Source organism: Dromiciops gliroides, chromosome 4 (assembly GCF_019393635.1).
Source record: "Dromiciops gliroides isolate mDroGli1 chromosome 4, mDroGli1.pri, whole genome shotgun sequence".
Classification (NCBI taxonomy): Eukaryota; Metazoa; Chordata; class Mammalia; order Microbiotheria; family Microbiotheriidae; genus Dromiciops; species Dromiciops gliroides.
This window is the reverse complement of record NC_057864.1, coordinates 46,329,157-46,401,245: the sequence shown is the minus strand read 5'-3', so window position 1 is coordinate 46,401,245 and position 72,089 is coordinate 46,329,157.

Sequence of the window (72,089 nt, the reverse complement as noted above, 5' to 3'; positions counted from 1 at the left end):
TTGTGATATTAGGTGCATTATATTTCATTCAAGAAAACTCCTTCTATCAAGGCATCTGGGCACCTGTTTTGAAATCTAAAGCCTTAGGCAGTTGCCTAGCACACTGAGCTTTTAAGTGACTTACCCAAGGTCACACAAATTGTATGTATCAGAGGTGAATTTTGACCCTATTTTTTCTTGATTCTGAGGCTAGATGTCTATACACTGCAAAAGAAAAGAAAAGATGAAGAGAAAAGAAGAGGAGAGGAGAGGAGAGGAGAGGAGAGGAGAGGAGAGGAGAGGAGAGGAGAGGAGAGGAGAGGAGAGGAGAGGAGAGGAGAGGAGAGGAGAGGAGAGGAGAGGAGAGGAGAGGAGAGGAGAGGAGAGGAGAGGAGAAGGGAGGGGAGGGGAGGGGAGGGGAGGGGAGGGGAGGAGGGGAGAGGAGAGGAGAGGAGGGGAGAGGAGAGGAGAAGAGAGGAAAGGGGAGGGGAGGGGAGGGGAGGAGAGGGGGAGGACAAGAAGGAAAGAAAGGGAAAGGAAAGGAAAGAAAGTAAAAGCAAAGAAAAGAACCACAAAAACTCCCACAAAATTAAACACAACAAACCAACAAAAAACCCTTTCTCTCTTTCCTTTAATCTGAGGAAACTGAGGCCCATGGTCATGAAGACCATAAGCTTTTCCCTACACTATTTTCTTCTTTGTTCCATTTTCTAATTTAGAGATAGCCCTTGTTCTCAGCCATGGCATCTCCTCTAAGTGCACCCTTGATTCCATCCTCTCCTATATTATCTAATAGATTGCTCCCACTATAATCCTCCCTCTCTAATGTTCAGTTTATCTTCAACTTTAGATTCCTTCCGTGTTGCTTACAAACACCCAAGGTTTCTTCCTCAGGAAAAACAAAGAAAAAAAAAGAAAGAAAAAGAAACCCTCTCTTACCTCTCTTGCTCCTATAATTCCTGCTGGTTAGCATCCTACTCCGTTTCTCCTTCTCAGCTAAAATTCTTATGTAATAATCCTGCTGTCAAATCTTGGACTGGCTGCCTTGTGAGGCATCTAAGTCAATAAAAACCTGGGAATTGCATGTCTTCCCAGCTCAGGAAGAGAATGAGAGATTGTATTTTCCAAAAGAGCAGAGTTTCTGTTTTTTTGTTTGCTATTTAATGCTATGGAGGAGAATGGAGAGAGAGCACATTCAGAAAAGGGTATGATGATGCTTTCCCGGAGTCACATGAAAGAGCATGCTGGGAAGAGCAGCACTGGTGGTGACATTGCTAAAGTGGCAACTGAATGGTAAAAAGCTGGTTTCCTTTTTCTTTTTCTTTTTCTTTTTCAATTTCACATAGGCTCTCAGGTGGCTGGAGGTTGAAGTGTGGGACAGGGATAGGGGGAAGCAGGAACAGTTATAGAGGAAGTGGGCATCCTTATCCTCTTCTTGCCTTATTTTAGAGGGGTCCAGCAAGTCTCATTTCTATGGTTGTCTTATATTCTACTAAAGACTGCATCTGATGGAAGCAATGTTATTTCCCAGGAGCAGCAGCATTCAACCTTACCCTTTCCATTTTCCTATGTCTCACTGTTCTGCAGCATGAAGACTCTGAAAAGCCTTTTTTGTTTGTTTGTTTGATGGATTGATTGATTTTGTGGGGCAATGAGGGTTAAATGACTTGCCCAGGGTCATACAACTAGTAAGTGACAAGTGTCTGAGGCCGGATTTGAATTCAGGTCCTCCTGAATCCAGGGCCAGTGATCTATCCACTGTGCAAGATAGCTGCCCCTCCCCAGCCTTGTTAATGGAGGTTGCTTTGTTTTGTTTTGTTTTGCTTTGCTCTGCTTTTCTATCTGGAGGCATAATAATGGGTCATTCATATTTCATCACTATACCCACATGGACAGAATTATTATGACCATGAGCCTTTGGTTCTGCTTCATCAGACTATGAGCCCAACATGATGACCCCTAAGGATATTTTTGGCGCTCCAGGAATTGTCCTATGGCACTATTTGGCCTAAGGATATTTTTGGAAATGTTCACTCCATTCCCAGACTCCACCTCTTATCTTCTCACCCTTAGTCAGTCAACAAATTAGCCAGTCAACTAGCTATTAAGTGACTAATATATGCCAGGTACTGTGGTATAAGAATGGGGATGGAAAGAAAGGGATAAGGCCATCCCTGACTTTGAGGAGCTCACAGTCCAGTGTGGGAGACAACTTACAAACATGTATAAACAAGCTATGTATAAGAGAAACTGGAGGTAAACAACAGAGGGATGGCCATAAGATTAAGGTGGATTGGAAAGGCTTACTGAAAGAAGCTAGGGAAACTCAGAGATGGAGATGAAGAAAGATGGAATTCTAGGCATTGGACAGTCAGGGACAACAGTCGGAGTAGGCAGATTAGGAAGCTTCTGGCCTCAACATTCAACTGAAATTTTTCAAGGTTTACAATGATCTTTTAATTACAAATCAAATGTTTTTTTCTTCCCTCAGTCTTCATCATCCCCTCAATCTTATTGTCAGTGGCACTAGCATTCAGTTACCTAACTCCACAAACTTGGGAAAGAGAACAATATCTTTCTTTGTTTGCTTATATACTATGACAATGAAACATTGATTAATACAAGCTTAAAGATCAACTGTATCAGATGGAGCACTGAGCTTGGAGCTAGAAAGACCTGAATTCAAATCCTATGTCTTACAGGTGGTAAAGTCACTTGTGGTAAAATATGAAAGTTTTTAACAGTCGGTTAGGATAACTGAAAGACGCCAGTTTTTCAAGGACCACCCTTTTGGGGAGGAGATGAACAGTCCGCCTGCTGCGCATGTCAGACTGCCTGCCGGGTACAGTCCGCCTGCTGCGCATGTCAGACTGCCTGCCGGGTTTTTGACTTCCGGGGTGGAGAGAACGAGAGTAGCCCTTTTTGCTGCTTGGTGGGACTCCTGGCGGCGCGGCACAGACGGTCTCCCTCTCTCCAAAGGTGGCCTTTTCGGTTTGGTGAGTTTTTATAAGGAATATAGACTAAGCCTAGATTTAAGACGATTTGTACTGTATTTCTATTTTCCTATCCTTCTAATCAACAACACCTTATATACAATAAAGGCTCTATCTAGAAAACCAGAAGCTTCTTCCATTTACTAGTCTGGGAGATAAATTAAGGGAAAAGTTAAGTAGGGGAGATTTATGATCTAATATCCAATTTTAAATCTCACACACTGAACATACATATTATATATATATATTTATATATATATTTATATTTATACACACACACACACACACACATATATATATATATATATATATATATATATATATATATATATATATATATATATATATATATATATATATATATATACACACATACATACATACACACACACATATATGTCTGTTCAACTCCATAGGATTTGTTTTCTAGTTTATGGTAAAAAAAAGTTTGCCATACCACATGTCCCCTACACTGATCTTTGTAGTCATTACAAGTTTTTTCAAATCATAAATCCTTAGAGTACAAGCAGCTCAAACTTATAATTTGCTTTACATTTTATAAGACATGAATCACAGCTAAGTAGTCATGGGGCCAGAGCAGGAACCCATGTCTCGTGACTACCCAGAGTGCCTACTTCAAAATTAGTGGGCATTTACTGACGCTGTTCTTCATTAGCTTCTCCCTGGTTATAAGGTGGCTTGTAGCACCAGAAGCAGGATAGGTTTTTCACCTCTCCATTCTATCTGGAGGCCCCTGTATGGAGGACACACACACAATCCATAATTTTAGCTCGTATTCTTAAAATTTAGAACGATTATTTGTCACAGCCCTTAAAGGAGAACATAGTGAGAAAAAAAAGGAAGTCAGGCTGGCGTAGTGGAGAGAGGGATGTCCAGGAAGACCTAAGTAAAGGTCTCAACTTGACACATATGAGTTTTATGATTCTGGGCCAGTCACTTAACCTCTCAGAGAACTAGGTAATTATCTAAAATTGATTGCATTTCCTCAAGTAGTTTTTTTACCTGTGTGTTCCCCATACTAGTCAGTCAATAATTCTTAAGTGACTACTATATGCCGTGCACTCTGCAAAGTTCTGGAAAAGAAAGTGGGGGGAGGGAAGAAAGATAGCAGGAAAGAAGGAAGGAAGGAAGGAAAGAAGGAAGGAAGGAAGGAAGGAGAGGGAGGAAGGAAGGAGCTACCTCCAAGGAGCTTTACAACTGAAGAAGGAGGAAAAACAATACACAAAAGGAAGCTGAAATGTGTGTGGAGGGGGGCGGGGAGGGTCCTGGCATAGGGCCATGATGGAGAAGTCCAGAGCATTGCAGTCTCTTAGGAAATAAAGAGATGGCTGTTTTCAGTGTCCTCCAGAAAAAAAAAAAAAAGTTCTGGCAAGAGTTAGTCAGTGAATAAATATTTTTTGAACCACTGTTATGTGCCAGACACTGTGATAAGCACATGGGATACAAAGAAAGGCAAAAGAGAATTCTTATTCTCAAAAAGCAGAGGATCTAATGCAGCAAGCAATGGAGGCTCTGGGAGGAGCTCTCCACAGTCCACATTAACCAGTCAGAAGGAGGGAAGGGTTCCTAGGCCCAGAGGTTCAAGGGTTGAAGTGATCTCACAGGTGATAACATTCCTGGGAAAAGATGGAAATGTGCAGAAGACGGAAAAAGGATCTTAAATTACAGGTCCAATTATTATTCCTATTCCTTTAGACAGAGGGGGGTAAAGTTAGTTAATTTAGGAAACTATGATTTGACTATAGTTTACTTAGTAGCCATTACTAACTTGAAGGTGTCAGTCCTTCTTACCCAGACAACCATGGGTCATTGAAAAAAAAAACCAACTATTGTGAGGGGGCAGCTAGGTGGTGCAGTGGATAAAGCACGGGCCCTGAATTCAGGAGAACCTGAGTTCAAATCTGACCTCAGATATTTGACACTTACTAGTTGTGTGACCCTGGGCAAGTCACTTAACCCTCATTGCCCCGTAACCCCCCCCCCAAAACAAAACAAAACCTATTGTGTTTCCCATAGCCTACCTGGAGAATTTAATCTGTTTGACCATATAGTGCTTAATTGTCCTTCAGCTGGTTTGTCCAGAGTCACATAATGAGTTGGTAATAAAATGAAAGATATTACATAGGAAGGTGTAAAAAAAAAATCCAAAAATATGGGTCAAAACTATTTAGAGCTAAGAAACGATGTTCAATTTTCTTTGCCCTTTCTATAATTCCCTCAGAGAGGTTTTATGCTAACAGTTCCAGATATTTTTCAACTCAGGATTTCTCTGAGACATGACAAAAAGCTTCCTTATCCTCCTTTCATCAAATATAGACTATCTTTTTATTTTTCCGACCTCATACCTCCTGTGTTGTTTTTCTAATTCTAGGCTGAAACCAGGTGTCCAGGGGGCCCAATCTCATCTGTTAAAAACAAACAAACTTCTCCCTATGCAGGGACAGCCCACTTATCCTGATGTCTACTTTGGACAAAAATAGGTAGGTAGGGGGTAAATGACAGGAGAAATTTTGTCAGCGTACTTAAGAATAGCTGACATTTATACAATGCTTCTAGAATCGGGAGGCATTTCAGATGTATTACACTATGTGACACCTCAAGTCTGTGAGGTAGGTATTGCAAATATCACCTCCATTTTACAGCTGACAAAACTGAGGCTTCATTTGTCTACCTAGCATGTAGCAGAGTGCCTAGCACCCTTAATGAACACCTGTCAGATGATTAAGCTTGTCTTATGAAGTCACTTGCCTGGTGTGATGTAGCTAGTACACTTAAGAGATGAAATATGTACTTAGGTCTTCCCTATTCTAAAAATGATACTCTGAAAAAACTGCTTCTACTTCCTTTCTACCCTTAATCAGTTTCTTACTTTTTGAAATTAAATTCAATTTTTTTTAATCATTAACAAGCATCTATACTCTCTCCCTTATGCTGTACCTGGCTCCTACGCCCCCAAAAAACTGTGGCAGAAGCAAAACAAAAACAAAACCTTCACAGCCAATAAATATAGACAACCAAATTCTTACATTATCCATGTACAAAAATGTGCATGTAATTTTGCATATCCACTTCACCACCACTATATCAATCGGCAGTAGATCTGAGTTCCTATGCTTTACAAAATTGTTTTATAACATTGTTCCTAAAATAGAAATTGTTCTACTCCTTCTGCTCACTTCACTTGCATGAGTTCAAAATGAGATTCAAGAAGCACCTACTTCCCTCACAACTTTGTCATGTGTATAGACTATTACTTATATGTCCCTTTTATGTGAGATAATAAGCCCCATCCCCTTCCTCTTTCTTTTTTTTTTTTTTTTGGCTCGGTATATTTTTCTTCATTGTGACCCCATTTTGGCTTTTCTTAGAAAAGATACTAGAGTGATCTGTCATTTCTTTCTCCAACTTATTTTGCAGATTAGGAAACTGAGGCAAACAGGGTTAAGTGCCTTGTCCAGCGTCACATAGCTAGTAAATACCTGAGGCTAGATTTGAATTCAGGAAGATGATTCTTTCTGACTCCACTCTACCTACTTGGCCACCTACCTGCTGCTTACTTGCTGTATCCTTACTGCCTTTCCCTTTCTTCTTTTGAAATCATTAAAACATAAAGAAAAAAAATCGCTCTCAGTCTTCTAGTTACTGTACTTATTCTATGACCTCTGTTGACATCAAGGATCTCAGGGGATGCTTGTAGCACGCTCTCCCTTTATTATGTATGCATGTGTAGGTATGTGTGTAGGTATGTATAGATGTATCTATCATCTATCCATCTATCCATCCATCCATCTATCTATCTGTCTAATTACATGTTTGCTTACGTGTTATTTTTTCCTCCAATAGACTGTGAATGCCTTCAAAGTAGGAAGTCTTTTGGCTCTTCTTTGTATCTCTAATGCTCAGCACAGTGCCATCCTCAGACTAGCTGTGTGCCCCTAGGCAAATCATTTAACCTCCATTTGCCTCACTTTCCTCATCTGTAAAATGAGGGTTATAATAGCACCTCTTCTGAGGTTGTTGTGAGTATCAAAATTGTTAATAGTAAGTACTATATAAAGATAAGCCATCATCAAATACATGTTGTTTTATAGATACACTCTTATTTTCATTTTGCTTTCCAGTTTTAAAAAAAATCTGGGCAATATTCTTTCTTGATTTCTTTAAAAAATGATGCCTAGGCTCTTTTAGAATCATGATTCTTGTTTAGTTCAATGATTTTTAAAAATTATTTTATTATTTTCCAGTTACATATAAGGATAGTTTTCAGTTCAATGATTCTAAAATAATCTTTCCAAGATCTCTTTTCCAGGTCAGTTTTTCCATTTAGAACCCTTCTATCTTTTTCTATTTTTTTTCAATCTTTCAGCTTTGCTTCAATATATCTTGATTTCTCATTAGTCCTTAACTTACTTCTTTGCTCCATTCTAATTTTTAGGAAACCCGCTATTTTTGCAAGGATTTATACCTTTTGTATAAATCTGTTAATTATCTTTGCAAATTTCTCCTCTATAGCTTTCATTTATTTTTCCAATTATTTCCTCTATTACTCTCATTTCATTTATGATCTAACTTTGAAATTCTTTTCTGTAGCTCTTGAAACATTTACCCTAGTCATTCGAATTGATCTCATAAGCAAACTGTGTTCTTGTTTGAGGCTTTGCTTGTAGGTATTTTGGAATTATTCAATTCTCAGTTTGTGTCTTGGGTATCCCTAGTTTTCTAATAGCACTTTATATGTTTCTTTTTTCTTTTTCTTTTTTTTAGTGAGGCAATTGGGGCTAAGTGACTTGCCCAGGGTCACACAGCTAGTAAGTGTTAAGTGTCTGAGGCTGGATTTGAACTCAGGTACTCCTGACTCCAGGGCCAGTGCTCTATCCACTGCGCCACCTAGCTGCCCCCTCTATGTTTCCTTACTTTAGATAAGTTTAGTTATTCTTTCATACATCTGTTTTGGTGTTGCTGACCTTGCTGGGAATTCTGGGACCTATTTTCCCATCTATGCCCATAAACACACAGATAGATACTTACTCCCATGAGTTACTGGCCTGGAGGGAAGAGATGAGTACCAGATCAGCATCAGCTTTGGTTTCTTTCTGCTACTGGACTACCTCAGGCATCTGGTTGTCAGTTCCTTGTTCTTGGCACTTCTGGGAAATCTTACTCTATGCTGGTTTGAACAGGAGATGTGCTCTGTATAAACTCAGGTTCTAGGCTCTGGTAATTAGAGACCCCAAGCTGCTGATGTCAACAAGGAGCCATCTTGGCTCTTAACAATTATTAACTCAATTGATCCTAATAACACTGAAAAATAGGTGCTATTATTATTCCTATTTTATAGATTTAGAAACTGAGACTGAGAGAGTTTAAGTCACTTGCACAGGTCACATATCTAGTAAGTGTCTGAGACCTGATTCAGACTAAGGTCTTCCTGATCCTGGGCCTTCATTGGCCTAATCCCACTGTGTAAGGTGGGGTGAAGAGGCCCAGGTTTGAAAGAGAGAAGAATAAAGCTTCAGCACAGAATTAACAATGTGATCAGGCTATGGATGGACACAACTTCCAAGCTTTCCTGGGGACTCCCCATATCAGTGCCAGATTTAGTGTGAGTACAGACCCAGCTGCAGCTTCTGAGCCCAAGGAACCCACCAAGCAGCTTCCCCAGTAGCAGGGACTATATGTATAGGCCACCAAGCCTAGTAGGAATTTCTAAAGAATAATAAAATAACTGGCACCTTTTTGTAACAGAAGGTTTCACAGGAAAAAAGACATTTTTAAAAAATGAAGCAAAATCCCAAGGAGTGCATATCAAAAGGAGTCTTCATTTCCTAAATAAAAACTTCAGTTCTATAAGGGGTCAGTGAATTTCCCTGACTTCCTCCAATGCAGCAGATCCTTCCACATTCATACCTTCTCCTCCCTGGTCAAGTGTCTCATCCTGGAGTCACCATAAATAAATCATCACCCAGGTGGTTTTCTCATGAAATACTTCCTTTATTTTATTTTTTTGTTGTTGGTGAGGCAATTGGGGTTAAGTGACTTGTCCGGGGTCACACAGCTAGTAAGTTTTAAGTGGCCGAGGCCGGATTCGAACTCAGGTCCTCCTGACTCCAGAGCCAGTGCTCTATCCACTGTGCCACCTAGCTGCCCCAATACTTCCTTTATTAATGAAAATATCTGAAGATAGTTTGGGGAAAGAAAATGAAGAACAGTTTCTCCTATTTTGAAAAGTTGAACAGAAAAAAAAAATCACATTATTTAAAGATGCTATCCAAAAAGTTTAGTAACTCCAAAACAGTCTTTTCTAGATGGTATTTGAGAGCACTGTTAATAATGGGAAAGAACATCACATTTTATGACATGTTTAAAAATGGCCTTCACTATTTCTTTACTTTGGGATAACATTTCTACATTTCATGCTTGGGAAGAAAAACAGATATGTTAAAGTAGCTTCCATCAAGGAAAGTGTGAAATGCATATGTCTGTGTTACTAATATTATGTATGGTAAAGAAAAAAAGTTTGACTACTTTTACAGCAGAAACTTCAAACCCAGCAGAAGGAATTTTTTTAAAAAATTAAACAATAGGGGGCGGCTAGGTGGCGCAGTGGATAAAGCACCAGCCCTGGATTCAGGAGTCCCTGAGTTCAAATCTGGCCTCAGACACTTGACACTTACTAGCTGTGTGACCCTGGGCAAGTCACTTAACCCCCATTGCCCTGAAAAAAAAAATTAAACAATAAGTACTACCATCTTGTAAATTTGTGCTATATGCTATGGGTAGGAATTCTCCTTCATAGGGAAGACTTTATTCCTTGTTTCCCTGACCTCCTTTCAGCATAATTCATGATTCCAAAAGGAATAACTGGGCAGAGTTTGGGGTGAAATTGCAATTTGGTATATTGGTTAAAGTGTAGTGCTGTTCTTGGAGTCAGCAAGATTTGGGTTTGAATCTTGTCTCAGGCAATTTACTACAGGGACAACTCTAGCCAACTCATTTAACTGCTATGAATTTCATTTTTCTCCTCTGCAAAATCAGGAGGTTGGATACGATGATTTCTAATGTTCTCTGTGTGTGTGTGTCTCTGTTTCTGTCTCTGTATCCCTTTTCCTGTGTCGGTCTCTCTGTTTCTGTCTGTCTCTGTCTGTCTGTCTCTGCCTGTCTCTCTGTATCTGTCTCTTTCTCTTTGTCTCTCTCTGTCTCTCTGTGTATCTCTGTCTCTGTCTTTCTGTCTCTTTCTGTCTCTGTCTCTCTTCTCTCTGTCTCTCTGTCTCCCTTTGTTTCTGTCTCTGTCTCTGTCTCTCTGTCTCTATCTCTGTCTCTCTGTCTGTCTCTGTCTCTGTTTCTGTGTCTCTGTCTGTCTCTCTGTATCTGTGTGTGTCTCTGTCTCTATCTCTGTTTCTCTGTCTCTGTCCCTGTCTCTCTGTTTCTGTCTCTCTGTCTCTCTCTGTCTCTCTCTGTCTCTCTATCTCTCCTCTCCCCCTTTCCAGAATGCTACAATACATATAGTTCTGGAAGTGGAGTCAGGAAAACCTCAGTTCAAACCTGGTCCCAGACACTTAGTAGCGGCTTTACCCTGGCCAAGTGACTTAACCTTTATTTGCCTCAGTTCCCTCAAATGTAAAATAAGGATAATGATAGTACCTACCTCTCAGGATTGTTGTGAGGATAACATGAGATAATATTTGTAAAGCCCTCAGCAAATAGCTAGAACATAGTAGGCATATGCTCTCTCTCTCTCTTTACACATACATATGTGTCCACACCTATGTGTATACATATATAAGTACAAACCCTATATGTGTGTATATAAATTATATGAGCACTTTAAAAAGAAGAAAATAAATGTTCCTTTTGGGTCCTAACGTAAGGTTATTGCTTCGATCTATAAAATATGTGATCTTCATGCCAATAATAAGCAGGCAACAACAAACTGAGCTCAGAGTCAATGATAAAGATGCATGTATTGTTTCAAAGTATCCAAAGCTGCCTGATTTTCTTCCTTGGGAACAGTGGAGGACTGACTCCCAGGGTGCATTTGGCAGACACATAAACCTCCCTGTTTTATGGACTTTCATGAGGGTTTCGGATGAGATGTTAACACTGCATCACTTCAGGCTGCAGCAATTTATATACGCCCTTATTGGCAGAAATGCTCTAAGAAAACCATTTAAGAAATATTAGACATAAAATACTACTCGAGAAGTTGGAAGGATCTGGAGTTCATCCAGATGGAGATGGAATACCCCACTCTGATCCAGTCTCAAGGCTTTCTGGGAGTAGCCAGTTAAGGGGACACATGGAACACAACTTGATTTTATTAATGAACTCCAGACCCTCTGAACATGTTTCCTCTCTGCACTTTGGTCATTGTGAACCTAATTTCACCAACTTTGTACAGGCAGCATTTGATGTTCTGAAGGTTCAGTCTCTGTGTATGTGAATTTTTGAAGACTGGGAAATAAATAGGATGTGGGAGTAAGGAATTATGGAGGCATGTAACTGTGACATTTTGTTTCTAGGATTGTGTATCTGGTGCTTAGAGTGATATCAGTGTCGATTTAATCCAACACCCTCACTTTACAGGTGAGGAAACTGAGGCCCAGTGAAGTTAAGTGAATTGCCCAAGGTCAAAAAAGTAACATATCCCATGTAAGCTTAGTGCTACATTCTTAGGGCAGCTAGGTGGCACAGTGGATAGAGCACTGGCCTTGAAGTTGGAAGGACCTGAGTTCAAATCTCACCTCGCATACTTACTAGCTGTGTGACCCTGGGTAAATCACTTAACCCTGATTGCCTGAAATATCCAGGACTATTTCTAATCATCTTGATGTATATTAGGACCCAGATGGCTCTGGAGGAGAGAGTGAGGTTGGTGACTGCACAGCCCTCCTTCACTTAAATCTAATTAAGAGAAAGTCATGACATCACCCTGATGTCATGGTACTCTTCAGAATGAAGGACAAACAGCAAACTTGGTGCATCTCCCTTCCCACTATAGCCCACTATGACTTCAATAATTCCTCCTTAGATCTAATTATTCTCTTTTGCCATTTTTTGTATGCCCAGTGCTTAGCAAAGTGACTGACACATAGTAGACCCTTCCCAGGATGCTATAGTCTCCTGACATGTACACAAGTGAATAAAAATAAAAGATATGGACGTTAATTTCATGAAGGTGAGAGTGTTACTGTGTTGAGTCAGTGAGGGAAGGGAAAGATCTCAGATTGGAAGTAATACTAAAAGTGAGTTTTTAAGGAAACTAGCAATTCCAGATGGCAGAGGTGAGGAAGATAATGCATTCTAGACATAGGGAATGACTTTAAACTCATGTACAAAAGAAACAGAATGGAGGATAACTAATTCAAACTCATTTTGTAGATGAAGAAACTAAGGCTTAGAGAGATTAAGGCACTTGTCCTAAAGTGATATAGCTCATGTCACAAACTAAATATGAACCCAAATCTCCCTGATTCCACATCAAGCAGTCATCTTAGGTAGGAGATGTAATATTGTGCGCAGTGAATCCCTAATAGGCAGTTTTGAAAGGTAGAGGGAGTTTTGAGTAGGGAACAGAGGCTTAGAGTGAGGATAACCTTGTTCCTTTCCTTTTCTTTATTTTTTCAGGGAGGTGGTGAGGTAATAGGAGTTAAGTGACTTGCCCAGGGTCACACAGCTACTAAGTGTCAAGTGTCTAAGGCTGTATTTGAACTCAGGTCCTCCTGACTCCAGAGCCAGTACTCTATCCACTGCACCACCTCGCTGCCCCAAGGATAACCTAGTTTCAAATGTAACCTCTAACTGTGTACCCCAAGCAAGTCACAGTCCCTATGGGTCTCAGAATTCTCCCTATCAATTAATCAAGCAATCAACAACCATTTATATTATATGGAATCCCTAATCATGTGCCAGTCACTACACTAGGTGTCAGTAAGAAAAAAATATGAGAGATAAATCAATTGTTGCTTCCATGCAGCTTATATTCTAACAGAAGCAACAAGAAGTAAAATGTGATTACATATGTAAGGATATAAGGGCATACATATATATGTTTATGTGTATGTATACACATATATATATATATATATATATATATAATTAATACAAAAATAAATGGAAATCAGGTAAATGCAAGCAACTTTGGGTGAGAGGGCACTAGCAAGCAGTGGGATTAGGAAAGGAGGTGATTTAGGAGCATCCTGAGAGAAGAAAAGGAATCAATGAGTCAGAGAAAGGGAGGGGGCATTGTGAGTTATTAGGGAAAGAGCACAAAGAGACAAAATTGGGAGATGGAGTGCCATGTGAGAGGATGGAGAAAAGCTAGTTTGACTATAAGAGAGTTTGAGGTGGGGTAGCTATGTGGCACATTGGATAAAGCACCAGCCCTTGATTCATGAGGACCTGAGTTCAAATCCAGCCTCAGACACTTGACACTTACTAGCTGTGTGACCCTGGGCAAGTCACTTAACCCTCACTGTCCCCACAGAAACAAACAAAAAAAAATGAGAGAGTTTGAGGGTGGAGGTGGTAATGATCAATAAGGCAGGGACTATTGCTTGGGTTCAGGTTCTGAAGTGCTTTAGAAGCTAAACAGAGGAATTTGTATTGATACTGGAGACAGTAGGGAGCTAGTTCCTGGAGTATAAGTAGCATTGTCAGGTTTGTGCCAAGGGAAAAAAAATATTTGGTCAAGAGTGCAGCAGATAGACTGGAGTGGGAAAAACTTTGGAAAAGCAATTAAGAGTCCATTGAAGGGGCAGCTAGGTGGTGCAGTGGATTGAGTACCAGCCCTGAAGTCAGGAGGACCTGAGTTCACATCTGACCTCAGACACTTAACACACTAGCTGTGTGACCTTGGGCAAGTCACTTAACCCCAATTGCCTCACCAAAGAAAAAAGAGGCCATTGAAGTTATCTGAGTGAGAAGCCTGTACTATGGTGGTGGTTGTGTGTCTAAAGGATAGAAAAAGAAAGATGTTGAAGTATAAATGGCAAGATTTGGCAACTGGAAAGGCAGTATGAAGGATAGAGCATAGTCATGTGTAGCCTATATTAACTCTGGTGTCTTCATCCCAATTGCCATGACGTCAGTTCTCCAGAGCAAGGCTAAATTCTTCCCTTAAGGTCCTAGGGATACTGAGGTTGGTGATGGGCATCTTTTCCTCCCATTGCCTTGAGCCCACATTCTTATGGGTTTGTCTCTGCAATATCAATCACCAGTTACAGTTAGTAACTCCTTCTCTGTCATTGATTGACCCAATGATAAATGATTCACTATCAATTTAACCAGTTAACATCAAATAGGTTTTGCAAAGGGAGAATAACATATAGAATAGCATATAGTAAGAATAGTAGTACAATCACCACCATCCCAGAGCTGTGAACACACTGTCCCCTCTATCACCTCAATCTCTGGGGCTCAAACTTAAAGTGGTTACTACAAAGCATTCTCCCTATGAAGTTCACTTCTAAATGTGGTGAGTCTCTCACTTTCCTGTAGGGCTTGGGATCTTAACTGTGGGGTCATTTCAATATTGTGCTAGAACCCTATAGTTTGCTTCTCAGGTCATTGGTGAAGACTTGCTTGGCTTGGCTATTGTCAAACTCTGTTCTTCCTAGACCTCTGGAAGTACATTAGCCTGATCTTCTGAAACCCCAATATTCATAATAATTTTCAATGTTCCTTCACCTAAAAGGAAGAAAGTATAGATAAGACAGATAAATAAAAAATCCAGCCAGGTCATATTCAGGGTCACATATTGGTTCTGATGGGTAGATTACACTTCTGGTGCCATCTCTTTCTCCATACATAGAAGATAATGGAGATCCTTGCCTCAATTGCCACAAAGAAATAGAGAATACAATCCGGCTAGATGATGCCTCTTGTATGTGCTCTCTCTTCTGGCTCAGCAACCAACCAAAAGTCTTTTCTTCATCACACAGAGGGCGGATGGGAAAAAAAAAATCACAGAATGTCTGTGCTTGGAAGAGGAGAGCTGGGCCCTTCCATTCTCTATTACACAAGGAAAATGACAAAATTTGGAGTTTAGACAACTGGTGGTGCCTTCGACAGAAATACAGGTTAAGCTTGAGATGTGTTTGGTATATCCAGTTGAAAATATCCAAGAGGCTGTAGGATTAGAGTACTGGACTTGGCATCAATTCATACTCTTCCTCAGATATTTACTTAGGTGTGTGACCATGGGCAAGTCACTTAACCTTTCTCAGCCTCAGTTTCCTCTTCTATAAAATAGAAATGGATTCAATTGGTGATAAGCATTTTGTACCCTTCTGTTTAAGGGCAACTGTGTGGCACAGTAGATACAGTGCCAGGCATGGATTCAGAAAGAATCATCTTCCTGAGTTCAAATCTGGCCTCCAACACTTACTATCTGTGTGACCCTGGGCAAGTGACTTAACCCTGTTGGCCTCAAGTTTCTCATCTCTTAAATTAACTGCAGAAGGAAATGGCAAACCACTCCAGTATTATCTTTTGTCAAGAAAACCCCCAAATGGTATCATAAAGAGTCAGATGCAACTTAAGCAACCAAGCAACATAAATAAATAAACAAATAAACAAACAAACAAATAAATAAATGAAAAAATGAATGAATAAATAAATAAATGAATAAATAAAATATGACATATCTGCTTTTGTTTTAATTTTTAGTTTCTTTTAATCCAATGCTTATGCTGTCAACATTTACTTAAGAACTAGGATTGATTGGGTGCCTTGTTGTTTTTCCTTCATTCTGGAAGAGGACCATGACAGATGTCATGACTTGGATTGAATTGGATTTAAGTGAGGGATGGCTATGCAAGGTCACCAACCTTATGTTCTCCTCCAGAGCCATCTGGGCCAAGTGGCAAGAGACACATCAGGACAGTTGGAGATGATGCCAGATGTTTAAGGCTATTAATTGGAGTTTTATATGACTTTCCCAGGGTCACACAGCTAGAAAGTGTCTGAGGTGAGATTTGAACCCAGGGTACTCATGACTCTAGGGCCAGTGCTTTATCCACTGTGCTACCTAGCTGCCCCAATTAGGTAGCTGCTTAGAGAGGTAAGGCAGTTTAATGAATATAATCACATAATGGCTATAGTAAGTAGTTTTGGATTAAGGAAGACAAGACTGAGTTCAAATCCTTTCTCTGACATAAGAGATGTGAAACATTTAAAACATCACCTAATGTCTCAGTGTTCCTAGAAAATTGTCTGACTATAAATTACAGACAAATAACTCATCTGTTTCAGTGGAAAGTATTTTCACAAGAATTTTTCCATGCCAATAAAATCATAGCTTCAGACACTGATCATTCTACCATCCGCTCAAAAAATTTTAAATTAAAAGTATCACAAAGTATTTGTGCAGCTCTTATATAAATAACTGTCTCATTTCCCTAATTTACTTAGCTTAGGTAGACCTGGTTAATCCATAAATCAACCACAAGTCGGTCCTTTCTAGCTCTAAATCCTGTGATTTGTGATGAATGAGTACTGTGAAATGCAAAAATAATTTTGAAAATTACATGTTTATTTACAATCATCACTAACCTACAAGATTTGGCAGTCCCTCTTTGGATCATTTCCAGTCAACAGAGGTATAGAAATATAGTACACTAGAGGTATAATGAGAGAACTAGAGGCACTGTTACATTTGGAAAATTCAACAAGTGTTGACATTATTTCTTTCTTAGAGATGAAGTAATGACTTCAGAAGGAGACCATCATCATTACCCAGAAATGATTGCATTTCCTGAAGGCTTAAGCACACCTACTCAATATGTGGCATTTCGTTCAAAACCATTAATTTGACTTACCTTCATATCACCACTCCTTTATGATCATGTTTTAGACATGTTTTGGTAGAATCAGGGCAAAGGAATTATTTCTCACCTCTGCTCAGTTTAACACAAATAGGAAAAGAAATGCAGAAGAAAGGAAGAGAAGGGGAGGAGAAGGAAAGGGGAGGGGAGGGAAGGGGAGGGGAGGGAAGGGGAGGGGAGAGAAGGGGAGAGGAAGCGGAGGGTAAAGAAAGGAAAGGGAGGGAAGAGAAGGGGAGGGAAGGGAAGGGGAGGCAAAAAATAGAAGAAAGGAGGTAGGGAGAGAGGAAGGGAAAGAAGGAAGGAAAGAAGGAAGGAAGGAAGGAAGGAAGGAAGGAAGGAAGGAAGGAAGGAAGGAAGGAAGGGAGGGAGGGATGGAGGGAGGAAGGAAGGAAGGAGAAAAGAAGGCAAGGAAGGAGCAAAGGAGAGGAATGTAGGAGGGAAAGAGGGTAAGAAGGAAGGAAGGAAGGAAAGAAAAAGGAGGACCAAAAAGAAAAAGGTAAGAGAAAGAAAACAAAGAAAGCAAAGAAAGTAAAAATACTTTTTTCATTAATTCATAAATAATATTGTTATTTTTGACAAAGTCAGTCTCATAATGGTGGCAACACAAAGATCCTAATGTGTGTGTGTGTGTGTGTGTGTGTGTGTGTGTGTGTGTGTGTGTACTAGTTCTGTGACTCTGGACAAGTCACTTAAACTGTTCGATGAGTTTCCTGAACTGTAAAATGAGAATAGTAGCAGCACCTCTTTCTTTGGTTTGTTGTGAAGATCAAATGAGATCCTCACAAATGTAAAACAAATGAACAAAACACTGAACCCAGTACCCCCCTACACACATTAGGCACTATATACATTTTTATTCTTCCCCTCTTACAAGGTTGCTTGAGGTACTGAGGGTTTAAATAATTTCCCTAAGGTCACAGAAGGACAAAATAGCCAGTATTGTTAGAGACTGACTTGGACCCAGAGATTCTAAGGTTATCTTTCTATCAACTTCGTGCTTGTGTCTCTGATTATCCAATGGATTTTTTTATCATTCAACCAATCTTATTATTCAATCAATTTTAATTAAGACACTGTTATGTACCAGGCACCATGCTCAAGGAGCTTTTTTTTTTTTTGTGAGGCAATGAGGGTTAAGTGACTTGCCTAGGGTCACACAGCTAGTAAGTGTCAAGTGTTTGAGCTCAGATTTCAACTCAAGTCCTCCTGAATCCAGGGCCAGTGCTTTATCCACTATGCCACCTAGCTGCCCCCTGCTCAAGAAGATTTTAATCCAATAATGATTCTCCTCTCTCTCTCTCTCTCTCTCTCTCTCTCTCTCTCTCTCTCTCTCTCTCTCTCTCTCTCTCTCTTTCTCTCTCACCACCCCCTTCTGAATCTGTATTTCTATCTTTTTCTCTATCTTTCTCAGATATATAGATACATAGATGATAGAAAAATAGATGACTGAGATAGATAGATAGATAGATAGATAGATAGATAGATAGATAGATAGATAGATCAGATATGGATGATATTGCGACAGCTTGATGACTCAGTGGACAGAGAGCTGGGACTGGAATCAGAGAGAGCTGGGCCTAGAATCAGGAAGACCTGAGCCCAAATCCAGCCTCAAACACTTAGTAGCTGTGTGACCCTGGGCAAGTCACTTAACCTCTGTTTCCCTTAATCCACTTGAGGATGAAATAGGAAACCATTCCAGTATTCATGGCGAGAAAACCCCTTGGACAGTATGGCTCACAAGGTCAAAATGAATTAGACATGACTGGACGACTGATCAAAGTAGGTGATATAAATGCAGATATAGACACAGATATCTATACATATATGGATATGAATATAAATCTATATAGATATACACACCCTCTCTAACCCTACAAATTAATGCTTACTCTGTAATTTCTCATCCTGGAAATATGCCCAGGGAATTAAGGAGTTGCATGACTTTCTGGGGATCTCACAGCCAGTATACGTCAGAGACCTGACTTGAAGTCTACCTGATTGTCAGGGCAACTTTATTGCTCTTAGGTTGCAAGTCCACTCATGCTTTCCTTCTTAGACTATACACTGCTTTGGGAAAAAAGGTTTTACTTTTCCTTGTATCTACAGGGCTTGACACAATGACATGATAACTTGATCACTGACTGATTATATATAGTTTGTATATGTATGTATGTATGTATGTATGTATGTATGCATGTACATACATATATTTGTATGCATGTGTGTATATGTGTTTGTATATATGCATGCATAGATACATATGTGTGTATACGAATATATATATAATTTAACATAAGCCTATTTCTGTTCAGCATTTTTTCATTTAAGTATTAAAAAATCAGTCAATCACAGATATCATTTAGCATAATGCAGTGCTCCCACCTTATAAAAAGAAAGAAAAACTATACTTGATTGAATTCATTTAAAAAGAAGAAGAAGAAATTCTGTCAAGTTGGTTGTGCATGTAGACAGAGCCCAAAGAGGAAATATTTAAGTGCCTGAATTTGTGTCTCAATGAATAGTTCCTCAGTTATTGACAGTTTTAACTAACCCATATAGGAGTTCACAAGTCATCAAGACTTAACTATGTCAGCAACTTAATGCTACCTTCCTAAGTGATAATTCTGGAAATATCCTGATCTATTAAAACCATCATTAGGAAGACCTTTTGTGACCACTCAGTAGCAAAACATCATAGACATTTCATGAAAAGGTGTCATAGAATTGTGCCCTGATGATTTGGTCACCCAAATACTTTGGTTTGCTTTTGTTTTGTTTGCTTGCTTTCTTTTTTTTTTTTTTTTAACCTGGCACAGACTAGCAACTCATAAAGTGTCCCTGTTGTTCCAGCCTGATACTGACCTATGAACTTCCCTCTCTTTTAAGTTTTCCTAGTCATTTCATGCTTCTCTCTTTGCCTGAGGTGATAAAGTGTAAAGGGTTGAGTGTGAAAAAGAAAGGAGTCTATTGTCCTTAAGGAAAATCAACATGGTGAAGGGTCTGCTTAGAATTTCTTGTCCTTTTCTTTTCTGGTCCCTTTTCAGAGCTTCTTGACAGAGATTTACTTTACCCCAAATGAAATGATTTCTTGGCATTTCAGTGTTAAGTTCTCTTCTATCCTGCTTAAATACCTTTATTTAAACAAAATTAAATATGTCAGAACTTATATAAGCCTTAAGCAGTCAAATAGGGCAGTGATTTTTATCATTCAGTATGTGCATGAGGATGGTAGAGAGTGAGATTGTATGTTTGTGTGTGTGTGTGTGCGTGTGTGTGTGTGTGTTTCCTCGTATATCCTAAATTTTTTCAGACCATCAGAATTTTGAATGTTTGCCATACAGGAAAAAAAAGTTTGCAAATGGCAAAGTCTTGTGGATCAAAAAAATAAGGAAAATGATTTATCAGAATAAAATTTTCTTTTTAAGTCACATTTTGAGTGGCAACTATATGAAAAAAGTTACTATATATTTTTACATATTTGAGTTTATTGATGCCTTTTCCTCCAATGCCATATTTTGGGGAAGGGTTATTTTCATAGGATCATAGATTAGAACTAAAAGGGACCCCGGAGGTTTGTCACTCACACCAAGTCTTTCATTTTAAGGATGAGCATAATTCTACAACCAGACCACTCTGCACCATGAAGCAAAAATTCTAAAACAAACAAACAAACAAAAAACAGCTCAATAAGACTATGGACCATCATGACCATATCTGACTCTGTGTATATATGTATGTTTGTATGTATGTGTATATGCATTGTATTACCCAAATGAAAATAAATATATAGTGTATCTCTACTATGAAATTGATATTGCTTGATATATGACTATTGCATCAGCGTTCAATGTTTTTCTTATTTTAATCATAGAGAGATATTGTGTCTATATTCATACATATGTATATATGTACATACACACATATATGCACATGTATGTATGTGTTGTGGTATCATCTGTCCCTAGTTACCTGGCACTGCTCCTTTAATAGCATTCCAATATTTATTTATTTTTTCTAAAGTTTTCTAAGTCAAGGCAATTAACCATATTGATGGAACAGTGTATGTCAAGGTAGGAATACCTTCAACATTGCTTAGCCTAACCCTTTAATTTTGTGGATGAAGAAATTGAGAACCTGGGCATCAAATCACTTGCCCAAGGCAACACAGTAAATTGCAAAGTCAGTATTTAAACGCAGATCTTGCTTCTCCACAAATCTTGCACCCCACCTCCAATTTGCCCCATTTCTATAAGTAGACAGTTCTACCTCTTTATGTGATTGTTTTTCCCTGTTTAAATACTCCAGCCCATTTTTCAGCACTTTGATTACAACTACTTCTTGTGGGAAGGGCTGGGTTAAGCTCAAGTCTTCCCAGTGGATCTGGTGTGAGTGTGGAACACTGATTTAATTAATGATTTTGGGAGTCAGATGGGGACAAATGAATGGGGAAAGGCTTGTGGAAGTTGACAGAAATATATGAATTTGACACAGACATAAAACCGGGTATGGATAAGTGGAGATTACAGGTTTCTCCCAAACTGGAATCTGCTTTTGATTTATCTTTTTTAAAATGTTTTCCCAGGTCAAAACAAAGAAGTCTATTACTTTCCCTCTATATATTTCTATGGATTATCTCCACAGTTCTTTTGATGTTAATATATAACTAATCTACATAGGTGAATGATTTTGCTTATTTCCTTTCTGACAAGTATATGCTACAGCTAAAAAATGCTCAGATAAAGAAATGTGGATTAGCTACTTTGCCTGGACCTCACATGGCCTGGGAAGGTTCATGAAAGACTCTCAGGTTAAGGGTCTAGTAAAAATGCATATGTATGTATGTATGTATGTATATATGTATTTATGCATGTATTTATGTAGCTAGATGACACAGTGGGTAAAACATTGGGTCTGGAATAAGGAAGACCTGAATACAGATCTGGCCTCAGATACTCACTAGCTGTGTGACCCTGGGGAAGTTACTTAACTTCTGTTTGCCTAGGCCACTGGAGAAGAAAATGGTAAACTACTCCAGAATCTTTGACAAGAAAATCCCATACAATGTCACAAAGAGTTGAATATGACTCAACAACAAAAATGAATACATCTATATCTTTACGTATTCATGTGAGTATATACATACACATGTATGTATATACACATACATATAAACATATACACACCTATATATGTATACACATTATGCATTTATGCACACACGCAGATAGATAGATAGATAGATAGATAGATAGATAGATAGATAGATAGATAGATAGATAGATAGATGTGGATATGAGTGTGGGTAGAAGTGATGTTTAAAATCTTAATTGTGGTTGCCAAAAATTAAAGGGCTTCAGTACCAGTCTTTGGGCATTAAACATTTATTAGAGCATACAGATATTTACAAAGAGTTCAGAAGGTTATGAAAAAGAAGTCCTACCTAGCCTAGAGTTCCAGCTTAGTTGGGTTCTTCCTGAAGTCCTCCTCCACAGGCCTGCTTTAATCAGGAACTCCTTAGCAAGCTGTTTGTGGAAGCTTTTTTATAGATCTGGAACAGAGGCGGTCCTTACACACTGCTTCAAGGTGATTGGTTGGCGTCAACCAAATCCATTGGCTTTGAAGGTGTTCTCAAGTTGAGTTCACAGTCTAGTTTCTGAGAACAATACCTTCTTAAGGGATAGCCAGGTGTGATTACAATCCAATTAACTTGAAGTAGGCTTAATCAGCAGTCAATTACTCTCACTTGATTCAATCAGTCCAGGTGGGTCTTTGAGTATCTGCTAAATCCCATTATTTCATCACATTCCCCACTTTGTTTCTTCTAGGAACATGTGTTCCTTGATGAAACAGTAAAAAATAATTAAGTCTTTGGAAGTCTTTTCTCAGTTCTCTTGTCTTCTTGGAGAGGTAAGATGTCATCATGAGGAAGCTGGATTCTGGTCTGGAAAGCTGGATTCTTCTTCTTTAACAGTTTGAATTGCTGGATTTTTTATTAAACCTTAGCATAGCATTGTCACTGATCAAATTTAATACATTCCATTGCAAAGTATAGGTGTGTATATATATATATATATATATATATTCAGGCATGCATGCATACATTCATACATACATGCATACATATATGTCTCTGACTCTGTTTCTATCTCTCTGCCTCTGTCTGTCTATACATATATATATATAAATATGTGTGTGTGTATATATGTGTGTGTGTATACATATATATGTGTGTGTATGTGTATATATATATATATATATATATATATATATATATATATATATATATATATATATATATATATATATATATATATATATATATATATATATATATATATATATATATATATATATATATATATATATATGACTAAAACAAATGATGCAATAACTCCATCAAGCAATAAAGCAATATCAATTACAATAGTAGTGATGCAGTATATATTTGTTTTTCTTTGGGTAACAGAACCCAATTATTTACTAAAGGTATATAAATAAACAAACAACAATGGTATAATATTTATAGTTATGCAAATACTTAGAAAGACAGATGGGTGAACAGATAGTGAATAGAGAGAGACAAGGAGAGAGACAGAGACACAGAGATAGAGACACACATCGAGAGACAGAGAAGAAGTGGCTGGAGAGGTGAATAGATAAGACTAAACCTGGGATTTTTTGATTGCATTGGTATAGGTAACTCCCTAGATGAAGAAACTCTTCTATTAATGGAGATTACCATCTTCTTTGAAATTTGTACTTTAAAGAGATTTACCAAGAGCACTAACAGATTAAGAAAATAGCTCAGGGTCACACAGCCTCAGTATATGAGGCAGGATTTGAACACATTGTTGGAGTATCATAGGATATTAGGTATCATAACATTAGAAGTTAAACTATGTATTCAAACTGAGAAATATCATAGACTTAGAACTTTGAGGGATCACAAAGGAGTTTTATTTGCATGCCTGTGTCTCTGGAATAATTATAACTCACTTTTGTATAGTGCCCTAAGATTTACACCATGACTTTTTCACAATGATCCCTTTGAAATAGGTAGTACAGGTTTATCATACACATTTTTCCAGCTGAGGAAACCATAGCTCATGTTGTGGCTTGCTGCTGGCTACATAGCTAATGAAGGTCACAAATGGGATTCAGACAAAAGTCTCCTTATTACCAGCTTGAGGTTGCGTTGTTTTATTTTCCTAATTCCCATACAAGTTCTCAAACCTGAAAACTCTCACAAATATTCTTGCTATATATTATTATTAATTATTACCACTCCAGCTAACTTCTCATCCCATTTTTCCTCAGTCTGATTTAACTTAACCACAATTTATTAAGCAATTTATTAAGCAAATATTACATGCCAGGGATGATGGTGGTAATTGTGGAGGATGCAAAGACAAACAAAACAAAACAAAACAAAACAAAAACAACCTTCCTTGCCTCTGAGGAGCTCACATTCTGAAAATGCACCTCTTTCCAGTCAACATTTCATTTGACTAGCCCTTTATGTCTTTTTTTATCATGTATTATTTATTTAATTTAAAGGAGGGAATTCAACCACACACAGAGTTGCACATGAACATAATCTGTTACAAAATATGCATTGTAGACAAATGAAATAACTGAAGCACCCTCCACACATAGTTATCTTCTCATTACTATGGCTGTTCTCATAAAGGAAAGCAAATTTCACACTTTTTCTTAATGAACTGCAAAATTAAATTTATTATTTTGGTCATCAGAAAAGTAAGCTTTTAACCAGAGAATTTAATCCACTCTTAAACCCAGTCCAGCTTGGATAAACTGGTCTCCAGAGAACAATGAGTCTTTTTTTTTTTCTCCAAGCCATTCAAGCCTAAGCATTTCCCCATACCTTCCTTTTAACAATCAGGATTTGTGCATATCCAATTAAGTGTAAGTTCAATTGAAAGTAGACATCCACTCTGAACTTCTTCAGTGAATGAATCAATGAATCAATGAACCAGTCAATCACACCACCCCCATTACTATAAATAACAAGATGTTATACTCCCAGAAATCTTGATCATGTAAGAATGCCTCTTTGATTGAATTATAGAATCAATATATAAAAAAAGAATCAATCTATAAAAGATGTAAAATGAGTTTGAACAATTTCCAGTCACCTCTACTGAATCAATCAAATGCCTAAACTAGATGTAGAAAAGAACACAATTAATTTAGGAGTGAAATACTAAAAGCTATTAAATAAAATGAGATGACACTGTTTAGGAAGCCTCTGGGGATTGGTTGAAGAGAATCAGTTGGGCCAGTGAGACCTGGATGAGTGACATGATGCCAATTCAAAATTTAGGATTTCAATGGCAGGTGAGCCTAGTAGAGGAACATTCTAACCAAGACCCTGAGAGTAAATTTCTTGTGTTGGTACAGGGTAGGGGAAGGTGGGGGGGGGGGGGATGAAGGGGGAAGGGAAAATCTTTTATCTTCCCACCACCACCCTACATAAGTATCAACAACTTCACTTATTTGATTCTGTATATTGGCAATGATAAAAGAGAGATCAGTTCTCCAGTTGTTGTTTAATTGTTCAGACAGGTCCAACTCTTTGTGATCCTTTTTGGGGATTCTTGACAAAGAAACTGAGTGGTTTGCTGTTTCCTTCTCCAGCTCATTTCACAAGTGAGAAAACAGATGCAAAGAGGCTTAAATGACTTGCCTATGGTCCCACAGCTATGTCTGAGGACAGATTTGAATTCATGAAGATGAGTCTTCCTGACTTTAGGTCCAGCACTCTATCTACTGCACTACATAGTTTCCCCATTTCTAGCAGTATTAGATCTCAAACTATCCTAGACAGCAGTAATCATCAGAACGATTTGGGGGGCAGGCAGCTAGGTGGCAGAGTGGATAGAGCACTAGCCCTGGATTCAGGAGGACCTGAGTTCCAATCCGACCTCAGACATTTAACATTAGCTGTGTGATGCTGGGCAAGTCACTTAACCCCAAATGCCTCAAAAAAAAATAATGAATTTGGTAATGATTACAAAAGAGGTTGATGAGTAAAACAGATTAGGATTAAAATATACACAATTAACAATACCAGAATCTTTAATAACCTAAAGACCTCAGTCATTGGGATAAGGATTTACTCTGTGGCAAAAAAATGGAAAAAAAAAAAAAAACTTTTGGGAAATCCAGAAAACAGTTTGACAAAAAGTAGTTATAGACCAACATATAAAACTGTACATAAATTCCAAATGGATTTGTGACTTAAAAATAAAGGTAATTTATAATTTAGACAAATTAGGCATAAAGGTAACTGGATATGCAATTTATATATACAAATTAGAGGATCAAGCAAGAAATGATACTGCCTATTCATCACTCCCTATACCCAATCAGTTGCTAAGTTTTGCATATTCTACCCCCGATTATATTTCAAATTCGTCCCTTTCTCCCCATTCTGATAGCCACTCTAGGTCAGATTTGATACCTTGCTGCCAGTTTCTCCACTATGTAAGGGCCAAATTTAGTATGGGGAAAGTTAATTGGGAAGCTCGCCATATTATTGGGGTAAGAAAGGAGATTAACAGCCTCTTTTCAACAAACAAAACAGGTTTTACTAATGGGAACAAGTCTACAACACAGGTGAAGTTAACAGATCCAGGGACAATGATAAAGGGAATAGGGGAAGGGAACAACATGACCTGTTTCCCAGATGATTAGAATCTAAATCACTAGGGTAAAAGGCCCCAGGCACCCTGAACAAGTCCAGCTTGAACAAAAATCGACTCAAACCTTAAACTTGCCTCCAGCTCAGCTGGCCCACAAAGCTAGCCTCGCTTCAACAACACAAACTCATCACTACCTGGAATCTGAAATTCCAAGGAGCATTAACTGCACAGTCTCTCCTGGCTTGGTCTGCAGCGCAACTCCCCAGCTCCTCTCTCCCTCACTCCCAGCCAAAAAAGCGAGCACTCTCCTCCCAGGCTTCCTCCAGAAGCCTCCCAGGAAACCAGAAACAGGGCCATTCACACACATAGCCCCAAGTTAATTGGCTGGTAGCTTTGATTGACAGAAATACAGGCGGCTCTACGCCTGCAACCCAGCTTCTGGACACTAATGCAGCATGGCTTTTAAGATTACATCTTTTCAGTCTGACCATAATGAAGCAAAGATGTGGTCATGGGAACCCCAAATCACAATTAATTCCTTACAACTATTCAGTCCAACTCCCCTCAGCTTCCAAAATGGTCTGCCTAAAGCACAAATCTGACCATGTCACTCCCCTATTCAATAAACTCCTGTGGCTCCCTAATACCTCTAGAATCAAATTTAACATCTTTGGTTGGCTTGTAAAGTTCTTTACAGCCTGGCCCCTTATCTTTCCAGTCTTCTTACACTTGACTTTCCTCCACATACTATACAATCCAATGAAAGTTGCCATTTTGCTGCTGTTCCTCACATACATCATTCCATCTCTCCACACTGTGATTTTTCTTAGGCTGCTCCCCACCCTCTACCCCAACCCATGCCTGAATTTCATCCTTTCAGTGTTTCCATCTCCTAGCTTTGCCAGATTCATTTAATATTCATCTCAAATTTTGTCCCCTGATAGAATATTTTCCAGGTCTTCTATACATGCACACACACACACACACACACACACACACACACACACAAACACACACACACATTGCCTTCTCTCTGAGATTACCTCTCATTTACATGGTACATATCTTGTATGTACATAGCATGTTGTTTCCTCCATTCAATTTCCTCCATTCCCCCATCCCTTGGGGCCAGGGATCATGTTTTTTTTTTTTTTTTTTACTTTCCTTGTATCTCCAGAACTTAGCACAACACCTGGTTTATAATTAGTGCTTAATAAATGGTTCTTACCTGATTATTGTCTCTGTAATAAAATGAAAATTCCTTAACCTAGCATGCCAGATTATGGGCCTCTGGGTATCGATGAAAAAGAGAGATTTAAAAAAGGGAGAAAGAGAAGAATGGAAGAAAGAGGGGGAGGTAATGGAATTGGGGCACCAAAGTTCTCTGTAACTAGAACCTGGCTGGTAAATCTCTATTTTTCATAGGAGAACTAGAGGGAATACCACGTATTTTTCTTGTTGTTCAGTTGTATCTGATTATTGCTAACCCAATTTGGGGTTTTCTTGGCAAAAATGCTGTAGTGGCTTACCATTTCCTTCTTCAACTCATTTTTCAGATGACAAAACTGCGGCAAACAGAGTTAAGTGTGTTTTCCAGGGTGACACAGCTAGTAAGTATCTGAAGCTAAATTTGAACTCATGAAGACAATTCTTCCTGACTCTTTCTTCCATTAAAACAAGACAGACACTAAAACATGTTGCTACAACTCCACACTTGGCAAGAGCAATTAACAGCTGGGATGTGGTATACACATATTTGGTTTTTGTATTAGCACAATCCTATTATTTTATAAGTGTCTACAAATTTAAAAATCGTGACTAGAATTCAGTTACCTACTAGATTGATAGGACAGTGCTTGGAAAGATCTTCAGTTAATTTTAGAATCAATATTTTTCCTGACTACTTTTCTACTGTCTTTGCTAACAAATCCAGAAAAAGCTTCAGCAAGACAAAATTTAGTACAAAATCAGGCCCTTTGGCAATATCACAAAGGCAGTGTTTGGAGCAATCACTCAAGATGGGACATTGGGAAATGTTACACGTATCTTACTTAACACCATACAGGAGAAATACAGGGCTCAAAAATCTGCTTCCCAACTGCTTGTTTTACCTGAATGGTAGTTGGTCCTACTGTGGTTCAAGAAAAGTCTATCAGCTGACAGTTTTCATAATCTGAACTCCCTGACCTCTCCATAGTTAACTGTTCAGCTATTTTGGAAATATAGGCAAGGGGTAACAAATATGTAAGGAAGGAGTGTAACACAGAGGAAAAAAAAATCATTGCTTTGAGAGAAAGAAGGCCTGAAATTAATTTCTGCCTCTTGTTTACTGCCTATACAACATAGGGTAAAACATTCAAATTTCCTTGGCTTCAGTTTCTCCATCCATAAAATGGGAGATTGGGATCAGATCAGAGCTTCTTAACCTGGGGTCTGTGAATATTTAACAAAAAATATTATTTTTTGTGAGGCAATTGGAGTTAAGTGACTTGCCTAGGGTCACACAGCTAGCAGGTGTCAAGTGTTTGAGGCCAGATTTGAGCTCAGGTCCTCCTGAATACAGGGCTGGTGCTCTATTCACTATGCTACCTAGCTGCCCCCCCCCCAAAATTATTTTACCAATTATATTATTTCACTATCCTTGGTCTCCTTTTTAATCATATGTATCATATTTTATTCATTTTAAAACATTATTCTAAGATGAGGTTCCAGAGACTTCACCAATCTCCTAGGAAACTCTTTGACATCACCAAAAGGTTAAAGTACCCCGGGACTAGACAGTTTCTGGGATGCTCAATATGTAATCCTATGGTAGAATGTCAAAGTTTATCAAATATTTCATCCATGTCACTCGGTTCCCAGTTACTCATTTCTTTAAGAGTGCAAAGTAATTTATAACAAGAAAACCTGAACCCCTCAAAGCCATAGGTCTCTAAAAGAGACAGAGCAGGAAAGGGGAAAAAAAGAAAAAAAAAAAGAAAAAAGATGAAGTCATTCCAGAGACAGCTGAGGATGATAAGATGCCAAGTAACAAGGAAACGGCGGCTGGAGGCAGAACAACTTCATTAATATCCTGTAAAGCACCCCAAATGCTACACAAGACGGCACTTACTTTCCAAACACAACCGGAGTTTGCAACTATTGATTTTAAGGAGCAGCTGCCTAATTTCCAGAGAGCAGATACTTGAGCAGTTGTTGAGATTTGCACATGCAAATAAGCTTTGTTGCAAATGGGTTAGTGGCCCTGCTGTTGGTGGAGTTATTCTGTAATGGTGGCATTTAGCCATTCTGGTAATCTGCCTTCCGAGAAAAATTGTAGAGGCCAATAGGTACAGGTGACAGCAGATAGTGATACTTAGCTTTAACTGGAATCTTGGTTAGGTACAGAATGCCAGGGGTAGGAATTCCCTTCACTGATGAAGATCCATCAAGTTTCTTATAACTATAGTTCTAGGGCATTGTCTAGGGACACTGACCTCTGCAGAGTTAACTGTTCAACTATAAGTTAAATTCCTCGGGGTCACACAGCCTGATTTATTAGAGTCAATACTGGAGCCCAGATCATTCTGAACACAAGATTGGTGCTCTGTCAACTGCACTACATTGTCTCCCAGTGGAATTATATAAAAAATAAATAATGGTTTAAAATGTTTAAAAATCTTTCTTTTGGTAATTAATTTAACCAAATCTCCCTCCCCACAATAAGCTCTTTGGGGGGGGAAGCAGGAATTGTTTCAGTTTTTGTTTTGTTTCTGATTTTACATGGCTGAGATAGAATTCAAACTCAGTTCTTCTGATTCCAAGTCTATACTACACTAATTATGCCATTTCCTGCCTCACATATGAAACCCAGAACTGAACACTTCATACACAGTCTGATGAGGACACTCTGCCTCCCAGTGCATTTTAAGACTTGCATTAAAAAAAATCCACATCACTCTTTGGACACTGACATGCTGTGATTCAGGCAGCAGTCTGAATCTTGGTAGAGAGGGCAGGGATAGAGAAAAAAAAAAGATTTGGGAATCATCTGCATAAGGAAGATTTTCATTGAAAACATGAATAAAGCCCAGGAAATGAGTATAGCAAGAGAAGAAGACCAAGAACAGAAATTGGGAAAATATCCACATTCTGGAATCAGAAATTGAATGAGAAGCCAATGAAAGACCAGGAAACAAACATGTAGGTAAGAAAATATCCCAATATAAAATAAGATGTAAATACATAAGGAGGGTATAAAGTTTCATTAATGTTCAAGGAATAGAAATATAATTTCTGGCTGGAGGGTGATTAGGAAAGACCTAAGACTTCATGGACAAGGTGGCATTTAAATTAGGTTTTAAAGGATTGGTAAAAATCTAATGTAGACATGGGTAGAATGTCAAAAAAAAAAAAAGATGCTATGATTGAGCTGTAGGTTGCATCGTTGGTAAGAGAAAAGACAAGAGAGGGATTAGAGCATAGTAGGTGTTCCCTTTCAATACAGACTTGAAAGTGAGATTGCTTGATATCTGGGAATAATTGGCAATTGAGTGCAATGATCTTTTAGATGTTGGTGGAGGGTTGACCCAAAGTGATAGCTTTGGTTCTCTAAATGATTCTATGCTACTGTTATGTTCTGAAATTCTTCTATCAATCAGTGTGATTCATTTTGAGTTCTTTGAAATCCTAATGTGAAAGATGCATTTCTAAACCATGCTCCCCTCATCTTTTTTTTTTTTTCTCCTTGACTTCTTTTCTTTATGTTATATGGCATATTTGTCTCTTTAAATGCAGTCAAGGTGTGATGATTCTTTCCCATGCTGGTTGTGTTTTCTTCATGCAGAAATACCCAGAAGAACTATGGTGCCCTCAAGGTGGGAAACTCCCAGTGTGAAATATCCCTCTACCAACCCAGATAAAAGTTATCTATATGTTAGTAAAATTCTAGGGAGTTGCCTCAGGCACCAGGAAATTCAATGACTTGCGGCAGAGGGTCACAGAGCTAGTGTTAGAGACATTATTTAATGATTTAAATGTCCCATCCTCCTGATTCTAAGCCCTGTATTCTATTTATAACCTCATACTGCTTCCTATACCATCTCTTCATTTTTGTCTGGATATGTGATTTTATCAGTGTCAAGAGTCTGCCTGTGAAAAAACTGTTTCTATCAATGGAAATTGATAGAGAAATAGATTGAATAGTTGCATGGAGTATTGAGAATTTAAGTGACTTGCCTAAGATCATGCAACCTGTGTGGAAATTGAACCTAGACTGACTTGCCTCAAATGTCAGCTCCCTATGTCATCCTTTCTCTTCATACCTGGATAAGGACCTAATAATAGTCTCTATGAAGAATATTGACAGTAGGTAATTTTCTGATATACTACTACCCAGATTCTTAGTGTTCAGAATTTGTAAGTACAAAAACAGATGGGCCAAATGACAACCTTTTAAGCATTCCAATTACTTACCAAGTCAATTCTTTCCCATCTTAAATCCTATTGCTGCCCCTCTCCACAAATTCATTTTTCAGGAAATTATTATTTTAATAATTAGCTTAGTAAAAATGTTAGGCATAATCTAAATAACATAAAACAAGTTAATAATTTGAGCCCCAAGTAATCAACTGACCAATTAAGAAGTATTTATTAAGTTTCTATTTTATACCAGAAAGAAGAAATATAATAAGCATTTATTAATCACAATCTATGTGCCAGTCATTTTGCTAAGCGCTGTATAAATATTATCTCATTTGATCCTCACAACAATCCTTTGAGGTAGGTGCAATTGTTGTCCTCATTTTACAATGAAGGAAACTGAGAGAGTCAGTGGTTAAGTGGTTTGCTCAGGTTCACATAGCTAGGAAGTATTTGAGGCCAGATTCGAACTTGGGTCATCTGGACTTTAAGCACAGTGCTTTAGACACTGCACATACCCCCAGTGGTTTCTGTGCTAAGCACTGAGAATACAAAGACAAAATTGAAACCAATATGACTTAAAAGACACTCATTTTTGGGGGGGAGATAATGTGTGTGTTTGCATATGCATTAATGCATACATATGTGTACATGTGTTTTGATTATATACAAAATATATATTCCCATAATATAATTCCATTCTTTAAAATTCTACATGGGTCATAGAGTAAATGAGGGAGATTGATTAGAAAGCACTGATCACAAAAAAATTCTTCTCATAACCTATAACAGTAATAATAGATGCCCCGCAAGGTACTTGGAGAATTGGATTCCTATTGCTTTCTATGAAGTAATTGAGAGCCATTACCTACATTGAAGCTCTATTATTTTGTTGGATGTTGGAAAACAGCTCTGAAAAGATAATTATTCAACCTTCACAGATTATAAGAATGGTTACCAAGACCCTTTTTGAGAACTAATTTCATTATTATAACTAAAGGATCTTTCCTTTAGCTGTAATTGAAGAATAGCAATTAACTCCTAGCTTTAATTTATTGTCTGCATCTTCAGAATAATTTTGACACCACAAATTTCTTATCCCAATCAATTATAATTATATTGAGAACAACCCAAGCATCATCAGATAGATTAACCCTTAAACCCAGGCATCACTAGCATGCAACTCTTTCAAAGAAAAATAATTTCTAAACACACTTTAAGAGTCACTTCCAAGCCAAAACTTGCTGGTTAGGGATTTACTATTTAAAATCTAGATTACAATGTGAAGGATGCAAAACTACTATGAATTTCCAGATAAGTTATATTCACACCTAGCTGTTTCCCATTTAAATGAATTTCAAAAACACCAGTTAAATTATTGCTATGTTATATGATAAAATGTCTGTGAGACTACCCATAAATGTAGGAGTTGTTGGGTCTTCTTGCTAATTTAGATTTCTTTTTTTAAAGTCCTAGTTACTGTAGACTCCACTTAATTGGCACCCTGATAAATGGTTCTCTGATCTAATTGGGATAATTACCATGGAGCCGACTCAGTATAATGTTTTTCAATGACTCAAACCAATTGGTATATGGCATATTTTCCCCATTTAAGTAGTGTTTTGTGGAAGCCTATTCATGGGAGTCTACAGATATGTGTTAATACAAATTCCAAATGTTCTGATTCTCTTCATACTAAACAGTAAGAGATCATGATGGTGGTGTTTAAGCATATGTAGCATGCATGATGTCCAGACTTTTTAACCATTGATATCCAAATAATAACTGTATATTTCATTGAAGTAAATGACCAAAAAAAAGACTTCATACCCACCAAAATATTGTAAATGGCACTTTTTTTTTGTGATAGAGAGCTAAAAACAAATCATATGCCCATTGATTTGGAAATGACTAAACAAAATATGTTCTATTAAATGTAAGAAACTATTTCTGTGCTGTAAGAAATAATGAATAAGATAACACAGAAACCTCAGAAGACATTAACAATTGATACAAAGTGAAGGAAGCAGAACAAGGAAAATAATATATACAATGACTATAACAATAACAACAACAACAACAAAGCAATTGAAACTGAATATTGTACAATTATATCGACTAAGCCTGGCCCCAAAGAAGAAATATCAAAAGATACTTCCCTTTCTATCTCCTTTGATGAATTGGGGGACTATTAGAAAACTGTATATCATGTCAAACTTTGTTTATATATTGATTAGTTCTGTTGGCTTTTTTCTTTTTGCTTTTATTCTTACGTAAAAGACATAAATACCGGGGAGGGGAAGGAAGAAAGTGTACTTTAAAAAATAAGTTTTGTAAAAGCAAAATTATTTTTAAACTATGTACCTCATAAAAAAACCCACAAAATATTTTGTAATGTTCTTGATTTGGAAGGGGAATCTGAAAACCCAGCCAACTAGAAAAACTGACATTTATCAATCTATTTTTTTTTCCTCTCCATAGTCGCTGACAGAGGGTGAAGTTGGAACTCAACAGCATAATTCCTCCCACCACCCAACCAATCACTCAAGTATTCTTCAGCTTCCCCTATGAAGCAGGCACTGTGGTAAACTCTGGAGAAACAAAGTCAAAGACGAAACTGTCCCTGCCCTCAAGTTGCTTTCTATCTATTGGGGGAAAGAGTGACACATCCTCAGTGAGTGAAAAAAGATTTTTATACTAAAAAAAATACGGTACTTAATATTGTCCATATGAAATTTTCTCTCTCAGAAGTTACATCATGAAATGGTTGTTGGTTAGGTAGGCCTCCTACAAGGATAATGTCCTGTTTCCCTCCTTCCTTCAGCAAGTAAGATGGATGTTTTACTCATGAAAGTTATGAGGTGGAAAAAATTATGCTATTCCATTTTGTTTCTCTTTTTTGACATGATATAAATTCTCATGGAGACCCTGGAGATTTATGAGAAAGAATATCAAAAATGCCTCAGAAATAGTTATTCCTCAAAAGAGTACCATTTTTTTCAAGTTACTCTCCAACTTTTCTGTTCCTTTTTAAATCCTTGGCTGTTTTGTGTGTTTTTTAAAATTCAACTTACAATCCTATAAAAATTGAGGCTACCTTTGGACATGCGTGCTAAAATAATAAGGGAGTGTGTAACGATTAGAATAACGCCACCTGCTGGATACTTACTGTAGAAGAGTTCTGCCCATGAAGGGAAGGTCTTTGAGGGCAAGACCAGGAGTCAGGAAGTGACGCGGGCTAGTGGGAGGAGGAAGGAAGAGACTGGCGCTCAGTCTGGCGCTCTTTCCTGAGGACGCTGGCGGAGAAGGGAGCTAGAAATGTGCTCAACCTTTAATAGATAGGAATCTAGGCCTTTCTCTCTCTCTTTACCAAATTCTTATTCTCCTTAATAAATGCTTAAAAGTCTAACTCTTGCTAAAGCTTGTAATTGATTGGCGACCACTCATTAGATATTTTAGGCAGTTTAGCTAGAATTTTAACCCTTAACAGATGGCTGACCACGAAGAGGAAAGCTGAACCTCACTTCTGATCTTCCGGTTGGGTAAGAAATTTCCCCTACCCTTTAAACTGCTAAGTACTGGTGTACTGGCTGTGTTTTCCTTTAAATTTTTTCGAATGGACCTTTTAAACTCCCTAATTATCCTATTTTTGATTTTAGTCTGTTTAACCAGACAAATGGGAGATAAGATCATGTTAATGCTTTGTTTTTGTGGATTTTCTATTTTTCTTTTTATTTTTGTTAAAAGAGCCAGCAACTTACTCACACAAGGAAATATCTCTCCCTCTCCCAACCATGCTTTTTCAGAGAAACCTGAAGAGATTCCCGCAGCTTTTCCCAGTTCTAACACTAATTGTTGCTCTAATTTTGCATGCCTGGAAGCAATGACCCACCCTCTAGAAGCTTTTAATCCCCTAGCACCTGGAGGCAAAGTGGGGGAAGAGGAATCCAGGCCTGAGTTCAAAATCAAGTCTGATTCAAATTGCTCTGGTCCCTCCCCTCCTCTCCAGACCCCACCCTCTACTCCTCCTATGGCCAAGCCCATTGCTTCCCCTGCCTGGGAAGTCCAGAGATCTGATGCGCATGCTCAACTTTTTCTACCTGCATTTGCAGCTTCAGGCTCAGCCCTTCCCCGGCCTGGCTGTGCTTTTGAGACAACCTTAGAAAGCCCTTTAAATTCCAGATATGCTTGTTTTGTTCATAATTTTGCTAACCTGCTTTTGTCTTTAATTAGTAATCTTATAAAGCATTTGTATGGTGAAAAGACTGACAGACAATATAGAGGGGTTAAAGAAGAAAAACTTAAGTTGAATAAGAATGACAATCATCAACATAGTTCAAGACTCTGCTTCTTTTGCCATGGAAGGATATATATTTTACAGAAATGTAGAAGTAAGCAGCAAGGTATTGATATGAGTATTGGGGATTTTAGATATCGGAATCAAAAGTGTTCTGAATTCACTCAGAGTAATTGTATCAGTTCAGAGGTTACATAGGATTTCTATGCTATTACATCTACATTTTGAAATTAATGGTAATGGGTTTATTTTCATAGAGATTTTCATGATTTTGAGATTGGGTTTTGTACTTAGTTTTTAAAACAAGGAGAATATTTGTAAAAGCTTTTTATAGTCATGTGATCAAGTTTATATTTTATAATACTCTTATTAATATTAAGTTCATATTCATTTAGATTTCCCTAGTTTGAATTTCATTGTCTTTTATTATTCCACGTGTATTTTCTTCTATTCGTTTATCTATCTAATTTTGAAAAATTGCAAGATGGTTTTGATTTCATAATACAATGTTAATTCTAGGAGTATTGTGCTCCCATATTCTGAGTTGTTTGTTTTTGTTTTTCTCAACTGATTATTTGATCAAACTCTTTAAAGCATTTCCTTGGCAGATTGGTTGCCATGGCAAGTGTAAATTGATTCTAGAAGTATTATTTTTGATAAGCACATTCCAAAAAAAAAAAAAAAAGAGGGGAACATTTGTAAAAGTTTTCTTTTTTCAAAAAAAAGTTTTCTTTGAGATTCTGTTGTGCTTTAACTTGTATTTAAATATGTTCAGATTTTTCAAAAAAGTAATTGTATACTAAGTTAAAAAAAGGGGTATTATTTGAAATTGTTGCATAATTATATATTGTGTTCTGAGTCAAGATGTATTCACATTTTTTGCAATCATTTATTATCCTCAATTTTTAAATCCATATGAGACTTGGATTATGGGAACTTATCATTTAAGACACTAATTACCTTTATTCTGAGTTATCAGATGCCAGTTGGCCAATGTGCCATCCAATCACAAGAGGAATACATGCAAGAGCAGACACTGAACTGTCACATGAGGGGAGACATGCATGAAGTCAAGGTATGGCTGAGAGAACGGCTTTTGACTATTGTTGAGGTTGGATTCTCTTGGTTTAATATTTTATTTTATTTTTCCCCACAATATTGTACAGATGGCTGGAAGTATTCATCCCACCCATCTCACTTCTACACCTGGCTTCTATGCTCCCTCCTATATGCCTGATGCCATGGACATCTCAATCCCATGCATCTGATTAAGTCTGACTCAGTTTCTTCCAATATGTTCGGTGGCATGGACATATATTCCATCCACCTATTTTAAGCCTGGCATACTGTATGGGCAGTACATATTGCTCAAGTGTGGGAATGCTCATATCCCATCATTTCTCTGTTCTTTTATGGTAACCCCCATAATTATCTCAGGTGTCATGATAAATACAGTGTTGAATTTGGCCTTGACACCTGTTACCAATTATATTAGATTTTTTAATTTCTCATAATGGCATGAGGATAATTAGGCAGATGATGCAAAAAGTGATGAAACAAAGATAAAAAATTATTTTTAATAATTAATATCGCAGCAATTGTCTTCTCAATTACCCTCCATAAGGGGGGGACTATAGTAATATTATAATTTTAAAGAATGTTTCAATTTTTGTTTTATTATATGTTTCATGTGTAACAACTAAGATTCTGAATTCCCTTAGACATGTTTTTGAGAACTTTCATTGTTTGATTTGATTATTGACAAAGCTATTTTAAAGTTGTGTTAAGCTCAATTTTGTAGGAAGTTTTCCTGGCTGATTACCAGCATCCACACATCAACCCCTGAAAAGACTTCCATTCCACGACTACACCTAGAGGACATCTAAGAAAAGACTTTCAGAGACTTTAAATGAACAGTTTTGATTTGTTGTTTTTGTTGTTTTTTTTTTCTCTTTCTGTTATAATATACACCATCTGTAACATGTATTCTCTGCAGAGGCCCTCCCTTTGCAAGACTAATGTCAAAGCGTCGGTTCATGAGGACAAAAAAAATCGCCCCTCTGGACAAAACTTTCCTCTCTTCCTTTTCTATATTGTTGTTCACATATTATTAGTTAGCAATAGTTATTATATTCTTTTTACTGTTCCGTCAAGGAAACATTTTGTTTCTTGAGGAACAACAGGGGGGACTGTAACGATTGGAATAACGCCACCTGCTGGATACTTACTGTAGAAGAGTTCTGCCCATGAAGGGAAGGTCTTTGAGGGCAAGACCAGGAGTCAGGAAGTGACGCGGGCTAGTGGGAGGAGGAAGGAAGAGACTGGCGCTCAGTCTGGCGCTCTTTCCTGAGGACACTGGCGGAGAAGGGAGCTAGAAATGTGCTCTCCCTTTAATAGATAGGAATCTAGGCCTTTCTCTCTCTCTTTACCAAATTCTTATTCTCCTTAATAAATGCTTAAAAGTCTAACTCTTGCTAAAGCTTGTAATTGATTGGCGACCACTCATTAGATATTTTAGGCAGTTTAGCTAGAATTTTAACCCTTAACAAGTGGTAGAGACCAAGGAATATAGAAGCTATCTTTTTTGCTGTGAATTTGAGAGTTAGACTTCTGAATGGATTTTCCTGAGTGCTGCTCAATCTACTGCTGGTTCAAGTCGCATCCCTGAAATGTATTTTATTTGTCTGAATAACATTAAATCTATTTCTGTTGAAGCTGAAAGGGCATTTGGTAACCCTGGGGGTGTGAATTTGGTTTCAATATTTTTAAATTATTGATTTATGTGTGTAGTTGTGTCACCTTTCCTCTTGGAATCACAGTATTTACATGTTTCTTAGGTTCATTGCTCACAACCAGAAGTGCCCTCTATGTTCTTTTTTGCTCTCAGATGTGACACTTATTTGATTTTGTTTTCTCTTCATACTCAGACACTGCAGTCTTCTGGATGTCTAATTCTTTGACTGAAATTCAGTCTTGGATGCCTCATAATAGGCGCTGCCTGAATCCTGTGAAGATTGGATTCATATTGATTGGTATGAGTCACTGGCGTGGAAGGGTACACGTCCCTAGCTTGTACTTCTATGGGTCAGAGCTTTTGACAGGTGATTTAGTTAGAAATTAGGGGGATCATCTGGGGTTCTAAACATCAGAGATCAGAACATTTTCCCATCTCTGCAAAGTCAGACTTTTGCTATTTGAAAGGAAAAAAAAGTTCACTCCCTTTCTGTTCCAGGAGAAATATGAAGATTTTTTTTGTAACCCTCTAATTCACTTCTTGAAATTGTTATGCCAACAGATACTGTGCCAAGGGGATAAATTTTGTTAATATAGAAAGATCCACTTCTCAGGATAATAGGCTTGGAGTTAGAAGGGATCTGAGAAACTATTTAATCCAAAACAGATGAAAACACTTAGGCCACAATACATTCTAAATGGATACATGACCTTAGTATTAAAGCTTATACTATTAAAAAAATAAGTAGAGATAGCAATCATATAATTCTCATAGCAATGGATGGGAGAAGTACTCTGCAATAAATAAAAGATAGATACAATTACACAAGATAACATAGTTAGCTGTGATTACATGAATCTAAAAAGCTTCTTCACAGGAAAATTAATGCTCTTAGGATAAAAAAGGAAGCAATTTAAAGGTGGAAAACCTTTGTATCATTTTTTTTCTGATAAGGATATGATATCCAAAACATTTAAATAATTAAGAAATACATATAAGACTAATAGCCATTCCCCAATAGATAAGAGGTTAAAGGATATAAACAAATACTTCTCAAAAGAAGAACTCCAAAGTATTCATGGTCACATGAAAGAATGAACCAAATCCTTAAAAATGTGTGGCAATGTGTGGCAATGGGGGGTAGAGCCAAGATGTCAGAGGAAAGACATTAAGCGCATAGAGCTCCTGATACAATCACCCCAAAAATAAAATAGCAATTAAAGAACCCTTGGAGCAGAAAAACACACAAAAATATGGGCTGAGAGTTTTCTCCAGCTATAGATAGATTTCAGGGGGCCATGCTGGGCCACAAATGAAGCCTATCCCCACAATTGGGCTGACACACCAGACACCCGCCCAAAGAATTTGCCCCACTGCCTCTGAATTGGCTGCAGCACCTCCATCTTCTGGAACCAAGCATGCAGTTGGGTTGAACGGCTGGCTGGGGGGGGGGGCAGGTAAATGCAGGGGTACCAGTGGACCGCGGGGAAGGATTTGACTGTCCCATTCCATCAGAGAACCAGGAAGAAATCCTGAGCTGCAGGAGGCCCAGGTGGGGGAGGGGTTCAGGCAGGCTCATTGAAGCTAAAAACCACACCACAGAAAGCTTTGCTGGTTGGTTGTTTAGTAAGTAGGCTTGAGGTTATCTCTGGACCAGAGAACAGGCCAGGTGAGATTAAAACCTGCCCTCCCTCAAACCCAAACACCTGGGACACTCTGAAGCTGGAAACAGGAGCAGAGCTGAGAAGCAGCCCTACCCCCACACCGCAGTGGAGAGTTTAAAATCAAATAAAAGCGAGGCCAGGCAGTCTGAGAAGAAGCCTAATCATCCCCCAGGCCATGCTGCAGCTTGAACAGTGTGTCCTAGAAGCAGCTCCACACTTTTTTAAGAAGGAGTTAAAAGCCAAGAAATAGTAAGCCAGGATGAGTAGGCAGAGAAAGCAGAAGACCATCGAAAACTTCTTTGGGGGCAAGGTAGACCACAAAACAACCTCAGAAGAAGAAGATAATAACAGGGTCAAAGCTCCAACATCCAAAGCTTCCAAGAAAAATATGAATTGGTCTCAGGCCATGGAGGCGCTCAAAAGGGACTTTGAAGAGAATGTAGGAGAAATAGAAAGAAGATGTAGAGAAAGGGAGGAAAGAATGGAAAGAGAAATGAGAGCGATGCAGGAGAGTCATGAGAAAAAAGTCAACGGTTTAAAAAGCCAAATGGAAAAGGAGATTAAAAAACGGTCTGATGAAAATAACTGCCTAAGAATTAGGATTGACTAAATGGAAGCTTATGAGAAACCAAGACACAGTAATGCAAATCCAATTGAATGAAAAAATAGAGGGCAATGTGAAATATCTCCTTGGAAAAACAGCTGACCTAGAAAATAAATCTAGGAGAGAGAATTTGAAAATCATTGGACTACCTGAAAACCATGACCAAATCAAAAGCTTAGAGACCATCCTCCAAGAGATTGTTAGAGAAAATTGCCCTGATATTCTAGAAGCAGAAGCTAAAATAGAAATTGAAAAAATCCACTGATAACCTCCTGAAAGAGATCCCAAAAGGAAAATATCCAGGAATATTATAGCCAATTTCCAGAACTCCCAGGTCAAGGAGAAAATATCGCAAGCAGCTAGAAAAAAGGAATTCAAATACTGTGGAGCTCCAATAAGGATAAAGCAAGATCCATCAGCTTCTATATTAAAGGACCAAGGGGCATGGAATATGATATTCCAGAGGGCAAAGGAACTAGGACTATAGCCAAAAATCATGTACCCAGCAAAACTGAGTATAATCTTTCTGAGGCAAAAATGGGATTTCAATGAGAAAGAGGTCTTTCAGGCATTTGTGATGAAAAGACCTGAACTGAATAGAAAATTTGACTTTCAAATACAAGACCCTGGAGAAGCATAAAAAGGTAAACAGGAAAAAGACTTCATGAGGGATATTAAAATATCCAACTGTTTAGATTCCTACATTTAACTCATAAGAACTATCTCAGTAAGGAATTCACAGAAGACACAGGTCTGAACTCAATATGAAGGGATGATATTTGTAAAGCTTTTATGTTTTGTGAGTGGGGTGTCTTATGTCTGGGGCTGGATTTGGGCTTGGGGCCTCCTGGGTCCAGGGCTGGTGCTTTGTCCACTGTGCCACCTAACTAATCTATGATGACATCATTAAAATAGAGTTGAGGTGTAGGAGGAATAAACTGGGGGAGGGAGAAGGGGAGAGATGGTCTGGGGAGAGGTAGTTCACATGAAGGAAACAAGAAAAAAGCTTATGGAGGGGAGGAGAAAAGGGGGAAGGAATTAGGGAGTGAGTGAACATTAATATCATCGGAATTGGCTCAAAGAAGGACTAACATACACACTTAAGTAGGTATAGTAATATACTTTTTGCCCTGAGGGAGGGGAGGGAGATAAGGGGGGGGAGAGGGAAGGGCAGATTGGGGGAGAGAGCAGTAAAAAGCAAAACATTTTCAAGGAAGATGAAGATATTCTGCATTACTGCACAAGTATGACATATTGAATTGCTTGATCTCATAAGTAGGGTTGAGGAGTGAGGGAGGAAGAAAAATTTAGAACGCAGAATTAGCTCAGGGACCTTGATCTCATCCTAGTGGACTCATGGAGGGAATAGCATTCATACCCAATTGGGAGGAGTAATCTATTTAACCCTGCAGGAAAGTAGGAGGGGTGGAGAATAAGGAAGGAAGGGTGAAAAAAGGGAGTGCAGAGCAGCTGAGAGGATAGTCAGAAGTAAAACACTTTTGAAGAGGAATAGGTAAAAGAAGATAGAGTAAATGTCATGGGAAGGGAGTGGAATGGAGGGAAATAGTTATGATGATTGATTATTATTTTTTGTTCTTGTTTTTGTTTGTTTGTTTGTTTGTTTGTTTGTTTTTGCAGGGCAATAGGGGTTAAGTAACTTGCCCAGGGTCACACAGCTAGTAAGTGTCAAGTGTCTGAGGCTGGATTTCAACTCAGGTACTCCTGAATCCAGGGCTGGTGCTTTATCCACTGCGACACCTAGCCACCCCCATGATGATTGATTATAATGGCAAAACGTATGGTACCTACTTTGCTGGGCTTTTATGAAGAAAATTCTCTGTCAAGCTTAAGGTACTATATAAAGGTTATGATGAACAAGAGACTATCAGAAAATCCTGGAAAGACCTACATGAACTGAAGCAGAGTGAAATGTACTGTATACAAAATAACAGCAATAGTGGGGGATGATCTGCTGGGAAGCATGTGGTTATTTTCAGCAAGACAATGATCCAATATAACCCTGAAGGACTTATGAAGATTGCAGCCCATCTGCAGAGAAAGAACTAATAGTATCTGAAAACAGATGGAAACACATTTTTTCATTTTTTTTCTTTTCCTCTTTGACAATTCCTTAATCCAAAGTTTTTGTTTTTCATTTTTTGTTTTTTTTTCTACTATTTTCTCTCATAACTAGCTAATATGGGAATTTTTCCATAACTACTAATGTACAAATTATTTTGAATTGCTTGATTTCTTGTGGGTGGGGGGTGGGAATGGGGGTAGGAAGAGAAGTTGGAACACAAAGTTTTTAAAAATTTATGTTAAAATTTGTTTTTACATATATTGGAAAATAAAATTCTATTCAAAGCAAAAAAAAAAATGTGTGGCAATGGCTGTCCCTTACATGTGGCATGTGGGTGTTGTTGTGTGGCTTGAAGGGAGGCAAAATAGGCATTTTTAGCCTCTTCTTCTCCCAACTGTGCACACAAAAATGTGAGTAGTGTAAATGGGAGGTAATCTCACAGAGAAGACACTACCAGTAGGGGGTGGGAGTGAAGAGTGGGGTCATACCCAGATAAACATCTAGCAGAAGATTGACATTTGAACTGTGACTTGAAGGAAGCCAGGAGGAGGAAGAAAGGAGGGAAAACATTCTAGGAAATGGCAGATAGGAAAAAAGTCAGGAGATGGAATGTTTTACGTGAAGAACAGCAAGAATGCTACTGTTACTGGATTGTAGAGGATTGTAGAATGTGTAGAGGGAATGAAAGGGTAAAGGAAAGTAGGAAGGGGGTCAAATTGGGAAGAGATTAAAAAACAGAGGATTTTTTATTTGATCCTGAAAGCAACAGTGGATATTACTGAAGTTTGGTGGATGGAGGGGGAAGTTAACATTATCAGGCTACAGTTTAAAAAGATCACTTTGGTAGCTGGTACTTTGAGCGTGAGCTTGAGGAAAGGAACTATTTCTTTTCTTTTCCCTTCCCTTCCCTTTCTTTTCTTTTCTTTTCTGTCCTTGTATCAACAGTGCTTAAAACAGTATCTAGCAATAACAGATGTTTAAATAATTTGTTGTTGGCAGATTGATTAATACTGCCTTATTTGTGCATAATCTCATTTCCTCCTCACCCAATTATATTTAAACTCCTTGAGTATAGAACCTGTCTTTACCCTTATGCCTTTGTGTTATCATCAGTTAAACAAGTCCCTATCGTGTTCATAAATTCTTTTTGAATTAGATTATAGGGTATGAAATTTGAATTTCTTTGTGGAGTCCCCTGCAACATAATGCGATTTGTGAGGTCATTACTGAAGAGTACAGAAATTCAGGTAGAAAGTAACAAAGCTTTCATTTCCTTTAGTACATTTGACCCATCCTATCTATGGAAATTGATCACTTTTCCCTTCCAGATGGAAAGTAGGCATAGACTGATTGCTACCATAGATCCAGAGCCTAGAAAACTGCGAATATCTTGTGCCTCTTGTTATTCTTATAGGTAAAGCATTTTCAGCATTCTGATTCTTAATAGCTTTTTTTCTTTATAAATGTTTTTTTTTATTCTGAACTTAAGAAATAAAACAATTATTTCCATAACAAAGTGGAATAGAAAAACAGAGGATGGCCCTGAGATGGCAAATCCACTATATAAAACTTGCTATTCCTTTCAAATATACCCCCCCAATTATCACTCAACTTTCTTTTCTTCCCTTTCTCCTCTGTCCCCCCAAACTTTGAGATGACTACCTTTAGACATAAATCTGCATGTATACACACAATGTACATATTTGTATATGTGTATTTATTTATATGTGTGTGTTTGTCAGGTATTTTTTTTTCTGTTTTCAAGAAGCTTCTTCCTTCATAGGATCTTTGCAGTAAATTTGGCTATTTATAATAGAATGACTTGGTTGCTCAAAGTTGTTCTTCATACTGCTGTTACCAAATAGAATGTTCTCTTGGTTCTGCTCATTTTGCTCTTCATTATTCTGTGGAAGTTTCTCGAAGTTTTTCTAAAATCTTTGATTGCATCATTTCTTATAGCACAGTAGTATTCCATAATGAACATGTATCATGATTTTTTTAGCCACTTCCCAATTGATGGGCATCCCTGTGATTTCTCGTTCTTTGCCACCACAAAGAGAGCACCTATAACTATTTTAGAACATGTAGTTTCTTTTCCTTTCCCCCATTCATCTTGGAAAACAATACTAAGAGCAGTATTGCTGGGTCAAAGGATATTGGCAGTTTAATAACTCTTTAGGCATTATTCCATATCCTTCTCCAAAATGTTTGGATGAGCACACAGATCTGCCAACAATGAATTAAGCTACCAGTTTTTCTACATCCCCTCTCACATTTGTCACTTTACCCTTCTTATCATTTTACCCAATCTAACAGGTATACAATGATATCTCAAGGATGTTTTAATTTGCATTTCTCTAATCAGTAATGATTTTGAACATTTCTTTCATATGGCTATAAATTTGTTTTGATTTTATCAGAAAACTGCCTGTTCATATCCTTTGACCAAATATCAATTGGGGAATGACACATTCTTACTGATTTGACAGTTCTTTATATCGTTGAGACATGACAGCTTTAGTTGAGGAATTGTCTATAATTTCCCCCCCAGCTTCCTGCTTCCCTTATGATCTTGGCTGTATTTGTTTTATCTGTACAAAACCTTTTTAATTTAATGTAATGAAAATTGTCCATTTTACATCTCACAATGCTCTCTATCTCTTCTTTCTTAATAAATTGTTCACCTGTCCATAAGTCATAGTTAATATGTTCCATGCTCTTTGAATTTTCTTGTAATATTTCCCTTTATATGTAGGTCATGTATCAATTTTGACCTTATTGTGGTGAATGGTTGAAGATATTCATCTATGCCTCTTAATAGGTCTTTTTAAAAAATCATTTTATTTGTTTGCCTTATTAGTTTTGCTCTAGAGGTGATTTCAGTAGTCCAAGGATCTCTCTCTGAGCATTCCCTTCCCAAGTGCAGATAAGTGGTCCAATAATGTTCAAATTATCTCTCCTGGACCTATTTTCCAAGTCACTTGTTGTTCCAATGGGATATTTCATATTACCTTCTATTGTTTCATTCTTTCGGTTTTGCTTTATTGTTTCTTGATTTCTCATAAAGTCATTATATTACATTTGCTCAATCCTAGTTTTTAAGGAATGATTTTCTTTAGAGAGCTTTTGTACCTCCTTTTCCATTTGGCCAATTCAGCTTTTCAAGGCATTCTTTTCCTTATTGAATTTTTGTACCTCTTTTACTATTTGGTCCAGTCTGTTTTTTTAAGGGATTATTTTCTTCAGTATTTGTGTGTGTGTGTGTGTGTCCTTTACCAAGCTTTTGACTGTTTTTTCATGATTTTCTTACATCACTCTTGTTTATCTTTCCATTTTTCTTCTACCTCTCTGTTATTATTATTATTATTATTATTATTATTATTATTATTATTATTATTATTATTATTATTATTATTATTATTATTATTATTTTGGTGGGCAATGAGTATTAGGTGACTTGCCCGGGGTCACATAGCTAGTAAGTGTCAAGTGTTTGAGGCTGGATTTAAACTAAGGTCCTCCTGAATCCAGGGCTGGTGCTTTATCCACTATGCCACCTAGCTGTCCCCTCTTACTTTATTTTCAAAGTCTTTTTTTGAGTACTTCTTTGGTCTGAGACCAATTCATATTTTTCTTGGAAGCTTTGGATGTAGGAGCTTTGACTTTGTTTTCTTCTTCAGAGGGTGTGTTTGGATCTTCCTTGTCACCATAGAAACGTTCTTGGGTCAGCATTGGTTTTGGTTTGCTTATTTTCCCAGCCTATTTCTTGACTTTTAACTCTTTGCTTAAGTGGGGCACTGCTTCCAGTGAAGAGGAAGCACTGTCCCAAACTTCAGGGGTTTTGAGCAGCTGTTCTCTGAGATACTTCTAGGAAGTTGCAAGTCCTTAGTTCTTCTGAGGTGGTATAATTTTTTTTTTTTTTTTTTTTTTTTTTTGCGGGGCAATGGGGGTTAAGTGACTTGCCCAGGGTCACACAGCTAGTAAGTGTCAAGTGTCTGAGGCCGGATTTGAACTCAGGTCCTCCTGAATCCAGGGCCAGTGCTTTATCCACTGCGCCACCTAGTTGCCCCTGAGGTAGTATAATTTAAGGAGAGGTATGTTTATTACTCTCCTGGTCCGTACTCTGGTCTGCCAGCAGCCACAGGCCTATTTTTCTGCCCTAGAACTATCAAGCCTGCTTCACTGTGACCGGAAGCCCTTGTGTGCTTGTGCTCCTCCCCTACCTAGGATGCCAGCTAAGACTGCCACCTGGATTCAAGTATGGGAAAAGCAACAGAGTCCTTCCTAAATGCAGGCAAAGAGACCCCTGTAATCTCCTGGTAAACTGTTTGACCACCTTACCATCTGTGGGCTGTGTTCTGACACTGATTCAGATGCTCCAGAGGCCTGCTCCCTGGTTCTCTGCGGCTGTGTCTGCACTGGGATTGGATCTGCAATGGTGCGTCCTGAGCTGGATTGCACTCCACTCTCACCCAGATACAAGAGACCTTTCCTGTGGACCTTCTACATTGTCTTTTGCTGGAAAACGATTTCAGCCTGTCATTTTGTGGGTTCTGCTTCTCCAGAAATTGTCTTATGGTATTATTTGAAAGTATTTGGAGGGGTCTTGAGGAGAGCTCAGGCAAGTCATTGCCTTTCCTCTGCCATCCAAGTGCTGATAGGAAAGTTTACTGCATTAAGAGGAATAATTACTTACCCATAATGACATACCCAGCATGTGATAGAGAAATAATTTGAATTCAGGATTGGCTGAGTGTGGTTTAGAGGACAATGCAGTGACAAGATGAGGATGTGATGTTTAAAATTTAAATTGTGTGGTCGCCTTAAATTAGAAGCTTTAGCACCAGTCTTTGGGCATTAAGCATTTATTAAAGCATACCAGGTATTCATGTGGAGTTCAGAAAGTTAAGAAAAGGCTTATCAAGCCTAGAGTTCCAGCCTGGTTGAGTTCTTCCTCAAGTCTTCAGTCATAAGCTTGCTTCAATCACCAACTCCCCTCAAACTGAGTGTGGAAGCTTTTTATAGGTCTGGAGCAGAGGCGGTCCTTTCACCCTTGTGAGATTTAAAATTGGATATTAGATCATAAATCTCCCCTACTTAACCTTTCCCTTAATTTATCTCCCAAACTAGTAAATGGAAGAAGCTTTTGGTTTTCTAGATAGACCTTTTTATTTATTGTTATGATAGTCACAAGGTGATGTTGATTAGAAGGATAGGAAAGTAGAAACACAATACAAATCGTCTTAAGTCTAAGCTTAGTCTATATTCCTTATAAAAACTCACCAAACTGAAAAGGCCACCTTTGGAGAGAGAGAGTCTGTGCCGCGCCGTCAGGACTCCCGCCAAGCAGGCAAAAGCCTCACTTCCGTTCTCTCCACCCCGGAAGTCGAGTCCCGCAGGCAGTCTCACGTGCGCAGCAGGTGGACTGTTCGTCTCCTCCCCAAAAGGGTGGTCCTTGAAAAACTGGCGTCTTTCAGTTATCCTAACCGACTGTTAAAAACTTTCATATTTTACCACACCCTGCTTCAAGCTGATTGGTAGGCATCATCCAAATCCATTGGTTCACTGGACTTGAAGGTGGTCTCCAGTTAAATTCAAAGTCTTTAGCTTCTGAGAACAATGCCTTCTTAAGGGCTAGCCAGGTGTGCTTACAATCTAGTTAACTCAAAGTAGGCTAATCAACAGTCAATCACTCTCACTTAATTCAGTCATTTTAGATTAATATCTAGGTGGGCCTTTGAGTATCTGATAAATCCAATTATTTTATCACAAGGAACATCTAGCTTCATTTTTTCCTCTGACTTTACTGGATTTGTAAACTTAGGCAAATGACTTGCTGGATGCTTCTAGATCTTCACCTGTAAAATGGAGCAATTTGATTTGGTGTCCTGTAAGGTAACTTGAGGTTCTAAATATATAATCCTATTATAACTATACTACATTGCCTTTCTACTCCTTCATAGTTTCAGGAATAATTTGTGATTCTTAAATTCTTATAAATCCTTTCTTGTCCAGTTCCTCCATAATATATATATATATATATATATATATATATATATATATATATATATATATATTATATATAATATATATATATAATATATATATATATATATATATATATTTAAAAATTTATGTTTTGCTTAAGCTTTTTTTTTGGGGGGGGAGAGCAAGGGGGGTTACTATCACTTCTAACATAGAACCTTTACTTGAAACAACAACATATAATTAGGCAAAACAAATCAATGTATTGACCATGTCTGACAAGGTCTGCCTCTCTCTACACATTACAGTCTACTATTTACCTGATGAGTTGAGATAGGCATGTTTTACTTTCATTCATACTGTCAAATCTGACTGTTAATTTAGATGTATGTATCATACTTTGGAATATTAAAAATTGAAGTTCATACTATAACAGTCAGCCTTTTCAAGTCAATTTTTGAATGCCCACTGAAAACATTCAAAAATCAGCTCTAGATGTAAATGGATAGGGATTGGACTTATTATTTCATTGCCTTTGGAAATTCCTAGATCAGAAAACTTCTTTTACCAATCAGTTGGACAACTTCATGGTAAGTTACAGTTTTAGAGTTGCCTACAGAACTGAGAGACTAAGGAATGTGACCAATACTACACAGCCAGTCTATGTGAAAGGCTGTACTTGATCCCATGTCTTTCTGGACATGAAATTAGCCCTTTATGCACCACACCAGCCTACCTCCCTTTGAAGGAAAAGAGGCCCTATGAAACTCTGCTATACTTTTAATTTTGCCCAATAAGAATGCTAAGTGTGGGCATTCTCACAAATCAGCTAATAGTGTGGTACTGTGTTTTTAGCAGACATCATTAACACAATTAAACAGAAAAGATAAAGTAAATTAGTACATTCTAATTATACAAAAAATAGATCAACTAGGCAACAAAAACAATCTATATAATTCACTGAGAAATTAAGATTTTCAAATCACTAACAGCTAAAATCAAAGCAACAGTAATAAGTGCAATGCTACTAATTACATTGATTCACCTCCTAAATGTCAATAAGTAAATCCCATGTGAAATTTAAATTAACCCAAAATTAAGACCAGGACAGAAACTGAAAATAAAGCAATGAGACAGCTGTTAAGGGCTAAAATTCTAGCTAAACTGTCTAAAATATCTAATGAGTGGTCGCCAATAAATTATAAGCTTTAGCAAGAGTTAGACTTTTAAGCATTTATTAAGGAGAATAAGAATTTGGTAAAGAGAGAGAAAAAGGCCTAGATTCCTATCTATTAAAGGGAGAGCACATTTCTAGCTCCCTTCTCCGCCAGAGTCCAGAGGAAAGAGCGCCCGAGACTCCGCGCCAGTCTCTTCCTTCCTCCTCCCACTAGTCCGCGTCACTTCCTGATACCAAAGACAAGACTCCTGGTCTTGCCCTCAAAGACCTTCGCTTCATGGGCAGAACTCTTCTACAGTTAGTATCCAGCAGGTGGCGTTATTCCAATCGTTACAGTCCCCCCTGTTGTTCCTCAAGAAACAAAATGTTTCCTTGACGGAACAGTAAAAAGAATATAATAACTATTGATAACTAATAATATGTGAACAACAATATAGAAAAGGAAGAGAGGAAAGTTTTGTCCAGAGGGGCGATTTTTTTTTGTCCTCATGAACTGACGCTTTGACATTAGTCTTGCAAAGGGAGGGCCTCTGCAGAGAATACATATTACAGATGGTGTATATTATAACAGAAAGAGAAAAAAAAAACAAAAACAAAAACAACAAATCAAAACTGTTCATTTAAAGTCTCTGAAAGTCTTTTCTTAGATGTCCTCTAGGTGTAGTCGTGGAATGGAAGTCTTTTCAGGGGTTGATGTGTGGATACTGGTAATCAGCCAGGAAATTTCCTACAAAATTGAGCTTAACACAACTTTAAAATAGCTTTGTCAATAATCAAATCAAACAATGAAAGTTCTCAAAAACATGTCTAAGGGAATTCAGAATCTTAGTTGTTACACATGAAACATATAATAAAACAAAAATTGAAACATTCTTTAAAATTATAATATTACTATAGTCCCCCCTTATGGAGGGTATTTGAGAAGACAATTGCTGCGATATTAATTTTTAAAAATAATTTTTATCTTTGTTTCATCACTTTTTGCATCATCTGCCTAATTATCCTCATGCCATTATGAGAAATTAGAAAATCTAATATAATTGGTAACAGGTGTCAAGGCCAAATTCAACACTGTTATTTATCATGGCACCTGAGATAATTATGGGGGTTACCATAAAAGAACAGAGAAATGATGGGATATGAGCATTCCCACACTTGAGCAATATGTACTGCCCATACAGTATGCCAGGCTTAAAATAGGTGGATGGAATATATGTCCAAGCCACCGAACATATTGGAAGAAACTGAGTCAGACTTAATCAGATGCATGGGATTGAGATGTCCATGGCATCAGGCATATAGGAGGGAGCATAGAAGCCAGGTGTAGAAGTGAGATGGGTGGGATGAATACTTCCAGCCATCTGTACAATATTGTGGGGAAAAATAAAATAAAATATTAAACCAAGAGAATCCAACCTCAACATTTGTCAAAAGCCGTTCCCTCGGCCATACCTTAACTTCGTGCATGTCTCCCCTCATGTAACAGTTCAATGTCTGCTCTTTGCATGTATTCCTCTTGTGATTGGATGGCATCTTGGCCAACTGGCATCTGATAACTCAGAATAAAGGCAATTAATGTCTTAAATGATAAGTTCCCATAATCCAAGTCTCATATGGATTTAAAATTGAGGATAATAAATGATTGCAAAAAATGTGAATACATCTTGACTCAAAATATAATATATAATTATGCAACAATTTCAAATAATACCCTTTTTTTACTTAGTATACAATTACTTTTGTGAAAAATCAGAACATACTTAAATACAAGTTAAAGCACAACAGAATCTCAAAGAACTTTTTTTTTTTGAAAAAAGAAAACTTTTACAAATGTTCCCCTCTTTTTTTTTTTTTTTGGGAATATGCTTATCAAAAATAATACTTCTAGAATCAATTTACACTTGCCATGGCAACCAATTTGCCAGGGAAATGCTTTAAAGAGTTTGATCAAATAATCAGTTGAGGAAAAAAAAATAACAAAAACAAACAACTCAGAATATGGGAGCACAATACTCCTAGAATTAACATTGTATTATGAAATCAAAACCATGTTTCAAAATTAGATAGATGAATGAATAGAAGAAAATACACGTGGAATAATAAAAGACAATGAAATTCAAACTAGGGAAATCTAAATGAATATGAATTTAATATTAATAAGAGTACTATAAAATATAAACTTGATCACATGACTATAAAAAGCTTTTACAAATATTCTCCTTGTTTTTAAAACTAAGTATAAAACACAATCTCAAAAGCATGAAAATCTCTATGAAAATAAACCCATACCATTAATTTCAAAATGTATATGTAATAGCATAGAAATCCTATGTAACCTCTGAACTGATACTGTTAATAATCTGAGTGAATTCAGAACACTCTTGATTCCGATATCTAAAATCCCCAATACTCATATCAATACCTTGCTGCTTACTTCTACATTTCTGTAAAATATATACCCTTCCATGGCAAAAGCAGAGTCTTGAACTATGTTGATGATTGTCATTCTTATTCAGCTTAAGTTTTTCTTCTTTAACCCCTCTATATTGTCTGTCAGTCTTTTCACCATACAAATGCTTTATAAGATTACTAATGAAAGACAAAAGCAGGTTAGCAAAATTATGAACAAAACGAGCATATCTGGAATTTAAAGAGTTTTCTAAGATTGTCTCAAAAGCACAGCCAGGGCGGGGAAGGGCTGAGCCTGAAGCTGCAAATGCAGTTAGAGAAAGTTGAGCATGTGCATTAGATCTTTGGACTTCCCGGGCCAGGGAAGCAATGGGCTTGGCCATGGGAGGAGTAGAGGGTGGGGTTTGGAGAGGAGGGGAGGGACCAGCGCAATTTGAATCAGACTTGATTTTGAACTCAGGCCTGGATTCCTCTTCCCCCACTTTGCCTCCAGGTGCTAGGGGATTAAAAGCTTCTAGAGGGTGGGTCACTGCCTCCAGGCATGCAAAATTAGAGCAACAATTAGTGTTAGAATTGGGAAAAGCTGCAGGAATCTCTTCAGGTTTCTCTGAAAAAGCATGGTTGGGAGAGGAAGAGATATTTCCTTGTGTGAGTAAGTTGCTGGCTCTTTTAACAAAAATAAAAAGGAAAATAGAAAATCCACAAAAACAAAGCATTAACATGATCTTATCCCCAATTTGTCTGGTTAAACAGACTAAAATCAAAAATAGGGTAATTAGGGAGTTTAAAAGGTCCATTTGAAAAAATTTAAAGGGAAAACACCAGGCAATTCAGAAGTACTCAAGATTTAAAGGGTTAGGGTAGGGGAAATTTCTTACCCAACCGAAAGATCAGAAGTGAGGTTCAGCTTTCCTCTTCGTGGTCAGCCATCTGTTAAGGGATCTGTTAAGGGTTAAAATTCTAGCTAAACTGTCTAAAATATCTAATGAGTGGTCGCCAATAAATTATAAGCTTTAGCAAGAGTTAGACTTTTAAGCATTTATTAAGGAGAATAAGAATTTGGTAAAGAGAGAGAAAAAGGCCTAGATTCCTATCTATTAAAGGGAGAGCACATTTCTAGCTCCCTTCTCCGCCAGAGTCCAGAGGAAAGAGCGCCCGAGACTCCGCGCCAGTCTCTTCCTTCCTCCTCCCACTAGTCCGCGTCACTTCCTGATACCAAAGACAAGACTCCTGGTCTTGCCCTCAAAGACCTTCGCTTCATGGGCAGAACTCTTCTACAGTTAGTATCCAGCAGGTGGCGTTATTCCAATCGTTACACAGCACAGAACAATGTTGTGTATTCATTGGTATTCTTGAACTAATGTAAAAGCAGAGTGTCAGGCAAGACCTGAAATACATTTTTTTTTCAGTAATATTAGCCCTTCAGATATTCAGACCAGTTTCATTTCAATGAACATTGTGGTCAGTAGACAATGGATTCTCAATAAAAAATTGTTTTATTGTTTTCTTTGTATTGGATGAGTTTTTTTTAAATTCTTTTTGTTGTTGTTGGTTTTGCTTCTTTTGGTGTGTGTGTGTGTGACTATGTGTGTGTGTGTGCCTGTGTGTGTGTGCATGTGTACATGAATGGCAGCATGCACATGTATGCAGGTCATGCCCTAAATGACATATTCAAATTAGACTCACACTGGTCTCTAACACTCACTCTTTCATCTAGCCAAGTTGCCCTATTCTGAGTTCTGAATATGCCTTAGTAAGTCCCATTGCAGAATCTTTGAACTGTTGATCATTATGTTCTTCTGGATGGGAATGCTAAACCACTGATTGCCAATCGCTAGAGTAGAAAGGAGGTGAAAACAATTTTGTAAATCTCACTCCAATGGTACACTGATGTTTAGGAGGAGTGCCTATAAAAGAATGAAAGGAATTCCAAAGACAGGTGTGTGCATTCATTCAATAAACAATTAAAAGGCATCTATTGGGTGGGGAGTACTATGTAAGATACAGGGGGAAATTAAAAAAAAATAATTAGATGAGTTATGGCTCCTGTACTCATCCTGTTTATAATCTCTTAGAAGAATAAGATGCATACACAAGAATAAGACACAAATAACTATTATGGAGTTCTTAGTAAGTATGTTAGCATGTTACAAAATAATGATCCAGGTGGTATTAAGAAAAAAAGAGTACCCTGTTCTGTCATTTTATTATTTCATTATTGATCGAATTATTGAATGCTTTCTTTTAACTAGCAACACACAAACATTTGAATTATTATATAGTGAATATTTATGTGGCTCTTCAATGTTTGAAAAGAGTTTTACCTGTTATAGATGTAATAGCTGTAATAAATGCTCACAAGAACCCAGCTAGGTAAGGTGCTATTATCCTGTGGGGTATCACTGCCCTAGGCAACCTACTGTACCTGCCTTATCAACTCCCTTTCCCATTCTCCACAGTGGCCCTTCCAAACCTTTCCATCCTTCCTCACACTGTGCATATCTCTGACTTCCCCTACTCTCTCACCTAAGAACTTTGCCTAATATTTTACAAAAACTTATCAAAGCCATTCACCATGAATTCTCTCTTCTTTCCTTTTCCTTACCTCCTATCTCTCAGATGTTTTCTGCTACTCTTTTGTCCTTTACCCTTGTCTCACATGATAAAGTGGTCTTATGCCTTACCAAGGTTAACCCCCACTACTTATTCAAGTGATTCAGTTCTGTCCAATCTTCTCCAATAGACTCCCCCTGTCATGCCCCTTCTTTCACTTATTAACTTGTTTTCAATCTTTTGTCTACTGGCTCCTTCTCCATTGCCTACAAATACATCGATATCTCCACAGTCTTAATAACGACAGCAACAACAAACAAACCCTTCACTTGATCCGCATAGGTCTGCTATCTTAAACATCTTCTCTGTCTTTTATTTATTTTTTTTTTTTTTGCTGTTAAGAAAAGATCCCAGGGGCAGCTAGGTGGCGCAGTGGATAGAGCACCAGCCCTGGAATCAGGAGTACCTGGGTTCAAATCCAACCTCAGACACTTAACACTTACTAGCTGTGTGACCCTGGGCAAGTCCCTTAACCCCAATTGCCTCACTAAAAAAAAGAAAAGATCCCCAGGCCCATAAAGGGACCTCAAATGAGGGTCACCAATCACAGATTATAAAGTGGTTGCTGTCTGAAAAGAAGAACTTGAAAGAGAAAACTTGCAAGGCAGGGGGAGAGGGAGAGGGAGAGGGAGAGGGAGAGGGAGAGGGAGAGGGAGAGGGAGAGGGAGAGGGAGAGGGAGAGGGAGAGGGAGAGGGAGAGGGAGAGGGAGAGGGAGAGGGAGAAGATTCTCAGCTGCTCAAAGGGAAGTGGGAAAATCATTAGATAAAATAACTTCTAGAGGCTTTCAGTTGGAGAAGGCGGGGTTGGGGGGGGGGTGGAGGGGAGAGGAAGGTTAAGAGAGAAGACACCTGTAGACACAAGAAACCAGGAAGCAGGATGTTTAGAAACTCCTGAACAAGACATTGAATCTGCAGATTCTGCATAAGGTTGCCCTTGAGCTGATCAAAGCTAGTTTGGTGGTTTCTGGCAACTAAAGGCAATCTCCAAATGCAGCTGGAGTTCACTCACAAAAGATCATTGGTATGCCAAGGAGCTCGGAGCCTCAGAAATCCTTCTATTTGGCTAGCTGACAAGTTGGTTTAGCCATTACAGAGCCCATTTTAACAGTGGCTAAACTATTTGCAAAGTCCATCTACAATAGGTGCCTCCATTTGACTTCCTCCCACTCTCTTCTTAAACCCTCACAATCTGACTTGATTTCATCATTCCTGTCAATTAGTCAATAAATATTCACTAAGCACCTACTCTGTGAGAAGAACTATGTTGAATGCTGGGAATAGATATAGAAATAGAAATGCAAATACAAATAGAAATACAAAACAACAGCAACAACAAAAACAAGAAACAAGAAAGTTAGTTCATACCCTGAAGTTTACAATATACTAGGGGAAAACAGCATGCAAAAATGAACTGAAAAAATGAGAGGGTGGTGGCTGGGAAGATCCATAACCCAGGGACATGAAGGAAAAGTCAGAGAAGCCCCAAACAGCATAATACAATTGCCAATCCAGTGACTTTTCTCAGTCCTCTATCTCCTCAATCTTTCTACAAACTTTGAAACTGTTGATAACCCTCTCTTCCTTAATACTCTCTTCTCTAGGCTATCAGGAGCTATTCTAGCTCTCATCCTACTTTCTCTACCTTTTGTTTTTATCTCTGGAGGATCCTCTTCCAGAGCATTCACTTTCACCTTAGTTCTGCCCTAGGGCCTCTTTTCTTTTCCCTCTAAATTACTTCACCCTGTGATCTCATCAACTCTAATAGATTAAATTATAATCTCTGATGATTCTCAATCTACCTGTCCTGACTAAAATTCCTTGCTGACCTCCAATCTTGTATCTCCCACTTCCTTTCAGATATCTCAAAATGGATGTCCCGTAAACATAGTAAAATGGAACTCTTATTTATTTCCCCGCCTTCCTTCCCTCCTACCTTCTCTATTCCTGGAGAGAATAACACCATCTTTCCAGTCCCTCAGGCTCACAGTCTAGGAGTCAACCTGGATTCCTTGCTATTTCTCACCCACCCACCAATATCCATTCTTTTGCCCAGGCCTATAGATTTCACTTTAAAAAATATCCCTTGAACACACATTCCCTTCTCTCCTCTGACACTCCTACTATGATCCAGGCCCTTATCAACTCGTGCCTGAAATATTGTAATAGCCTACTGGTGGGTCTATTTACTTCAAATTTCTGCTTGCTCCATACCATCCTCCATTCAATTCTGATCATGTCAGTAAACGCTAATGGCTCCTTTTTGCCTCTAGGATCAAAGAAAAAATCTTCTGTTTCAGACTCAAAGTCCTTCATAATTTACCTTTCCCGTCTTCTTACATCTTACTGACTGTCATTTACTGTTTGATCCAGTGACACTGGCCCCTTTGCTATTTGATAAACAAGATGTTGTTGGTTGTGAGCATTTTTTTTTCTGGCTATCCCCTATGCCTGGAATACTCTCCCTCCTCATATCAGCCAATTGAATTCCCTGTCTTCTTTCATATCCCAACTAAAATCTTATTTTCATTAGAAAGTGTTTCCTGATTTTTTCTGCATTCTAGTGTCTTCTTTCTCTTCTTTTTTTCCTTTTTTTAACCCTGTATATAATTATTTATGCATGTTTTGATTCATTAATGTAATGAAAGTTATGTCTTTAAACTATACATTTTATTTTAAGTAATATTTTATTTTCCCAAATTAAATGTAAAAAGAACTTAAACATTTATTTCTTTAAAGTTTTGAGTTCTAATCTCTATCAGTCTTCTTTTCCCTCTCCCTTCCCTGTGACAATAAGCAATCTGATAGGGATTATATATGTTCAATCATATATTTCCATATTACTAATTTTATTAAAGAAAACGTGAACAAAGGAAGGAAGGAAAGAAGAAAGAATGAAAGAAAGAAAAAGAAAAAAGAGAAAGACAGTAAGACACCTTATTTCAGTTTGTATTCAGATGCCATCATTTCTTTCTCTGGAGAAGGATAGAATGTTTTTTTTTTTTTTTTGGTCATAAATCCTTAGGGATTATCTTGGATCATTGTATTGCTGAGAATAGCTAAATAGTTCATTGCACAATATTGTTATTACTGTGCATAATATTCTAGTACTGTTCATTTCACTTTGCATCAGTTCATTTAAGTCTTTCCAGGTTTTTCTGAAATGATCCTGCTCATCATTTCTTATAGTACAATAGTATTCTATTGCAGTCATACCACAACTTGCTCAGCCATTCCCCAACTGATGATTATTCTTTCAATTTTCAATTCTTGGCCACCACTAAAAGAGCTGCTATAAATATTTTTGTATAAATAGGCCCTTTTCCCCTTTTTATCTCTTTTAGGTGCAGGTTTAGTAGTGATATTTCTGGATCAAAGGGTATTCAAAATCTTATCACCTGTTGGACATACTTCAAATTGTTTTATGTAATGGTTGCATCAAGTCACAACTCTACCAACAGAGCATTAGTGTCTCAGTTTTCCCATGTCACCTCCAACATTTATCATTTTCCTTTTCTGTCATATTAGCGAACCTGTTGGGTATGAAGTGGTATCTCAGAGCTGTTTTCATTTGCATTTCTCTTATCAATAGTGATTTAAAGCATTCTTCACATTACTATTGATAGCTCTGATGTCTCCATCTGAAAACTGCCTGTTCATATACTTTGAACATTTTTTCATTTGGGGGATGACTTGTATTATTATAAATTTGACTCTGTTCTCTATATATTTTGGAAATGATGTCTTTATCAAAGAGGCTTGCTGTAAAAATTTTCCCCAGTTATTTGCGTTCCTGATAATTTTAGTTCCATTAGTTTTGTTTGTTCAGAAGTTTTACAATTTTATATTATCAAAATTTTTTCTTTATGTTTTGTAATGATCTCTGCATATTATTTGGTCCTAAATTCTTCCCTTTTCTATTAATCTGACAAGTAAACTCTTACATAATCTCCTAAATTTGCTCATGATATCACCCTTTATGCTTAATGTGCATATTTTGTTCTTATTGTCTCTATCATTTTGTAAGTTCCTTGAGGCCAAAGCTTTTGCCGATTTTTGTATCTTCAATGCTTGGCACAATGTCTGTCACTTAATAAATGTTTATTGACTGACTGGTTTTACTGATGTGGAAACTGAGGCTGAGAGAGATTAAATGATTTGGCCAGGATCACACAGCTTATAAGTGTCAGAATCAGGATTCACAATCAAGTCTTCCCAATTTCATATCTCACCAATTATCCCTTCAGCCATTTATCTTCACAATTTTACCAGTCTGCAGAATTTTCACCAATATTTTGTGATTACCATAGCCTCAGCTAGAGAAAACATATCTATAGACAAGACACAACTAAGACCTTTTAAAAATGTGATTCAATAAATATTTATTGTTTTCCTATACCTTCCAGAGCGCTATTGCTAGTTATTGAAACATACAACAACGAATGAAGTATAATCCTTGCATTTATGGAGTTTGTTTTCTAATAGGAAGAATAGCACAAATATACATAAATGACTAAAATATGGATTAGGTTATGCTGGGTATGTAGAATGGTACAAATCATATACTAAGAGAACTGCAGGGAAGGAAAGATAATTTCTAACTGGAAAGATGATAGAGTCACAGAGTTAATAATGGAAGGATGTTGAAGGCCATCTCTTTTTTGTTTGTTGTTTGGTTGTTTGTTGTTTTTTTGTAGGGCAATAAAGGTTAAGTGACTTACCCAGGGTCACACAGCTAATACAAGTCTAGTGTCTGAGGCCAGATTTGAACTGACATCCTCCTGAATCCAGGACCAGTGCTTTATCCACTGTACCAATTACCTGCCCCAGGCCATTTCCTTTAATCCCTCTATATTCCAGATGAGGAAAGAGACCCAGAGAGTTTAAATAACGTTTCCAAAGTCACATTGCTAGTAAATAAATGAGAAGGCTTTGAACTGAAAGAGGTCCCAGATGAGGAATATGAGCAAAATATTGAAAAATGGATTAAATTTCAACAGGTTTATGTGGGAGATGGTAGAAGCAAGCATAAATAAAAGGACAGAGATCAGGGTTGAGATTTGAGTTATTTTTTGATGAAGAGGTAAAGTTCAAGCTGGAAGGATCTGTTGAAATTTACAAAAAGGAGGTTATAAGGAATAAAAAATTAGAATATCAAGTAGAGATCCTTCAAGAATACCAGAAATATCGGTTTGAGAAAAGGAAGTAAAATCAAAGAAATACAGAAACTATGGGGCTGGTGGTACTTTGAATATGGAAGTAAATGTTTAGAATAGAGCCAATGTCATTCTTCTAGTTTATTTCCAGTTTTTCATAGTCAGTGGCTATTCATGTTAGGGTCATATTAATTACTCCCAGTACCCTCCCATTTTTATCCATTTTCCAAATTTAGTATTGATTTTTTTTTTTTTTGGTAGGCAATGAGGGTTAAGTGACTTGCCCAGGGACACACAGCTAGTAAGTGTCAAGTGTCTGAGGCTGGATTTGAACTCAGGTCCTCCTGAATTCAGGGCCAGTGCTCTACCACTGCACCACCTAGCTGACCCCTTTATTATTGATTTTGACCTGTGCTCTAATTAGTTGTTGTTGTGATTGCATGCAGTCAATTCTGAAATTATCTCCATGTCAGGAATCAGTTCTTTCCTACCTGATGTGATGCTGTGATCATAATAGGCAAAAGATATAGCATTTTAGTACAAAAATACTTTTTTCACAATACTTTAGGTGATTGAAATAGATAACCTCCAAGGTCCCTTTGAGCTCTTATTCTTTTTTGTTTGTTTGTTTGGTTGGTTTAATTTATTTTTATTTTTTTAAATCATAAAAGTGTATTATTATTTTTAAGTTACATGTAATGATAGGTTTCAACATTTGTTTTCATAAGATTTTCAGTTCCAAATTTTTCTTCCTCCCTCCCTTCCCTTCCACCTTTCCAAGACAGAAAACAATCTGATATAGGTTATATATGTACAATCACGTTAAACATATTTATACATTCATCATGTTGTAAAAGAAGATTCAGAACACAAGAGAAAAACCTCAAAAAAAATTACAACAAAGTAGAAACAGTATGGTTCAATCTGCATTCAGAATGCATAGTTCTTTTTCTAGAATTAGAGAACATTTTCTATGATGAGTTCTTTGGAATTGTCTTGAATTATTGCACTGCTGAGAAGAGCCTAATCACACAATGTTCCTGTTACTGTGAACAATGTTCTCCTCGTTCTGCTCACTTCATTCAGCATCGGTCCACTTAAGTCTTTCCACGTTTTTCTAAAATCTGCCTGCTCATCATTTCTTACAGCACAATAGTATTCCATTACATTCTGGTGGGTTTTGTTTTGCTTTGTTTTCTAGAATTTTTTTTTTGGGGGGGGTGAAGCAATTGGGGTTAAGTGGCTTGCTCAGGGTGACACAGCTAGTAAGTATTAAGTGTCTGAGGCTGGATTTGAACTCAGGTACTCCTGACTCCAAGGCTGGTGCTCTATCCATTTGGCCACCTAGCTGTCTATTAATCTTAATGATCCTAGGTAGGTATTAGAGGCATTAGCCTTCACATTTAACAAAATGGGAAAACTGGCAGAGAGGTGAAATGAATTATACAAGATCATTCATTCTAGTTCCTTCAGGTCCCAGGAAAAATCCCACCTTTAGCTTGTCCTGACTCCTCTCATTTCAGGGCCTTTATTCTGTTAATTATTTAAAATTTATTTTGTAGATAGCTTCTTTACATTTAGGTGTTTTCATATTATCTCCCCATAAGACTTTGAGCTTCTTGGGAAAAAGGTCTTTCTTTTGTCTTTCTTTACATCCCTAGCACTTAGCACAGTATCTGACACTTGGTACGTGCTTAATCAAATTTCATTAACTGACTAGTAAGCTTTTGAAGAGCAATGAGAAGCAAAGTCTAGTTAGATTACAACTTTGGAAATCTATGTATGGTCCAAATTAATTTGGGGAATTTCATATCCAGCATCTTGTAAACCCTTTTAATTTTAAAGTAGTATTTTTAAAATTATGATTATTTTTATTTTTTGGCAGGGCAATGAGGGTTAAGTGACTTGCCCAGGGTCACACAGCTCATGTCAAGTATCTGAGGCTGGATTTGAACTCAGGTCCTCCTGAATCCAGGACCAGTGCTCTATCCACTGCACCACCTAGCTGCCCCAAAGGTAGTATTTCTGATATACATGAGATAGTAGACTTCTGAGGAAGCCACAAGTTTTTGTACTCTTTTGCTTCTTGAATTTGAATGGTATGTATCAACATGGTTTTCACCATATTCCCCCTGTTGACCTTCTAAGTGAAGTCAGTGAGACTTTTGCAACAGATGTTGTTACATAAGCAGCAATTATCTTCATTGTAATATGTTCACTTCCAATGCTTATGAGTACTATTCTACAATGACAAATGACAAATTTTCCTATGAAATTATTTTTCTTTTTGCCTTCAGGTGGTGGATAAAGTCAACTCCTTTATTTTCAACTCTAAGAAGAATATGTGGTCTAAGTACATGTACTTGTGCCTTCTTGGTTCTTGTGTATGCATGCATATGCTCACGTGTGTGTTCATGCATACCTATTTGCACACTGTTTGATTTATAGGAAGAATGTCAATATGCAGTATAGATGGATGTGACACACTTCTTCATGTTGTGTGCTATATGGTAGTTCAAAAAAACTTTGGGGATTGACTAAAAGCCTGCTAAAAATTGTGATACTTGGCATCTCCCTATTTTTTCCATCTACCTACCACCATTGAAAATTGATTTTATTATACAACATACATGTTGGCAATAAAATGTTTTAAAAGTATAAATGGTATTAATTTTGAATTCTATGCTCTTAACATTTTTTCAATAAATGATCCAAGGCATCTCCAACAAAAGTAATATCAATATAATCATATGCCATTAAGACAGTTGCCATTCCTTTTTGATAGTGTGGCTCAGTGTCTGAGTTTTAATTCAAAGCAGTAACACTGCATATCAACACTTAAATAAAAATAGCATAAAATGATTTTGAAAATAATTTATTCCTACCCCATGCTCCCATTGAGCAAAAGAAACATCCAACTATTGATCGATTGATATGTGGATATAGATATATAGATATACGTGCCTGTATAATATATATGTATGCAACATATGTGTATATACATATATAAATTTATAGATATCTTTATATATCTAAGCATATATAATGTGTGTATTATATGTGCATATATATGTATGCATGTTTTATATATAAGCATATATTTTTGTATATATGCATGTATGTGTTTTATATAAGCATATATAATGTATGTGTGCATGTTATATGTGTATTATATGTGTTAGCTTTGTGTACACACACACATATATGTTCCTGCAAAACAAATGAACACATTGTCCCATTTTTTTTAATATATATCTTTTCTCTTTGCATTTTAAACTCATTACCAATCTCTGTCAAAGATCAGTGATGTATTTTTTTTTCTTCATTTTTTTTTGGACCCATGATTTATTGTTGCACTGATAAAGGTTCTAAAACTGTTCAAAACTGATTTTCTCTATGTTGTTATCATTGTATACTCTGTTCCCTCATTCTGCTCACTGTGCTCCACATCAGTTCAAAGATATTTTTCCAATATCGACTGAAATGATTCATTTCACCATTTCTCAATGCATAATTACACTCCTTTACATTAATATACCATAATTTTTGAACCATTCCCCAATAAGTGTATACTCATTAGTTTCCAGTTTGGGACTACCACAAAAAGAGATGCTATAAATATTTTCGCAATAAAGATCCTATTTCTTTTTCTTTGATTTCTTTGTGGTATAGTTCTAGAAGAGGTATAGCAAGGTTAAAGGGTATGTAAAATTTAGTAACTTTTGGGGAGTGATTCCAAATTGCTTTCATGAATGACTGGAATAATTCACAACAATTGTAAGCAAGTATGCATGGTTTCCCTTTGTTCCTACCAATATTTGCCATTTTCCTCCTTTATCTTTTTTTCCAATCTGATGGGTATGAGGTAGAACTGCAGAGGTGATTGAACTTCCATTTCTCTAATTCATTTAGATTTAGAGCATGTTTTTAATATGGTTGTAGATAGCTTAGATTTCTTCCTTTGAAAACTCCCTATTTAAATTCTTTGACCATTTCTCACTCGTTCCACCAAGATTCCTCTGTAAACAGATGGGATCTCCACGGGCCCAAGGGCCATTTTGTATTCCTTTCTTGCTATGGTCAAAAAGTAAATTACCTGGTGTCCAACATAATGAAAAGGCTTATCACCTTTCTGTGCTTACTTAGACTGTCTCTCAGGCAAGAAAGCAGGTCTCTTTCTGGGACTAAACTTGGTCTTTCCAGGTTGGTTGATCCTGCCAATGCTCTTAGTCCAGTGAGAAAATCTCTTAGGCTACTCCTATGGAAAAGAGAGAAATAAGTGATATATGATAGTTCAGATGGACTTGGAACTAATTGAGTGACCTGACCCAAAGAGCAGTGACTACTGAGTCAGTGCTAACTTGGAGAAGGTCTCCAGTTTAGGTCCTGTAACATTTTTCTTTGCATTATGCTAGCTAAATGTTTATTAGTAACTTAGGGACATATATGGAGTACTTTTCAAATTTGCACATGACACAAAGCTGGGAGGGAGAACTAAAGGGTTTTAGATGTGCCAGAATCCAAAAGATTCTGACAAGCTAAAGCACTGAGCCAAATCTAATAAAATGAAAGTCAATAAAGAAATTTAAATAAATTTAAATAACCAAATGCTTGGTTTAAAGTACTGCAAAAGTACAAGAGAGAGGAGACATAACTAGAGAGTAAAGGAATGAATGGTAAATTATTAAGTGTTTCCTATGTGCCAAGCAGTGCACTATGCCCTGGGGATTCAGATACAACTAAGAAAGAGAGTCTCTGTATTCAAGGATCTTAATTTTCAATAGGGAAAGGCAATCTGCAAAGAGGAGCTAGAAGGGATGGACAGTGATGTGGGCAGCAGTGGAACCAAGGCATCCAGGAGGAAAGGTACAAAAGGTTCAGGTAGGAGGAAATTGGCAGATGACTAGGAGATGACAGTTAAGTTTGGTTCCACTCAAGATAAGGCAAAAACTCTCCAATCAGGTTCCAGGCATTATGCAACACAGTTTAGTTTTCTTTTTTTTAAGATAAGAATTCATCTGGGAAAATATATGGAAATTTTTGAGAAATGGAATTCAATGTAATTCAAGAGTTCAAAAGAGTTGTTCCAATAGCTTAGGCTCCATTTTTTGTTTGTTTGTTTTTGTTTTTGTTTTTGCAGGCTAATGAGGGTTAAGTGACTTTCTCAGAGTCACACAGCTAGTAAGTGTCAAGTGTTGGAGGCCAGATTTGAACTCAAGTAGCCCTGAATTCAGAGCCAGTGCTTTATCTACTGTGCCACCTAGCTGCCTCCCTTAGGCTCCATTAAGAAAGGCTGAACATACAGGAAGAGGATGTAATCTCACTGAGCTTTGTCTGGTCAGTCCACATTGGAGAATTGTGTTAAATCCTTACTATCATATTTCAGAAAGAAATTTGAAATCAAGCAGAGGAGAGCAGTCAGACTGATAAACATTTGGGAGATGTAATGGGAGGATCAGTTAAGGAACTTGGAAGATTTTAATCTGGAAAAGAGGATGAGGAGGAAGCCTGAAGTATATGCAGGATTTTCATGGAAAAGGGAAAATAGACTTGTTCAGCTTGGCCTCAGAGAGTGAAACTATGTTGAGGGGGGTGGGGGGGAGGGAAGTTGCGAGGAGGCCAAAATTCAGCACAATTTATGGGAAAAGCTCCTAAATTAGAGTTCTCTAAAATAGAATATTCATTGGGAGGAGGGAGAGAGTTCTGACTCAGGAGAGGTCTTCTAGTGAAGCCTAGATTCTTCATATTTCAAGAGGAAACTCAGGGTTTGGGTCTAGTGGCTAACAATACTTCTCTAGCTTTGAGATTCTAAGAAGCTATAATTCTGGCATAAACTCTACAAATGCATGCTCACCTCTCCACCATGCTGTGATATCAAAGCAGTAATTTATCTGTTTGTGTCCTGGACTTTCATGGAAACTTTTGGGTATTGTTTTTTCAGTTTAGTGTTTTGGCTTTTTCTTTTATTTCCTCTCCTTTTATTAATTTTATATTCAACCACCGAGTAATATCAGGGTCTCCTGGCAATTTTTATGAGTGAACTCTAGGAAAAGAAGACTGGACCCAATTGTTTTTCTATGCCTCTTTCCATCGGATCTCAGGAGTTGTTCCCCTTTGCCTATGACTCTGGGGTCTAGGCATACATGGCATGTTTTATCCCACCCCAAAACTCCATTTCTTTGCCTTCTCTTTCCATGACTGGGGATAATGGAGTTGGGTGGAAAAGAAACATAGAGGATGAGACCTAAGTATCCAGTTTTTCCAGTGTTAAGTCTAGGAGACCATAAATTGCAAAAGAAGAGGTATTCTGTATTCTTATCATATGGAATCAAATATAATTATTCTATCTCTAAAACATAATTCCTTTCTTCTGAGGTACAGGATTCTTTTGAGGTTTGTTTAAAGTGTCTATTCTACTATTTCCCTGGTCGAATAAGCCTCTTGTATAAGTTACAGAAGAATTTTCTTATATATTACCTGAACAAGCAGAACAGCAATAGAATAGATTATTCAAACATCTCACTTTAAAATATGCAAAAAATATGTTTATAAACAATGTTCATTAAGTCTGACAGACAGTGCTGATCTGAGTTAAGTCTATAATTCTGGGCATCCAAGGCCTCTGTCCTCTCATTTCTCATCTCTTATTGTTTTCATGATGAGTTGAATTAAAATTCTTATTTATTATGCATTTAATGTACCACTGCTCTTCCTGCTCATCTGTGCTTATAAGATTTTTACCCAGCTTTTATAAGTGTTCCTAATCCCTCTATGTAAAAAAGGACAGTTAACTATTTGTAAACTCAGAGAACCAGATAAAATTTGCCTATAATGGGGTCTTTATGGGTTATGAAAGTTTTTTTTTTTTCTGAAGCTGAATAACCATGAGATAATTTTGTGCTAACATTATATCCCCACATAAATATTGAATGCCCAAAATTGGTTATACTCATCCTTTAATGCTTCAAGGATCCACAATTTTGTCATCAGGATCACTTCTTCTACTGAAGAACAAGGCAACTTCTCTAAAACTTAGTACATAATATTTGGGAGTGACTGTGTTCCCAGAGTTCATCACCATGAAACAAACCTGGGAAGGAAATTCTCTGAACATACATCGAAACTATGAAGACCACTGGTTACTCCTTTCTGAGCTTACATTTTAAAATTTTTTTTGGTGAGGCAATTGGGGTTAAGTGACTTGCCCACAGTCACACAGTTAGTATGTGTAAAGTGTCTGAGGCTGGATTTGAACTCAGTTCCTCCTGAATCCAGGGCTGGTGCTCTATCCACTACACTGCCTAGCTGCCCCCTGAGCTTACATTTTAAACATTTCCAAGTTGTTAGGGCCTGATAAATCTCACACTTTATTGGCATAGACCTTGAGAACATGGGTTCACCTCCATTCTATAAGACTTCAAGCTCATGGGGTCACCTTCATTCCATAAATTTGAGGAGTAATTGGGGAAAAGTATCATCCAAAAAGTGGTTAAGATAGAATCCTATGAAGTCACCAAAGGCAATGTGGTTTACAAAGCTTTCTCTGTTATTTATAGAAGAATCAGTGTCACTGCAGCATGACATGGTGAAATATTCATTCAGATAAGGCGTGATAACATAGATCTCCAAGGGAAACACCTTTATTTTAAACATGATGAAAACAATCAAATACAAATTTTCATTTGTCTAAGTAGCCTGATGGTAAAAGCATTTAGTCCCTAGGTTTCTTAGTAATAGCACATGAACAACCAGCAATATACCAGCTTAACCAATTGGTAAAGCCTTGGAATCACTTGGAAGAGTGACAGACAAGTTGGTACCTCGGGATCTGCCTCCACCTTTGTTTCATAGTAACTGGAAATGAGGTCAGTGACTGACTTCTATATTTCCATGGTTACATATCTCATAGTCATGAGATAGTATTGGGACACCTGTCCTTCATGTGATACAAAATGAACTTGGAACTCAAATACTTTTTTATCAACAGGTTAGGACCCCATAAGACTATCCAAATAGGCTTAATGTAGACTTTATTAATTTAGCACAAGTTCTTTAATTTATATGAAAATATTTTATTTTCTTATCTACCATGCTTGAGTTTTCTATAACTCCATCTGTCTTATAATCAAGAACTAAAACCTTGGATCAGATATGACCTCAGGAGAATTTAATCTCCTTTCTTCATAATCATGGCATCTATAAGTTGGAAGGCACCTCAGTAACCAATGATTCTAACCCATACCTATAAAGGAAACAGTACTATAGCATCTTAGGTATGTAGTCATCTAGTCTCTTCTTGAAGACCTCCAGGAAAAGAGAAATCACCACTTCTTGGGCAGCCCAGTATTTTGCATAGCTGTAGTTACTAGGATTTTATCCTGATATCATGCCTAACTTTGCCTTCTTAGAATTTCTGTCTGTTGTTCCTGCTTCTTGGTGCAGCTAGGCAGTACAGTGGATAGAGCATTAGCCCTGAAGTTGGGAACTGAATTCAAATTTCACCTCAGACACTTACTGGCTGTCACTCTGGGCAAGTCACAACCCCAATTGCCTTAAATATTCAGGAGGAGAGAGTGAAATTGGTGGCCTTGCACATCCCTCCCTCATTTGAATCCAATTCAGTTTAAGTCATGACTTCACCTGATTTCATTGTCCTCTTTGGGAACAAAGGACAAATACCAACAATTAACTTACTTCTACCTTTTGGGAACAAATATGTTCTAAATAAATGAGTCACAAGTGCTTATATATTTGGGGTAAAAATCTTATAATTACAGAAGAGCACAAGAGTAATGATATATCAAATGAATTACTGTGGACAACCTACTTCTTCCCCAAGTTTCTGACATATCTCATATGGTAAAGGAAAGTAATGATTAACCAATGGATATCTGTTAGCATATGTGATAAAACAAGTCTCATTATGAGCTGATATAAAAGTATGTATGTATGTGTATGTGTATATGTATGTATGGATACAGAGCAAATTCTCCAGGGTTGGCAAATGGAAAAAGCATCCTACTTGACTTCAGATCAATTATTTTATCCTCCTCACAGTTTGCAGCAGTCTCATTTGAGGAGAACATGGAAGTCCTTTCTTAGTATCTCAGCCACAGCCATGGTTGCCATATTTGACAGAATAATCTTATAAGCTGGAAAAGATGTAGAGGAAGATTTCACGGATGATAAGAATACTTGGATTCATGCTTGAAGGAGTCAAAGCTGTTTATCTGTCATTGTTTAACATTTGAAGGATTGTCATTTATGAAAACGATACTAGACTTTTATTCTTTGCCCCCTGGAAAAATAAGAAGTAATAGCAGTGGATGGAAGGTATAGTATAAGAAAGAACATTTTCCATATGAAGTGATAAAAAATAGAATGAGTTTCCTTTGAGAAGAAATGAGCTCTCCATTTTTGCCATGTCTTCATGGGGAAAACAATACAGATGGGATAAAAGCCTTCACTTATTTAAGTGTGGTCACATAAAAGATGATATTAAACTCATTCTGCTTGGTCCCAGAGAAAAGAAATTGGTGTAATGGGTTCAGGTTACAGACAGGTTTGTTTAGACTTGGAGTAAGGAAAAACTTCCTAATAATTAGCGCTCTCCAAAAGTGGACAGAGCTAGGTTCACAGCTAGTAGCTTTCTCTTTTATTGAAGGTCTTCAAGCAGTGGATGGATGGCTGCCTATGAAGTATTTTGTAACATGTGTCTGTTTCAATACCTCTAAAATATCTTCCATCTCTAAGATTTTTTGGTCCTGTAAATCTCCATGAGAGCATTGTTGAGGTGAAATGATGGAGCAAGGTCAACAGAATGGGGGAAAAAACCCAGCATGTGTGATTTCTTTTCTGTGGGTCACTTGGGTCTTGCTGAGTTGGTTACAGTTCCTGCTAGGAATCTCCATTGCAATGCAGTGGCCAGCTCAGCAGGAACTTGCAGACTCTGCAGGTCCTGAAGAAATGGCTTCTGCAATGTCCAATAATAGTCACAGTAATTAAAACCACTTCTTGGCAACGATGCTTGGAGTATCTTGATGTAAGATGAAGTCTCCAAATCAATTACATATATAAGTTACTGAGATTGTCAAACAGCAATTTAGACAGCCTTTTTATTTGCTTTGTGTGACTATGCTGGGCCAAATCTGAAGTTTATCCCTTCAATTGCCCTCTTACCCTTCAAAGAAACTCAATAACTAAATAGAGAGCCCTAGGAAAAAAAGGATGCTTTCAAAATTGATTTCATTATATCCTTACTATTAATGAGGCTTATAGTATGTGTGAGACATTAAGTCATGACCCAGCAGGGCTATGGAACTTTTGAAAAGCCAAAATGTCACTTCATTTTACCCTTTGAAGATGTGCCTTTTTCCTCCTATACTAATGTAGCATTTGGTGGTAGACTGTAATTAAGCCATTGTCAACATGCCTAAGTTTTCCCACCAATTAAGTATATTTACCTTTCTTCTTCAGTAATGAGAATTCGTGCTGCCCTGTGGAATCACTGTGGTAAGTTGCAAATGATATTTAAAATAAGGGATCCCTGCTCAGTACAAAGGGAGAAAAACAGTGCACACTGAAGTGTTTCACTTCTGGTATTGCCATAAATAGTCATCGTAGGTACCATTTCAGAAATTGACCAAGACCCAGAAGCTAAACTAATGCAGAAATAAATTTATTTGTTCCATTTCACCTTTCATCTTATTTCTTTGACCCTAAATTTTAATTCATGTAAAGAACTTTTCTTTACCCCTCCCCCAATTTTAATTTATTGAAGGGAAGAAAATTGAAGAAATGCCAAAAGAAGGGGAAAGATACAAAGAGAAGTTTGATTATAACATAACCCCATGACCATTGCTCTTCTTTATTTTTGATTTAGAATTTTATTTTCCAAAATTACATGTAAAATACAAATTTTGACATAATTTTTAAAAAAACTTCATGTTCCAAATTCTCTTCCTCCCTCCCCACCACTCCCCACCCCTCCCCAAGAACTCAAGCAATTCAATATAAGCTATACATGAGCAGTCACGCAAAACATTTCCACATCAGCCAGGTTGTGAAAGAAAACAGACAAAAACAAAATGTCAGATAAAGGAACTAACAAAAAATATGCTTCAATCTGTATTCAGATACCATCAGTTCTCTCTCTGTTGATGCATTGCATTTTTCATAAAATCTTCAGAGTTTTCTTGGATCATTGTATTGCTAAAAATAACCAAGTCATTCACAGCAGATCATCTCACAATATTGCTATTATTTTGTATACAGTACAAGTCAGTTTGCATCAGCTCATGGATGTCCTTTTGGGTCTTTTTGATAGCATCCTGCTCATCATTTTATTTCATAGTAAACTACATTTATTAAGTACTTTAAAAAGTGATTTCCTTACAATAAACCCATGAGGTTGATTATTGCAACAACATTAATAGATAACATTTATATAGTACCTTATACCTGACAAAGAATTTTCTTTACAATAG